Genomic DNA, 72,089 nt, shown 5'->3' on the forward strand with positions numbered 1-72,089 from the left:
GTATCTGATCTCTTTAAAGATCATTCCAATGTACTATAATTCTCAAAGTATAATCAAGTATAGTCTTGATTTAGTTTTAAGAAGTAGAGGTCTAAATTGCTCTCATTTAATTTAATCTGTAACTTTTCTTGTTCATGAGTTCAATGCTAGGGAAAAGTCAATATCAGGCCACCATACCTGATGTGAGTTTCACAGGAATCCTTTACAAAGTAATCGCTGATTTAATATTGATCACTTGAAGAATAGATCCTGTATGAACTGTACTCAGAATTTTTAAGAAAAAAAGCTAAGCATCTATCTTAGATTGTCTCATAAATTATTTTGTCTCCAATTTGTAGGAAATAAAATTTCTGTTTAAAAAATGAGATACTATTGAAGAGACTTGTATACTCATGTTCATAGCAACACTAGTGACAGCCAAAAAGTAGAAGCAAATCAAGTGTCAATCAACAGATGAATAGATAATAAATTGGGGTCTATACATACAATGGAATATTATTCAGCCTTAAAAAGGAAGAGGACCCTGACACGTGCTACAACCTGGATAAACTTTGGAGACTAAAGTGTAATGCTAAGTGCAATGAGTCAGACACAGAAAACGATACTCTATGCTCCCACGTACAGGAGGTAGGTACCTCCATCAGTCAAATCCATAGAGACAGAGAGCAGAATGGTGGTTGCCAGGGACTGGAGGGATGGAGATGGGCAGTTATTACGTAATGAACTTATAGGTTCTGATTGGAAGATGGAAAGTGTTCTTAAGATTGGTTGCACAACAGTGTGAATGTACTTTAATATTACTGAACTATATATATAAAAATGTTATGTGTATTTTACCACAATTAAAAAATACTTAAATGAGATGGGCTATACTTCTAATTGAACTAAATGAGTTTCTTCCTAAAGAAGAGATGATAAAACGGTAACAAATGGTTGAGATTCAAGGCTTGCTCTTTCAAGGGATCCTTGAACAATTCTCAAGATATGAAGCTTTCCAAGATTTTTTTTTACCTTGAATGACAATGAGGGATTGCTTACCGGGTTCCATTCAGAAAGTAATCTGAAATCTTCAAAATACAGAGGTTAATGCCAATTCTGGAAGCTTGGGGAAAAGCCTTTCAGGAGCACCTGTAATCTGAACTTAAATTCACTCACCAATTTTATATCTTGCATTTATATCAAAGACTATCCTAAACACATATTTTTGTGACAAAACTTAGATCTTCCAAATGAAATTATTACATTTGAGCTTTTCTTTTAATCAACAAGAATTTATTTCAAAAACTAAACTTTCAAAATATGCCAAGTGGCTTGTGTTTGGATACACATACCACCTCACTTATTTTGATTGGCATTTGCTAGTGCCTTTGACTTTGGCTTTTTGTGTCATGACAGTCTGTCAAACTAGGGAGTGGTAGGGCAAGTTAAGCATTTTTATATTTTACATTTAATCAATCAATTACACTGTGGATGGAGCCAGTTTGGAAGTATCAGCAATTTTGTGTTAGGAAGTAATAACACATAGATAGAAAAGAGAAATTTATATACCCAAGTGAAGTTATGACTCATTACTAACTCTCATTTACTTTTTTAAATGGCATTATTTACTATGTTTTCTTTCTCAAAGTACTTTTTAAAGGATTTTTAAATTCAAATCAAATGTGGGTTTGATGATTTGAGGTGTCAATGAAGCCTAGAATATTTTCCAATTATGGCTGGCCCATTTGGAAAATAAAAAAGTCCACGTCACAGGTCCATCTCGGGGCTGACACCCTATCAGCTTGTTCACTAGTTTGTCTGTGGAGTCACGGTGTTATCTGGATATATATTAACCCAAGGCTTTTCTTTAATATGAGAGCTATTTGTCCTTTCCATTTATAAAGATTTTTGCATTCCTTCTAGCAAAATACTGAGGTTATGCTAAAAATAATCCAGTTCACCAGTTTTAGATTAAGACCATCACAAGCAGCAATGTGGAGAATTACTGTAAATGTGTGTGTAATGATTGCTCCAAGTTGTACCAGTAAATTGCCATGGACATAATTTGAAGTATTATAGTTTAATGAAAAAATAAGTTGCTTTTGGATGCAAAAACAATAGTTTCTACTTCCAAAAAAAGGGATACACAGAGAATTAAGGAAATCATCTGGGTAGTTAACAACTAAATTTCCAAATAATCGAGACTTGGGCCATCGGATTGTTTCATCTCCCTTCCCCAGTTCCCAAAGCATGTATGGACCCAACCAGAATACATTTTCAAGTTTATGTATTTCCTGAGTCATGGCATTTCACAAGTGAAAATACACAATGAGAATGCTTCCTGTCTCATTGGCATAGGATGTTTAATGGAGTTTAATCACACCCATTAAAGTATTTCTTAAAACAAAACATATTGCTTTATGAATGACGTCTATTGCTATCTGATGTTTCTTACAGGTGGTGACTTCACAGATGAAAAATGATTAGTGCACGATACCCAAAATAAGTTATGTCTCCTCTATCCCCATTTCCTACAAATCCTTGTTTTAAGTGAATGGAAATAAAACCAAAACAATCTGGAGTGCCAACTTGCATTGTGCATATAGTAGTCATTCTCATCCTAGGATGACATTCCGACCTCCTTCCCCTCGTCCCTTGCTAATTCCCTTGTCCTTTTAATTACAGAAAATATTCTTCTTGGACTTCTGCCCCAAGGAACTCAGAATCACTTTTAAGTAGTCTTTTCATTACCAACATTTCCTGGCTAGAGATTATTGAAAGATAACACTGTACATAAGGATGTTTCCATGTACTTGAGTCCTCTCTGCCCATAAAGATTAAACAACTCTCATAATGTACAGCTGAGAAGGATGTAGGAGACTGAAGTTCACACTTCCTGTGTTGGAGACCAGGAAAGAGGTGGAGACAAGCCAGTAACTTCTCACATCATGTGCTAGCTCTCACTGACTCTTAACCTAATGTCATTTCCATTCTGCCAAATTATGAAGTTGTTAACATAGTACAGAATCAGGATCAGAGAAGGTGTCAAAGCCATATAATTCTTTAGACCTCAAAGTAAGTATTTTAAGCCAGAAGAACCAAAATTCTAAAATTGAGAGGGGTTTTTTTGGTCTTTTTCTGTTTGTTTTGTTTTTTTTTTTAAGGAATCAGGTAAGCACAAAGAGAAGAAAAGATTAAACTTGAATTTTATCTCCTCTCATGTTATTCTTATTTCCTTTCAAGAAGATACTAATAAAAAAAATGGAGGGTTAAAAGAGCTAGAAGGAATAAAGGGACAAGCAAAGATGTTAATGATTCAAAAAAAGAAAAAAAAAGGCAGAAAGAAAGAAAGAAAGAAAGAAAGAAAGAAAGAAAGAAAGAAAGAGAGAGAGAGAGAAAAGGATAATTCACAGACTGTATCAATTCCAGTGTTGCCTGTTAACATTGGGAAACATGAGGCTCTCAGCCCCTTCATAGCACCAATTTTTTTGGTAAGTTGAATTAAGTAAATATGAAAGACAAAATCAGACTAAGGTCTCTGGTGTATTTATTTCAAGACGACCCCTGTCGGGTGGAATACAATTGATTTCTGTGAATCAAATAGACTGTATGTTCCTCCTTTATCAGTTAGGAAGCCCAGAACCAAATTCTTCATGTTTCTGTAACAGCAATACAGTTCCTACTGCATGTATTTTTTAATACTAATCTTAACTTTATGTCTGACTTACTTCTCTCTTTTCACATCTCTTATTTGTAAGCTATTTCAAATCCTTTTTGGAATGAGCTATATTATAAATGAATCACATGACCCAAAAACCATACATTTCCTCCCATTTTTCTTGACTAAAGATAAAGTATTCATAGAAATAAGCTGGAAAGAAACATTCAGGGTAAAATATATTCTATGTAGTGGTGAGAATGCTGTTCACAAAGCTTCACCAAGAACACTTTTCCTGTATTCTCTCTATATAAATATGTCCATTAGGACTCGATAGAAGTTATATGAAAATATGTAGTAGCAAACAGGATCACCCTTAATGGAGCAGAACTTGGCAAATCAAACTATGCCTCCTCCTCCAAGCACAAAATTGATTTGAAAGCTCATTAAAATGTACACCAAGCACGGCCCTTTGGGCAAGGGAAATGTTTGGGAGATGGTCACAGAATTTTGGTCCGAAGGGGCTGAGGCAGGAAATGTGTGTGTGCCTGTATAGCTTTCTTCTCCTAAGTATAACCAAATCCTTCTAGTCCAGAAATTGGACTCCTAGACCCAAGGACAAAAACCAAGGGAATGCAGATGTCAAATATACTTGGTATTACTCTGGTCAACGGTATTCAGATTAAAGTCCCTTTGTTGGTTTGTTGTTTTTAAAATTGTTTTTATTTTAATACATACATACCTACATATATATGTATATATACATAATTTACCATCATAATCACTTTTAAGTGTAGTTTAGCGGCATTCAGTACATTCACATTGTTGTGCAACAATCAGTACAGTCCATCTCCAGAATTCTTTGGATCTTGCAAAATTGAAACTCTGCTCCCATTTAAACTACCAGGCCTCATTCTCCTCTCCTTGCAGACTCTGGTAACCACTATTCTACTCTCTGTCTTTAAGAATTTGACCACTCCAGATACCTCACGTAAGTGGAATCATACGGTCTTTGTCTGTGGCTGGCTTCTTTCACTTAGCATCTTGTCTTCAGGGTTCATCCCTGGTACAGCATGCTTCAGAATTCCCTTCCTTTTTAAGATTGCATAATATTCTGATGTAATGTATGTATTACAATATGTTTATTCATGAATCCATCAATTGGCACTTGAGCTGCTCCCACTTTCTTGGCTATTACGAATAATGTTGCTACAAACAAGGGTGAACAAATATATCTTCAAGTCCCTGCTTTCACTTCTTTTAGGAATACATCCAGAAGTGGAATTGTTGGATCATATGGTAATTCTATTTTAAAATGTCTGAGGAACTCTGATACTGTTTTCCACAGTGGCTGCACCGTTTTGCATTCCCACAAACAAAGCATAAGGGTTCCAATCTCTCTGCATCCTCACCAACCCTTGCTATTTTCTGTTTTTGTAAAGTCGCCATCTTAAGGCGTGTAGTTCCATTACTTTTTGAAACAGGATTTCTAGAAAAGTGCTCTGCACTTCAGCCAGCACATGTAAGAGGACAAAAGAGAATTTAATCAATGACGAGTGGATTTACAAATTGTTCATAAGAGACGACGATTCTCACCAGGTAGTCTGACTTGAACTCTGTTAATAACATGCAAATAAGACCTATTATTTCTTAAGCCTCAACTGACAAAGATGTAAAATTATCAGACCTGGCTGGTTGGGATTAGTTGCAACTGTTGAATTTCTTCTGGAACAACAATAGGTGGCAGTAAATAAGACTGTAAATGGGTCTATTTAAAGAAAAAGGAAAAGTTCCAATTTATCCTTTTTGCTCCTTTTCACCCTAAGCATTTTGCATTTGATAAAACCAAAACACATTTAGCCCTGAGCAGCAATTGCCCCCTCTTTAAACACATGTGTGTCTCAAGAGAATGAATCCATATGTTTCTGATTCATTTACAATTAATTCATCAAAATGTTGTTTTGATGTCCAAGAAGCTTTATGGAGGCTCTCTCATGAGTCTTTTTTCTTAGAAACAGGAAATTATGCCTTGCCAAGAGCCAAACTCAAAACACACCAAAGGGTTTTGAGCTGAGTTTGAAACACTGGGACTTCAACATCTAAGTGACTGCCAAACTCAGGCAAGAACATCTCTTCATCTCTACAGTCAAGCCAAACCAAGATTTAATATCAGATGAATCTCTGGCTCTTGAGATGCCCGGCATGACTTGAGCCTTTTTGTACAAGCACTGTAAGATTCCAGGTGAGCAGCAAAGCAGTAGGAAGATGAGACAGTAGATCAACAGATTTTTTTAGAAGTTTATACCAGCAAGACACAGTGAGTTTATTAAAATGTCTGTAGACAGCACATCCACTGATAAACCACTGAATAGTCTTTCATTCACTCTGCCTTCTTTCCTGTTTGTAAGCTATCTCAAACAGGATGGCCTAACACCAGGTGACATTAAACACAAGGCTGTTCTTCACCCACATATTCTCCCACATACCAAACGCAACTTTTACAGAGAGATCAGTATCATTCAGTCTTCAGTGATCCAAACATTCATTTTTCAACTATCTCTGAGATTCTGATCCTCTTCCACTTGAACTCTACATGTTTCTATCCTACGTCAATCCTCCTCAGATGCTCCAGTCTAGCCAAACAGGTCAGCTTTCTCCAAATTTCACTTAATGCTTTCAGATCTTTAAGTCAGCTCACGCAACCCAAATTTTCTGCTTCTCTAAATACTGCCATCCTTCCTGCTTGAATCTTACTTCCTCTCTGAGTCCATATATCAACCTCAGCCTAATATCATCTCACCTCTTTCTGAATGCTTATAGCACCCATCTTCAGTGTTCATGGTCATTACTATGTACTCCTCTGTAAAATCTCTTTTACTGTAATTAGATATGCATTAAAACATGCATTAACCTGATTCAATTATTTTTCAAATATCTTATTGTTTTCATAACTAGCTGCTACCATTTTGTGCACTAGGGAGAGCAAATAGTGGACGAGAATTTTTGAAATGTCATAAAACTGATTGTGCTTAGAGAATCCCACATGTGATAAAATGTATAGAAAAATGGTTTAGTTTATATATCACTAGTTTTGTAAATATAAAACCTATAGATGATGATGACATAGGAATTTCTAGAACAAGATTTATAAATGATGCAATTAATATGGAGGGGAGGGATCAGCTTGAGATCTAATTCTGCTAAAATGGGATATATCAGGTTTATTCCTGAGTTGCCTTAAAGTCAATTCTAATCCTCAGAAATAAAAGGAAACAAAAAAATAAAACATTTCTTTCACTTTAGTTCAGATCAATGAAGACTAGCTGGTCGATGATATGAGAGTGTTTTATCCAGGGTTCTCCAGAGAAACACAGAACCAATGGCATATATATGAGATTTATTATAAGATGTGACTCATGTGAGTATGGAGACTGAGCAGTCCCACAGTCTACTTCCCAAAAGAGAGGGCAAAGTTCTTGCATGGTACTTATTCCTCTCTGTATATCCTATAACTTAAATAGTAAGATGTAAAATGAACAATACTTAAATACCAATATATTCAATTCATCTTATATTACATGATAAGGAAAAAAAGAAAAAAGAAAACAAAGATATTTACACCCCATATGTATGTACACATACAAGCATATTCTTACCAAAATAAGGAGGAGATAATCATGGCAATTAACAGTCCTCATTTCTGTAACTAGTCACATGGCCATAACTAGTCTTTATAGTTATCTTTTTTTTAACTATCTATTCTATATTCCCTTTGCCTTCAGCAAACACTTCTGCTGTTGGTGATTCTTTACCTAGTGAGTGACCCAAACCTTCATTCCTGAAGGGCCTATGCCCTTATTAATTCTGCCTAGAATGGGTTATAGTTTTTCATTGACCTTAATCACAGGGTATGGTACTACTAAGAGATGCCTTAAGGGATCGCCTATATTCCAGACATAAGCTTCCTTACTTCCATTATAGAACAGTAATCAATTTTCCCTTTTTCCATAGGATTAATACCCCAGTGAGCACCATAACTCTTTGCTTTGCCCATTGATTCAGAGGCATGAAAAGCCCAAAGTGGCCTGATGACGATCTTAACTTAAAGTTCAATGGATTCATTGTTTCTCCTGGTCAAAACATGCCTCCCTCTGGAACGAAGACCTCTAGGCCAGCAGAGCATAAAGTCACACAAACAGGAAGCATAAGTTCTGCTGATTGGTCACTGGAGGTAATAGTGAAAGGTGCCAGTCCCATTTCCACTCTTTCATTTCTGGACCCATGAATCCCAGATATGGAAGAAATAACACCGTATATTCAATCCTGACTCAGAACGTACACAGTCTTCTGGAGAGCCTTTTCCCAGCCCTGCCAAGTATTGTCACCTAGCCAGCACTGTGACTGAGTCTTCAAAAGGTCATTCCATTGTTCTATCAAACCAGCTGCTTCAGGATAGCAGGGAACCTGGTAAGACTAGTGAATTCCATCAGCCACACTCACTGCCCTACTTTGGCTGTGAAGTTCCTTGATCAGAAACAATGCTGTGTGGAGTACTATGACAGTGGATAAGACATCCTGTAACTCCACAGGTGGCAATTTTGGCAGAAGCATTGTGTGCAGGGAAGGCAAATCTATATCCAGAGTGTCTGTTACATTAGGGACAAAACTATTCCCCTTCTTTGTTGGAAGTGATCCAATGAAATGAGCCTGCCACAAGTTACCTGGCTGTTCACCCCAGGAATGGAGGCTCAGTTTAGGTCTTGCTTCTTGCAAACTGGGTGCTCAGCCATGACCATAGCTAGATTAGCATGGATGAGTGGAAGTCAATGTTTCTGAGTCTGTGCATAATCTCTGTCCTTGTCACCATGACCAGTACGTTCAAGAGTCCATTAGAAGATGACTGGGGTGCTAGGAATACAGGATGACTGGAACCCACAGAGTAGGTATCTTCTTGATTCTTAAACCCCTCCCCTGCTGAGGTCACCCATCAATGGGACACAAATAGCTTCATGTATTCTGCCAATTCAGAGAGGCCTACTGACATATCTCCCCTAAATTACTTTGTCACCAATTTTCCAATCATATTCCTTCTAAGTCCCTGATCTTAAAGCCAAACCATTAGCTGCAGACCGTGAATCAATATATATTTTCACATCTGGTTATCTCTCCTTGTGAGTGAAGTGTACAACCAGCTGTTTTTCCTGAATTTCTGCCCAGTGGGAGGATTTCCATTCACTACTGTCCTTCAGGGATCTCCCAGGAAGCGTCTGTAATGTTACAGCTGTCCACTTTTGGATGGTACCTACATATCATGTAGAACCATCTGTAAATCTGGCCTGAGTCCTCTCTTCTTCTGCCAACTGACTATAGAGAATTCCTCATAAGACTATAAGTACAGGGTGGGAGAGAGAAGGCAGCATAGCAAGAGTGGGGACCATGAACATTGGGGCTGCTCCTTATAATTTATGCCTTCAAGGCCTGCTTGAGCCAAACCACATGTCACTTCCACTCGATCATAGTGTGCTACTCTGCATGCTCAACTTTATGGCTTGGTGGATCAGACAGTGCCCAGTTCATGAAAGGCAGCTCATGTCATATGGTAATTTGAAGGCTGGCCCATGGTCAAGCATTCATTCTCTTCTAAGGATAATAGCAGTCCAAAAGGTGTTTCTCAAAAGGACAGTAATTCTCTTTAGGTGATTGCAGGGATTTTCCACAAAATTCTGAAGGCCTGCTGCAGTTCACCTACAAGGGCCCACTAATAGTTCAAGATAGCATCCCCATCTGTCACTGCAAGTACCCATGGATCTTCTGGATCGCATGTCCCAAGTAGGCAAGTTGCTTGCCTGGACAACAGACTGAATATATTGCATAGCCTTCTCTTATTCTTCATCCCCCCGTAAAACCAGAACCTTTTCTAGTCATTAGATAAATAGTGTAGAGTAACACATCCCTATGAGGAATATGTTTCCTCTAAAATCCAAAGAGGGCCACTAACTGTACATTTTTCTTCATTGTAAGAGGAGTCAGATGCAATGACTTGACCTTCACCTTAGAAAGGAGATATCTTAACACATACCACTAAAAATTCCACTAAAGTAAACAAACAAACAAACCTGAATTTTAGTCCAATTCATTTCCCACTCTCTGATAAGCAAATGTCATATCAATAAGTCTTAAGTAGTTGTTACTTCTTGCTTCCGAGGTTCAAGCAACATAGTGCCATCAGTGTAGTGGACCAGTGTGACATCTTGTAGAAGAGAAATGTGGCCAAGATCCCTGTGAACTGAATTCTGAAGTAGGTCAGAGTTGATATATTCCTGAGGTATGACAGTGAAAATGCATTCCTTCACTTTCCAGGTCAAAGCAAACCATTTCTGTTGGGCCTTATGGGCAAATAAGAAGAAAAAGATATTTGCCAGATCAATAGCTACACACCAGGTACCAGAGGATGTGTTGATGCGTTAAGGAAATAAAAACACATCTGGTACAGCAGCTGCTGTTGGAGGCACCACCTGGTTAAACTTCCAATAATCCACTCTCCTTCTCTAATACCCATCTGTCTTCCTCACAGACCAGATAAGATGGTCTAATGGGGATGTGGCCAGAATCAGGACCCCTGCATTTTTCAAGTGTTTCATCGTGGCACTAATCTCTGCAATCCCTCCATGCAGGGTGGCTTTTGATTTATTATTTCCCTATGTAGGGGCAGTTCTAGTGGCTTCTACTTGGCTTTTCCCACCATGATATTCCTCACTTCACAAGCCAGGGATCCAATGTGAAGATTCTGCCACGAACTTAGTATGTCTATTCCAATCATGCATTCTAGAACTGAGAAAATAACCAGAGAATAATTTCAGGGATCCTACACATGAGTCCCTACTTCGACTAGGGGACCACAGTGACAATTTGGGTCTCCTGGAATCAATGTCAGTTCACAGCCAGTGTCCAGTAGGTCTGATTATTTCCTCTTCCCCAATGTACAGTGTACCTTAGTAAAACATCATAAGTCCTGTTAGGGGAAGCTGAGAAAATGAATAACAATATACATTTTGGGCAGCATACCAGGATTCTTCCTCAAGGAGTCCTGGCTGTCCTTCATTCATGGGGTTCTGGATCTGTAAACTGGTTCAAGTCTGGGAATTGACTGAAGAATTATGACTATGTTTTTATGATTCAAGTTAGACTTCTGTTCCCTTGACCTAGAACTTTTCTGCTTTTACAGATAAAGTAAGAACTTAGTAGGCTTCCCATCTATTTCATTTCTAGGAACACCATGACTAACTAGCCAAAGCTACTGGTTTGTGCATGTGTGACTATTCCAATTGTTTCTTTGATTCTTTTGTTCATTATTGTAAGTACACCCACCTTGCCTTGGTGGTTGGGTGCCCTAATTTTACCCCTGCCAACATAGACCACCTACTCCTATTGCATTTAGGTTTTCCATGTGAGTGACTCAGTGTAGGTCTGACCTACAGAAAAGAATGATCATGGAGCTCTTCAAGACACTGGGACTCCCCTCACAGATTTATTTCTCAAAGTGTTGGTGAAACATATGTCCTCGGGGCAATCTCAGGGTGGTTATGTCTTAAATGCACTCCAACATTCCTATCCCTTTTAAATTTCTGAATCTCTTCCTATGCATTAAACCAGGGGAGATTAGGCATTTCTAACTTTCTCAAAAGGCCATCTTTTGGTTCATGTTTCTGCCAATGAACCAAACAAAGTGTTAGAATCCTTTCTAACTCCCTGAGCTGCAAATTAAATGCAGAAGCTCTGCTTAGTGAGTCTATATCAGTAAATACTGCCTGATCCAACTTCGTATGTTCTCACCATTATCCCACACCTTAGTATCTATTCCCATAGATGTTACCTGGTTTTCTTGTTTATACACATTAGACAATTCAAATAATCATTTTGGAGTTTTGCACACTTCTTCATGGGTTAAATTTTGTGTGTCATCTTTAGGGCTTGCTGGGATTTGAGTCTAATTATAAGTCTAGAAGCAAAAGAGCTGATGGGGGAGGGTCTTGAGAAACATAGGCTTTTTTTTTTTTTTTTTTTTTGCATGGTAACTGTCTCAGGGGAGACCTCAAACAAAGCAGAATTAATCCCTTCAGACCAAAGTAGAAAGGCTAATATTACTGTGGGTGGGGAGTATAATTCCTCTGGGTATGGAGAGACTTCTCCAAAAGACTCACATAATTTAAAGACTCATCAGAATTTAAAGGTTCAATGTCACCAGCTTCATCAGGGTTTTCTTACATATCCCCATCCCAATTTACAGGTTCTATTCCTTCTCAATAAATACCTCCACTTTAACAGTAGACACTGTGAGAATGGAGTTTAAACTTGCTTTGTAGTTCAATCTATCACAGGATGAAGTTCTGCATTGATTTACAGAAATTTTAACCCTTCAGCTACATGATACAAATCTCCCCTTCAGGGAACACATAGAAATTCTTAGGCCATTTGTGGGGGACTTGAGCCAGATATTAGAATCTTGGAGCTTGTATTTTTCTTCCATCACTTTGTCCATCAATATTGGGAAAAACAAACCAATGTTATTGCATTCCTTAGTTTTTCAAAAATGTTTGCAAGTCTCATAAAAGGAGTCACTTAGCTCTTGCTTCTTATAAATGGCTGATTAGGAATACCCAATGCAGATGTTTTGTGTATTTCCACAAACAATTCACGCTATTGACTATCAGCTCACTCTTTACTACTCAAAATAGGGTGATCAGCATCTTTAAATCTAAGATCAGAAAGCCAACTCCATATACCCCAAAACCAATTTAGAAAGCTCATCCTTAAAATTTTGTTCCTCTAGCACCACTCTCAGTACCAAAATCTGTATTAAATTGGGCTCTCTAGAGAAACAGAGCCAATATAATATGAATATACACTCACACACACACACTCACACACACACATTTTATATATGTTTACATAAAACAGGAATTGGCTCTCATAATTATAAAGGACATGAAATCCCATTGATTAAAAAAAAAAAAAGAAATCCCATTGAGACAGGGAACCTAAAGGGACCCCATGAAAAACTGCTTTTTTTACTCCTTTTCCTGCTTTTATTTTTGCTAGGATCTATACTCACACCTTACACACACTTTATAAAATAGACAATATATGTCCTCCTTGTTAAAGGTCAAGGATTTAATGATTTCTTTGGAGACTTCTGGCACAATAGATAACATTTAATGAGTGACCAGGTGAGGTCACATGAACTTTTTCCAAGACCACTGACACATCAAGGCCTCTGGCTCCAGGGCATAAGTGACTTATGGAGGACACCTAAACACTGGTCTTTCTTTGTTCCTGGATTACTGAGAAGATATGTGCACCAGATCAATGACCTCAATAAAATTCTAGGCCCCAAGCAAAGATGAGACTCAACGCTCTTTTCTTTTCTGAGTCTCCTGGAAATTCTATCTGTATCTACACTCCATATCCTTAATAAAATTCTCTTTCACTTCCTCTCAGCTCGTGTTTGATTTCTACTTTGCAGGAAGCCAGAGACCCTCTTGGCTGGTCCTACTGGACCCTCTGTATCCTCATACCCAGCCTCCCTGCATAACCATGATCTGCCATCTGCAATTTGGAGAATCAGGCAAAGCAGTGGTGTAATTCAGTCAAAATCAAAGGCCTGCGAATCACAGGAGTCTATGGTGAAAATCCCAGTCCAAGTCTGCAGGCCTGAAAACCAGGCATGGTGATGTCTGACTGCAAGAGAGATGAGTGTTTAGGGCACAAACAAAGAGCAAATTCTCCCTTGCTTGGCCTTTTTGTATTATTCAGGTTCTCAAAGACTTGGATGGTGCTGACCTAAATCTTCTTTAGGTACCTTCTGATTTAAATGCTAATATATTCTCTCTTTCTTTAATATAATATATTGTCAAATTGACTAACATACAGTGTGTGAAGTGTGGTCTTGACTTTTGGGGTAGATTCCCATGGTTCATCACTTACATATAACACCCAGGAATACTACTTGGCAATGAGAATACTAATCTATTCTAAAATCATCTTCACAGACACACCGAGAAATAATGTTTTACCAGTTTTCTGGTCATCCCTTAGCCCAGCCAAACTGACGCATAAAATTACTCATCACAGAAGATAAACAGAATTTTGAGGAAAGGTGATCATTTCGACCAAGACTTTGTGATAATGGAAGGAAAACTTCTATAGAGAAGGAAAAAGGAAATATTAGAGAAAACAGTGATGCAGTATGGGAACATTAATATTAATCTGAGATTTTCAAAAAGACAAGGAGAAAGATTAAAAGTATGCTGTAGATATTTTTCTGCCTACATTAATCTGGAGAAGCAGTTGAGGTCCACCTACCCTTGGAAGGGAAGAGGGGGCATGAGACTACATTTTCAGAATCCTTTAGTGCTAGAAAGAACCAAGAGGATAATAAGCACTGACCTTGAAAATCTCAAAACCACCAAAGTCATCCCACTGAGAACAGATGAAAGAGATTGAGTTACAACTTTCTGTTGTTTGTAAACCACCTTGTCTATGGTATTTTTGTTAGGGAAGCTCAAATAGGCTGACATATTACAACTGACACCACAGAATAAAAATGATCATAAGAGATTATTATGAACAATTATATGCCAACAAATTAGATAATCTGGAGAAATGGGTGAATTTCTAAAACATACAACCAACCAAGACTGAATCATAAATAAATAGAAAATATGAACAGACCTATAATTAGTAAGGTATTGAATCAATATGCAAAATCTCCCCCCCAAAATGTCTAGGACCAGATGGCTTCCTTGGAGAATTCTTCTAAACACTTAATGAAGAATTAATACCAATTCTTCTCAAACTTACCCAAAAACTTGAAGAAGAGAGATCACTTCCTAACTTGTGCTATGAGGCCACCATTACCTTGATACTGTAGCCAGAAAAAGACACTACAAGAAAAGAAAATTACAGGTTAATATCCCTAATGAGTACAGATGCAAAAATTCTCAACAAAAGACTAACAAACAGAATTCAACAGCACATTAAAATGATCCCCATACCCTGTGACCAAAAGAGATATATCCTTAGGATGCAATAATGATTTAGCATATAAAAAAGATGAACAGAAAAAAAGGATTTAAATCACATGATTGTCTCAATAGATATAGAAAACCACTTGTCAAAATTCAATACACTTTCATGATAAAAATTTCAACAAACTATAAATAGAAGAAAATTACCTCAATATAATAAAACTATTATCTGAAATGCCCACATCTAACATTATACACAACAGAGAAAAACTGAAAGCTTTTCCTATAATATCAGGAACAAGGCAAGGATGCCCACTCTAACCCCTATTTAACACAGTACTAGAAGCTCTAGCCAGAGTAATGAAGCAAGAAACAGAAATAAAAAGCATCCAAATTAGAAAATAAAAAGTAAAATTATCTCTGCTCGCAGGTTACATGATAGAATCCAAAACTAACCATTAGAAATAATAAAGTAAGTAGAGATACAAGCTATGAAAGCAACATGCAAAAATTAGTTGGATTTCCATACACAAAAAATACACTATCTGAAAAGAAAATTAGTGGGAAAACTCATTTAAAAGAGCATAAAAATTAAATACTTAGGATAAAACTTAACCCAGGAAGTGAAAATTTCTATATTGAAAACTGCAAAACACTGATGATAGAAATTAAAGAAGTTACAAACTAATGGGAAGACATTCATGTTCATGGATTAGAAGACTTCATATTGTGAAAATTACATATTATCTAAAACAATATAAGGTTCAATACAATTTCTATCAGAATCTTAATGGCACTTCTGAAGTATAGAAAAAATAAGCCTAAAATTCATTTGGATCCACAAAGGATCCCAAATGGTAAAACAATCTTGAGAAAGAAAAACAAATCTTAAGACATTACACTTCCTGACTTCAAAACATATTATAAAGCTATAATGATCAAAATACTATGGTACGACATAAAGAGAGACATACAGACCAGTGGAACATACTAGAGAGCCCAGGAATGTCAAATATATATATGTATAGATGATAGATAGATGATAGATAGATAGATCAATCTATCTATCTATATATAAAGGGTATATCAAACATCTTCTACAAGGGTATAAACTGTGCACAAAGAGGAATGGATATTCTCTTCAACAAATGGTGTTGGGAAAACTATGTATTCACATGCAAAAAAAATAAAATTGGACTCTTGATTTATACCACACACAAAAATCAACTCAAAATTGTTTTAAAACTTAAGTACAAGAACTGAATTCATAAAACTCCTGTAGGAAGACATAGATAAAAGGTTTTATAACATTGGGCTTGGCAATGATTTCTTGAATATGACCCCCTGAAGCTTTCTGTGCAGCAAAGGACAGTCAACAGAGTGAAGAGACAGCCTACAGAGTGGATGGGAAATATTTTCAAACTCTATATTTGATAAGGGATTAATATCCAAAATATATAAGAAACTTGTAGCGGGGCGCCTGGGTGGCTTAGTCGGTTAAGCGTCCGACTTTCGCTTAGGTCATGATCTCGCGGTTCGTGGGTTCGAGCCCCGCATCGGGCTCTGTGCTGACTGCCAGCTCAGAGCCTGGAGCCTGTTTCAGTCTGTGACNGAAACTTGTAGCAAAACAGACCAAAGCAAATAACTTTATTTTAAAATGTGGAAATGTTTTGAATATGTACTTCTGCAAAAAAAGCATATAAATGACCAAGTGTAGGAAAGGGTGCTTAACATGCAAATCAAAGTCACAGTAATATCGCTTCACACTTGTTAAGGTGGCCATTATAAACAAATAAATAAAATAAAAAGGAAGAAGAGAAAAAGGAAGATCGGAAGGGAAAGAGAATGAGAGAAAATGGGATGGGGGAGAAAGGGAGAGATTAAGGGAAAGAGAAAGAAAGATCAGGAATTGTTGAGGATGTGGAATAAGCGGAACCCATGTGTGTTGGTGGTGGGGATATTAAATAGTGCAACACTGTGAATAATATGGAGGTTTCTAAAAAAATTAAAAGTAGAACCACCATATGACCCAGCAATCCCACTTATGAGATTCTGAATATGAGCTTTCAAGGAGATATTCATACCATCATGTTCTTTGCAGTCATTGCCAAAAGGTGGAAATAACCTTAATGTCCATCAATGGATGAACAGATAAAGAAAATGTGGTATACTCACACTTAGGATATTAACTAGCTTTTTAAAAGAAGAAAATATTGTCACATTCTAAAACATGCATGACACTTGTGAACATTATGTAAGTAAAATAAGCCAATCACAGAGGGACAAATATTCTGTGATCCCAACTTATACGAGGTACCTAAAGTAGCCAAACTCATGATGGAGACTGTAGAATGGGGGTTGCCAGGGCTGGGGGTGGGGAAAAATGAGGAGCTGCTGTTCAATGTATATAGAGTTTCAGTTACATGAGGTGAAAGATTTTTAGAGATATGTTGCATAACAAAGTCCATACAATCAGCAGTACTGTAATGTACACTTAAGAATATTTTAAGAGGGTAGATTTCATATTATGTGGTTTTTTAACCACAGTAAAAAAAGATAGTACTAAAAACTAAAACAAATAAATGGCAAAATAAGATTTATAAGCTAAATTTAAATGCTTAAATAAAGATTATTTGTGGAGATTTTCAGCATTAACAATTCAGGTTCTAGTTGGGGAAAAAAAGTGCACCAACTTAGCAATCATGCTCTTTGGTATTTATCCAAAAGGGTTGAAAACTTATGTTCACACAAAAACTTGCACATATATGTATCTAGCAGTTTTGTTCATAGTTGCCAAGTTTGCAAGAAACCAAGATGCCCTTCAGTAGGTGAATGGGTAAATAAACTTTGGTACATCCAGGCAAGGAAATATTATTCTGCACTAAAAGGGAAATGAGCTAATGAACCACAAAAAGACATAGAAAAGCCTTAAACACATATTACTAAGTGAAAGACGCCAATCTGAAAAGTCTATCTATAATATGTTTCCAACTATATGACATTCTGGAAAAGACAAAACTATGGAGACAGTAAAAGGACCAGTAGTTTTTACGAGGGGGATAAGGCAGTGAAAATACTGTTTATGATATTATAATGATAGATACATGCCATTATATGTTTGTCCAAACCCATAGAAAGTACATCGCTAAAAGTTAACCCTAATATAAACTATGAACTTTGAATGATGATGATACATTAGTGTAGGTCATCCTTGGTAACAAACGTACCATTCCAGCAAGTGATGTTGATAATGGAGGAGGCTATGCATATGTGGGGGCATAAAGTATATGGAAGATCTCTGTACCTTCTTTCAATTTGTTGTGAACCTAAAATTGATCTAAAATGATAAAGCTTCTATAAAAAAGTACACCTCTGAATGTTCTTCACAACAGCCACCTGAAAGGCATTAAAAAACTCACATTTAACATTCATATACCATTCAGTCTCCTGCCACCCAATTCAAACTGGTTCCTCCCCTATAACTGTGCCAAAACAGGCCTCAACAAGGTCAACAATGACGTCAGTATCACTGAATCTAAAGGACGTTGCTCACCTCGCATCTTCCTGGACACCTCAGCCATGGTTGACCACACCCTCCTTCTTGGAACACCCCAAGTTGTTTCCTTACTGGCTTCTTCCTTCCCTTGGACAATCATCTTCCTCTACAGGGCCAGTCAATATCATGGTCCCTGTTCCTCAATCCTAGACTTCCTTGTGTCTTACTCTCTCCTTAAGGATCCTACTAGAACCAATGGCTTCATTTACCCCTTCACCCATTTGTCTCACAAATTGTAGCTCCAATTAACTGTCTCTCCAGCAGTCCAGGCATATATAGTTAATGTCCACTTGATACTCTGCTAAGAGGGTTTCAAGGAAACTTCAGATTCAACAGAATAACTGTAGCTTATTGAAAACTTACTATGTGCCAATATAATGAGTTCCATGAAAGATGAAATGGAGGCTGCTCTAAAGAAGAGCCTCTAGAAAGAAGTTCTAGCTTTCTTAGTCCATAAGTCTGGAGGAGGCCTCTTTGGAAGAGTGACCTTTATCTGAGGCCTGGGATGAGCTGAGTTAACCAAGTAAAGCTGTGGGAGTGGGGAGAAGGTGTCATCAGCATGTGCAGAGTCACAGTTAAGAACTCATGGTCTTGAAAAACAACAAAAAGAAAGGATGCCTGGGTGGCTCAGTTGGTTGTGTGTCTAACACTTGTTTTCAGCTCAGATCGTGATCCCAGGGGTGTGGGATCGAGGCCTGAGTTGGGCTCCACTCTGATCATATGGAGCCTGCTTAAGATTCTCTCTCTCTCTCTCTCTCTTTCTTACTCTTTGGGGTGCCTGGGTGGCTCAGTCGGTTAAGCGTCCAGCTTCAGCTCAGGTCTTGAGTTCAAGCCCCATGCTGGGCTCTGTGCTGACAAATCAGAGCCTGGAGCCTGCTTCATATTCTGTGTCTCCCTCCTTCTCTCTGCCCCTTCTCCACTCAAGCTCTGTCTCTCTCTGTTTCTCAAAAATGAATAAATTTTTAAAAAATTTTTTTAAGATTCTCTCCCCTACTCTGCCCCACTCATGCTCTCCTTCTCTCTCTCTTTCAAAAAACAAAAACAAAAACAAAAACAAAAAATCTCATGGCCAGTTTGCTCAATTTTTTAATATAGACACTCAGACTTTCCTTGGTCTTCCTCTATTTCCATCTTTTTTAAATGTTTTCTGTCTCTACTTTTTCATTCTTCCATCATTACAAGTTTACTTCACAAGTTTTGAAAATGTTTGCACACATGACGATGCTGACCTTCATAGCTTAACAGGCTATCCCACCGACTTGTCGTTCCTGATATCATTTCTTAAGTTCTCTTCTTGCTTCTCTTCAGTGTCCCTCTCAGTCTTTCACACTGTCTCTTCCTTCCTGACCTAGGCCCGAGTATTGGTTTTCATGAGGTTATTTTCCAGAACGTCATTTCTCACTTTACATGTGCTATTAGGGAGTCCCCTACTAGTCACATGGTTTTGTCACATACATGCAAATGGCTTTCAAATGTATAACTTCAAATTCACTGTTTCACAGAATCACAGACCTGTTACTCCCACTGCTTTTCTTCTTTCTCACTCATGTTCTACAATAAAGCTAAAGGTCAGAATGTTCCAAACTCAACTCACTGTTATCCCCAGAAACCTACTCTTTGTAATATAATAATATTATCATCTCCACATATGCACAAAGGAGAATCTTGAGAAAAACCACAACCACTTCTTTTTCTCACCGACAAAACCTATTACCAAATTCTTGCTTATTTTCTAAATATCTCTTTAATTTCCTTATTTTCTCCTCCCTGACTTCTTTTTTTTCCCCCTAAATGTTTATTTTTGAGAGGAAGGAGGGGCAGGGAGACAGAGACAGAGTATCCAAAGCAGGCTCTGCACTGTCATCACAGAGCCCTATGTCAGGCTTGGACTCATGAATGGTGAGATCATGATCTGAGTTGAGCAAATCGAGAGTCAGATGCTTAACTGACTGAGCCACCCTGGTGCCTCTTCATCCCCCAACTTCTTTTACTACAAATCTAACATTCATTATTTTGGCTGCAGATGTTCTATAAACCTGAAATTTCATAAAGTCTTTTAAGTGTGTATGCTTTTTCTCTTCCTAATTTATTCTATTGTATTTCAATCACATAAAAATGCATAAGATGTACACTGTTTTGGCAAAGGATTTAGAAATATTATCAGATTCTAAAGTCAGATTCAATGATCTCAAATAAGGTAGGAACCACTTACCTAGAGCAATCCTATCTCCAAACTTTATTTTCACATAACTCTCAATAAAATGAATTTGAGAATACACACCAATATACATGTATTTATTCATAAAGTAGGCATATAATATATATCCTCTGTACATTCAATATTACAAAACTTTGATTTCTTAATTTAAAAATAAAAGAGCAATAAAAAGACCCATTCTAATATTTTCTTTTCTCACTCCAGTAGACCAGGCTTGAGCATACTAAAATGCAGACTGTGACCTAGATAAAACATTTCAATCCAATTATCCCACTTCTTTGAGTCCTCCTTTGCTCTACCTGCAAGTGCAGGAAGGGAGCTCTAGTCTTTCTTCCTCTTCTCATAAGGCCAGGAATCATATCATGAAGGTCGCACTCTCATGACCTCATCTAAACCTAATTACCTCTCCAAGACCCCGCCTCCAATATGGAGAAAGAGGAGGCTCCTGCACTGTTGCTGGGGATTCAAACTGGCATAGCCTCTCTAGAAAACAGTATGGAGGTTCCTCAAAAAGTTAAAAATAGAACCACCATGTGATCCAGCACTTTTACCATGGGGTATTTACCCAAAGGATACAAAAATAGAGATTCAAAGGGGTACATGCACCCCAATATTAATAGCAGCATTATCTACAATAGCAAAACTACGGAAGAGCCCAAATATCTGTCTTTCTATCTATCTATCTATCTATCTATCTATCTATCTATCTATCTATCTATCTTCTACATGTGTATATATATGTATATATATAATGGAATTATATATAATTATTATTATGTATAGTAATATTCCATTATATATATAATTCCATTATGTAATTGTGTATACATAATGTATATATAATGTATATAATGTATAATGTATATATAATGGAATATTACTCAGCCATCAAAAAGAATGAAAGCTTCCCATTTACAATGATATGGATGGAGCTAGAATGTATTATACCAAGTGAAATAAGTCAGTCATATGCAGAATTTAACAAACAAAACAGACAGACATATGGGAAACAGGGGGAAAGAGAGAGAGGAAAACAAACCATAAGAGACTCTGGGAGGTGATGAAGGGAGGTGGGTGGGGGATGGGCTGGATGGGTGATGGGAATTAAGGAGGCCACTTGTGATGAGCACTGCAAGTGATGAAATCACCAATATCTACTGAAACCAATATTGCACTGTATGTTAACTAACTATAATTTAAAATAAAATTTTAAAAAGACCCCACCTCCAAATGCCATCACATCCAGGAATAGGACTTTATGTATGAAAGGGGGGGTGGGCACAAACATTCATTCTATAACATCTGGCTTCTCTCTATCAACTTGTCAAACTTTGGCCAGCTATTCTAATCATCTCCAAGTTCCCAGAGTCTCCTCAAACCTAGGGAGCGGAAGTGGTGCAAGTCATCAGCCCACAAACATATTTCAGTGATCGTCCATCTTCTGCCCCTTTGCTTGCGCTTAGTGCACTAATGATGATCGTATACCTCTTTTAATGTGTATGTGGATATATATTTTATGATATACATATCCAGCAGATTCCATCTTGGCTGGAAGTACACTTTAAGAACAGGTAAATCAACACTTTAATTTTTACAGAGGAGGAGACTGAAGCTCTGGAAGATGAAAGAATGTACTTGACAGCCAGCTTGATTCATTCCACAACATGCCTTCCCAAATGAAATCATTTCATTTCTGGATGTTTTTATTACTTATTAAGCTCATAAAATAAGTGCAATGAAGACAAAACTGTTTCTCTCATCTTCTCTGACAAGAAGGTTAAGATCATGACAACACTTACTTTTGTCACTATTATACCTCGGAGTTTACATCAAATATTTGTTTTTTTAAATGTACCCTCAACTTAAATAACAAGGTTTTTGGAAAGAAGAGACACTATGTATTAAATATAGACATATATCTGAGACCAGCAATAACGCACAAATTCATATAAATAAATATAACTGTTTTCTTTCCATGTCCAATAGCTTGTGTTTAAACCTTCTTCACATTCAGAGACTGAAGTCTCTTGAAACATTTTGCCTTTCAGTGAGGATGTGGATCATCAGACCTATAATCATGACCTTGATCTCTTAATTTTTTTGAGCAACAATGTAATTCCATGATATACAAGGAATTCTGGAATTTTCCTCCCTTTATTTTCTCTTTCTGTTTTTCTTTTCTGGCTCCCAAAATTCATTCAGAAACATCTGGCAAAAAGATTGTTAATGTTCTGAATTTCATGTCATCTTCTCCTACTTTTGTTCGTTTGCATTTCTTGCATGTCCCACGGGTTTAATCTAACAGACTTGACAATTTCTACATGACGCGTCAGTATACATAACAACCTGCTCTAAGACACTGTCATGGCGGGCTATCTTTTCACTAAACATTTTTTGGCTGTATGAATAGAGGCAAGAAGAATGGAGCTGTGATTCCTATTTCAACCTGTCTCCAACAGATCATGTTGAAGTGCATCTGTGAGCGCAAGTTCATATAGCACTGATGGGACTCATTCAGTTGCCTTGTGCTTCCTGCTTTATATACCATAATTCCTTGGATAAGACTGTAATAAAGATTTGATTAATATTTATAAAGAAATCTAAGGGCTAAGTTTGCTACTAAAGCCCTAACCAATCCAGATGCCAATTAATGACATGATAGAAAAATCATATGCCCCCATACATCCTTATCTTTATCTTTTTACTCTGAATGTCCATACTAAAATAATGGCATATCTCAGATTCTTGTAAGCATCAGTACCCACCCCCCACATACACACACAAAATGCAGAACCAATAAATGTTTAAGGAAGGAGATAAGAGGTAAAGAAATACATTGGGAGTGAAATTCGTTCACTGAACTCCCATGTTTATTTTACTGAAATTTATTACTGCCCATAACTGGTTACTTTCAATGTGTCTGATGCTTGCTCCATTTCCAAATCGTAAGACTTACAGAAAGCCCACACATTTCAGGATAGTCTGAACAAAGAATCTAAGAACAGTGGGAGGCAGAGTGAGACACGTGAACAGGCAAAAGGCCAGGAAAATGTGACGGTGGATTCATGTGGCATCTCAGTACCCATGCCATCTCTCAGAAAGTTTGGCTTAAATCAAGTTGTTTTCGGAATGCATTCCTTGGAGATATTTGTCTTCAGTTATTAACGGCCCCACGTGGGCACAGTCAGGCCATCAGTGACTTCCAAAGCTTTAATTTCAGATGAGAAGGCAAAGGGGAAAGTATTTCAGTGTCACTCAATTTCGAAATGGAAGGTGGTTTCCCGGCTCTTGAATACATGCACAAGTGTGCCTTCTGTGAACTGGTATCAGACAAGGGACATTAAAAGATTCAACATGCTGCAAGTCGTGGACTGAATAAGCAGAGGATTTGATGGGTTTTAAGAGTATATATATCTATATATCCTCTTTTGAGAGGATTTAAAGTGCAGTGATATATTTCCTCTCCTTCCATCATTTTCGGGCAAAATCATCTCTGTCCAAGTAACCAACCAGTCTGCCAAGGGAGAAAAGTAAACAATACCTAATATCCCCAAATAAAAATATAGCAAATATTGTAAATTAAGTGGAAGGAAGCTATTAGAAAGGAACTCGGAAGGCTGTAACCAGGCTGTGGCAGTAAGAAGACAAATACAATAGCCTCTGTCATTTTGACATCAATTGACTAATTTGCTCCAGGTTTTCTTGAGGTTTCTTTTAGTGTATTTATAACCACGAAAGCATTTATTTTGGTCCCAAGATAAAAAGCTTTTTACGCAATGGTGCATATTTCTAAGGTAACAATGTTTCCATTGTCAAAACTGCCATCGAGGGGGGTAGGGAGGGAATACTACCTACCCCATGTATTTAGTTGGGCATCAGCTTTACCAAAGTACTGGCTTGGAACTTAACCTAATTTCTATTGCACAGTTGCTGGTTGAAAGAAGGAAAAATGTTTCTCAAATGATTTCATCTTTTCTGATATCATGAAAAAGGAAAATATCTTAGACACCAATGTCCTAGGACATTCTATTCTCTAACCTGGTACCCAGAACTCGTGCATGCTGGATTAGACACAAGGGAAGAGGCTGCTGTCCAAAAGATAAGTGAATCCAGATGTTTTTCCTGCTTTTTATTAATGCTGCACTCCAGCTGTTCCATCTTTATGCTGGTAAATTCCCAATCAGCACACAGGATGAAAAAGCAGAAGGTAGAGGTGTTCCGAAATACTAACGGGCTAAAATAATATTCTCCATGAAACTCAGGATAACACCCAAAAACAGGGGCTAGAAATTTCTAAGTATTGGCAGTTGTCAGAAGGAAGCAGTTGCTAAGCTTTATTCTCCTATTGGAAAACAAGACAACGGTCTCGTGACTCTACTGGTCAATGGGCAGATCTCCAATTGTCCTCAATTAAGCCTGTCCCCAATACCAAATGAGAGATAGAGTGCAAATATGTGGGGTTTCGTTTAAGCCTTCCTCACACACAAATGAAATAGACCACAAGAATGAACACAGTTTAACAATAGCAAACAAATTAAAAGTAGTACCAGCCTTCACTTGGCTGGAAGCTACATGCGGCTCAATGATGACAAGTAAGATGTTCATTCTGAGTCTAAAAAATGTTTCCCTGGGACAGCTGTAGGGCATGGCTCAGTGGTCTGAACATCTGGTCTGATGTACCTAGACTCCTTGGAGCCATGGGCTGGAATCCTGGTGTGATTCAGTTAACTCTTTATCTTTAGCAGAACTAAACAGAATTCTCAACTCTTTAGTGTGTGGTTCTTGGGAAGTTTTGGGAAAGATGTGCCCACCCTGGCTCTGCTTGGAGATAAAAGAATTCAAAGAATTAAACTTGACACTTTAGCCCCAAGTTACTTGCTTTCTATTGTTTACTGTCACTGGAATACCCTCTTTGTTGTTTATGTAAGGTCTTTCATTTAAGGATTTCAAAGTTCTCACGGACATGGTCTGATGACAGAAGTGAGCAATGCTCATGTTTTAAGGACAAGAAAAATGAGACACAAGAATCCCACAATATGTCAGAGAAAAGGCAATAATGCAATCTTTTCCTTGCATTTAAGTGCACAGTCATTTTATATAACAGAATTTTCCAGGGGGAGGGTGAAAGTCAGATCAATATGCATCTTGGACCGTAAAGAAAGAATGCAGTCCAGGTGATATCTCCTGTAAAGTTACTGATCAATCTGAAACAAAAGAAACTTACCAGCTTCTTTGAGCCTTAGTTGTTTAATCTTCAAACCAATGGAAACAATGCCTATCTATCTGGGTCCAAATTTAATAGTTTCTTTGATCCTTAGTTGCTTAGCCTTAATGTTGTTTAATCTTCAAACCAATGGAAATAATGCTCACCTATCTGGCTCCATAGAAGGATAAAATTAGATAACACCTGAGAATGGGCATAACACATAATGGGTGATGCAGAAATGTCATTCTTTCTTTCATTCTGACCCTCAAGGATGGCATTATAAAGTAGCCTTTAAGAACTTTCTATTCCTGGGGTACCTGGGTGGCCCGGTCAGTCAAGCATCTGACTCCTGATCTCAGCTCAGGTCATGAGCTCACGGTTCCTGAGATCTAACACCAAGTCAGGTTCCACACTTCACAGAGCCTGCATAGGATTCTCTCTCTTCCTCTCTCTCTGCCCCTCCCCGACTAGTGTGTGCATGCTCTCTCTCTCTCTCTCTCTCTCTCTAAACAACAACAACAACAAGAGGTATGAAAGAGAGTACTTTTTAAAAGTCTGACATCTGAACCATATAACCTGGAAATGCAAGGCAGCAGAACTTCCTTCACTTGTGTTGCTGTTGTCTTTAACACACACACCCTCCACCCACTTAGCCATTCCTTTACTCATTCAACACACACTGAAGTATTTGTTATGTGGTAAGTTACAGGGATACCAAAAGAAAGAAGTCAGACCTTCACAAGTGGTTTAAGAGTCTAGTAGAAAGAGACAGACATGTATACAAATAGTTACAATTCAGAAGGCTAAATGACACAACAAACCATTTCAACAACTATTTAAAGACAGACAGCGAGCAATATAATTCCTTTCATTTCTCAGAGTATTCTGCACACATCAACTGTTCAGGAAGATTTTTTTTCTACACTTCAGTATTAATAATGATGATTATTAGCATAGTCTTCTCTACCTGCTACACAGTTATCCTCATCCATTACAGAAGGTTGCTAAAAGGGTTAAGTAAGTTACTTAATATAAAGTGCTTAGCACAGCACCTGCACATATGAAGCACTCATTAATGTAGTTGTCATGATTGTAATTATCATGATATCAGAATCATACAATCATGTCATCATTAAGTATTGGTAAAGGTTATGTCCCAATAATCATAAAAATGGGGCCAGGACACTGGGGCTGAGGATGGGGTCACGGTTTAGTCCCATATATTCAATTAAAAAGAGCCCTTAGCCCATTCAAGCTTGGTTTGCCCAACTTCCACCCCAGGCTGAAGGGCACAAGAGTGCCCTGAACTAGAGCTGTTCTAAAAGGTAAATTCAACAGTCACCTTACAAGCATTTCAAAAGACCTCTTAACAAATGCCTTCCTACTATACCTATTGCAAGTTCTTGACATTCCTTTAGCAGGAAACACCTTGAATATCCTTGGAGAAACCATACATTTCTCTAAGGCAGTCATCTTCAGCTAGGAAGACATTTTTCTTCCTCTCCCTGGGAGATATTTATAATGTGTAGAGACATTTTTAATTCTCATGACAGAGTAAGAGGGCATGGTGAGCATAGATATATTGCTGGTATCTAGCAATAGGGCAAAGATGGTACTAAATATGTTACTATGTAGAGGATAGACCCCAAAACATCTTTATCTGGTCCAAAATGTCAATAGTACCAAAGTTGAGAAAATTTGCCCTAAAGAAACACATGTTTATTTAGATCAATTTAGGTAGACATTCCCATTCATTGTCCTTTTTACTTAATTTCAAATTATGATATAAATGATTAGGCTATATGAGAGCTAGAGAAAGAGTAATGAGAAACAGGGCATTTATACTGTAAAGAATAGCATTATTTCTGTAAGGAAGCAGAAGAGAGCAATCTAAGAGATGTGAACTTTTTTATTCCATATTTTTTACCCAACGACCATTCTTGCATAATTCTTTTTTGTTTTAACACTGTGGAATGCACACATATAAGGTGCTCCATAAATTCTCACTGTTTGATTAATTTCAGTTGTAAATCCAGACTGCATTTTGTCATGTCCTTGAGGAAACTCAAACTAGATTTGTGAAGATTTCAGAATTTAGGGAATGATTTAACAGAATTAATTGAACACCAGTCTGTCAGACAAGTTTCTAGATGTTTGAGATATATCAATGAACAAAACATCCTTGGGGGCTCATATTCAATGAAATTATGAGTAAAATTCAAGAAATTCTTTTTTAATGTTTTATTTATTTTTGAGAGAGAGATAGAGACAGCATGAGCAAGGGAGGGTCAGAGAGAAGGGAGACACAGAATCTGAAGACAGGCTCCAGGCTCTGAGCTAGTTGTCAGGACAGAGCCTGATGCGGGGCTCAAATCCATGAACTGTGAGATCATGACCTGAGCTGAAGTTGGATGCTTAGCCGACTGAGCCACCCAGGTGCCCCAAGTTCAAGAAATTCTTGACCTGGAATGCCTCTATATATGGCATTATAGTTTTCCAACCTATTTATCTGTGTTAATTCAAAAAGAGAAATTAGTTTTAAGAGAACTTTTACCTACATGCAAAATTAATCTATTTCCAAGGTAACAATGCAAAGTAGACTGTAGGAACAAGCCACTCTTTTGCAGATTATTACTTAAGAAGTTAAGGCTTGTAATTGTGTAAGAAGTCAATTGAGGAAGACATCCAAGTCTGAGCGCATTTCTCTGGTCCAGGTAAAACTGGAGACAGAATATTGAAAGATCTATTTATTCTATGAATTGCTGTGTTTTAGGCAGAAACTTCCCACAAAGACACTGATAGCTTTTGAAATAGCCTGCCTGATTGTGTTAATAATAAAAGTGTTTGGTTCTGCATTATACCTGAAAGGTCACATTATCTCTGGGAAGTTTGCTGGCTCCTCCTTTCCCTGTGTATTTTCTTATAGATTTTCACTTATTCAAATACTACTTTGAATAACAGAGCTATTTTCATGTCTCCTGGATTCTACATTACTTATAGGAAGAGACTGTGTTCAAAACATCTTTCCTAGGCAGCACCTTGCACGTCTAGTATCCAGAAGTACTAGGTAAATAAAAGTAATCAATGGACTTGTAAATACTGAGGATGGACTGAGGGGATGGAAGCTCAGGAAATCTTGAGAATCCAAGGAAAGTAGGAGGAAAGGTATTAGGCAGAAACATACAAAAAACAACTTTCACACCTCATCTTTTCCTATTAAAAATTAATTAGAATTAAGACCCTTTTCTTTCTTCAGCTCCTAAAAGCAAAATCCTTAACATATTTATAAATACATATTTATTTGTTGAACTTATAAGATGTATGGAATTCCATGAAAAGCAGCAAAAAAGATTCATACTGAAAGTTGATGATAAGACCTCACCTTGAGACACATGGGATCTCTGCTTCCTTTTGCTGATTTTCCAAAGAGATGCCACTCATGCGTAGATCCTGTGACCCCTGAAGCTACCACCACCAATAAACCTTTAAATTCCTTTTGGTTCTAGAACTTGATATGAGACATAAGTTGAGCAAAGAATATCACATATTTATGCTAGCTTATATGTACTAGTACATATACTAGATGATTTCTATCTTACAGTTCACCTCTATACTTATTCATTTTTTTAATGTTTATTATTTTTGATATATAGAAAGAAAGACAGAGCATGAGTGGAGGAGGAGCAAAGAGAGAGGGAGACACAGACTCTGAAGCCAGCTCCAGGCTCTGAGCTGTCAGCACAGAGCCCCATGTGGGGATCCAACTCATGAACCACGAGATCCTGACCTAAGCCAAAGTTGGATGCTTAACCAACTGAGCTACCTAGGTGGCCCTATATACTTATTATATTTACCTGCAAACTAAAGAAACAGAATAGTGAGGCCAGTGCCAAAGACGCTAAGAAAACAAGTTACCAGTTTCTGTTCCACTTTCAGCCCTGTCCACCAATGCAAAGCATTAATCAGATGTTGTCCAGTTTAAATTCCATGACACTCTCAAGCAAGAGACTTGAGTGTGCATTGTGGTTTAAGACTCTGAGATGAGAAATTCACAAAGTCAAAATAAATCAATTGCCTGTACTTTTTATTAAGATTGAATATATGGCTCTAAGAGGTCAAGTCTAAACCTTAACCTTTCTTTAGGGAAATCCAAGGCCTAACTTCTACCAAATATACTTATGATGGTCAAACGTCTTCAATGAGCAGAGTAGCCTGAAGGAAAAAGCAGATCAAGCAGTTAGATCTTGAAACGAGAAGTGTCAGTAGGTCAGAGAAAGTTGGAGAAATAATTTAAAATATTGGGTGAGATGGGATTGAACTTTTTTTTCACTTTTGTGGTTTAAGCAGTGATTTTTGGATTGCAAATCATCATATAAGTGATCATAAAGTGAAAGAGCCAGCATTTTCTAATGCAATAAACAACTTGGAAAAATAATATGCATGTGTGTAGTTATAGCTGCAATATAAAATGTGTTTCTATAAAATATCTGAAGCCCATTGACCTACAGGAATGTGTACTGTGTGCATTGTAAAGAGGGAGAGGCTTTTAAAACTTATCGTGACTCTTTTTTGGAACAAGTGAACATTATCATCACCTGGTTTGAATTAGTTCAGCACTTCCTCCTCCCAAGGGATCAACCAGTTAGATGACCAGGTTCACTATTCTGCAGGACTGAGTTGTTCCAGAATAGGCAAAGAGTGCTGCTATGTGGCCTTAGAAAGTACTGTGTCTTAAACTTCTTTAGCCTCAGTTTCTTCATCTATAAAATTGGGAATATGATTACCTATTTTAGAGAGTGTCAAAGTAATAACTAACAAAAAATAAAAGGTTTTAATCCTGATAGAGAGCATGAAATAAATAAATATTTCCTTTCCTTCCAGCTTCTCTTCAGGGAAAAAGACACCTTCTTCCATTCCCCGTTCTCCTATAAAGAGACAGGGTCACTTTTCACACACTGCCCAGAGTTGGGACGCTGTGACATTGTCAAGTGCTTTTCTGCTGTCAAGTTAATGAAGGATTACATCTGCCCCCTCTCCCTGGTCAGCACAGTCTGCTTACGGAAAAATAAAAAATATATATATCTAAGAGCACTAGCAGGAATCATCTCTATATAAAAGCAATTTTCTCCAGCTTTATGAGTGAGGGCAGCTGTAAATCACTCAACCCATTTGCATTTATACTGCTTTAAAAAGGGGGGTGGAGATGGGGAGATGGGAGGGGTATCTACCCACTGAGAAATCTTACCCTAGGACAGAAGAGGAAATGTTTCCAAGATCACCTCCCGGTTTGGCCAGGGACAGGCTATTTGTGCCAGCAGAGTATGAGAAAGGGGTAAGAAGAGGTTACATCAAACTCTATCTCATGGTGTAAAGCTCGAAATTGGAATACCTGTTCTTAGAATTCTCAGCTCTATTTGGTCTTCTTTGCAAATTGAGAAAAAGTTTACTTAAGATAGCTTAATCATTTCGTAATGCCTGACACAGAAAACCAAATCGGACACTCACAGTGTTACTGATGGACCTCTTGGCTGTTACCTTCTCAATGACATTTAGTCTATCCCTGAGCAATTTTAGATAAGCTAAGGCAGCTGGGGAGACCCCGGCTGTAACTAAGCCTGATGTCCTTGCTTCATCTAAGACAAAGCCCATGGGGCTGAATCCAAGCATCCAAATAGAGAGAAAATATTTTCCACTACCAAGGACAGATAATCTGAGCTATGTAAACCCAGTCTCTGTGAAATTCTTATTTGTAATTTCTCACTTGGTGGTAAACCGAGGTCGCTTGAAGAATGTCATAGGAAATTTATGGCGAAAAGTCTTCCATATTCCATAATGATTTTACTCTAGAAATAAATGCATGTGGCTGTAGAAAGAGCAAAGGCGGCCTCTCAGAGAAGGCTTGGCCAGTGTCAGTGGTCGGTCTTATGTTACGACCATAACAGGTGCTCTGGCTGGGAATATTTCTGGAATAGTAAACTTTACATCTGGAATATCATCAGATAAATAAAAAATAAAATTCTACTTTAAGTTCAAGTCAAGAGAAGGAACAATGGTTTGCAAAAGTAGATGGAATCCAGCATTAGACCTCTTCATATTTCCAGACTTATTTTTTGCATGTTGAGGGGAGATGGACAATCACAGCCATTTCATCATTTTTGTGTAAAGGTTAATATCCAACTGCTATTCTAGGCCTCTCTTCCCTTTAAACCAAGTTCCTCAAATAAACATTCTATACCTTTCATGTTCACTGTCTTCTTTGACCCACCAATTAATTCTTGCTAGCAAATTCAATTTTATATCTATCATCTATTGATCTGTCTATCCATTTATCATCTATGTATCTTTATAAGTCTAAATCTTTCTCATTCTTTTTGATCTCTTGAACTCATTTTTGTTCTTCTCTTTGTTCTTGGCTTCTCATTTATATAATATTGGTTTGCTATTATAAGATCTAACTGTTTCTACCAATGTCCTCAACTGTAAAATGATATCATAAAACATTACATTTATGGTTCTTTTTTTCCACTTCCCAAACTACTCTGTTTGTTTTCTTCTGTAGCTACATCCTTATTTTCAATATATCCCTTTTCTCCATGCTTCATCTGCAAAGACAAAACTCATGAAAATGAGTGTCCTAAAATTTCTCCAAATATCATTTCCACTGTCTGGAATGTCTCCTTTTCTCTCCATTGACTTGGAGACTGGAATTCAAACTTGTTCTTCAACACTCAGTGCAAGGATTGTGACATTTGAAAGCTATAAACAGGAAAATTTGATTCCTTTGCCATGTGAGGAAAAATAAGGATATTTTTAGATATATAAAAACTCAAAAGAACATTATCTAAATACATTTCTGGGAAAAATCCTTGAAGAAGTGTACCAAACAAGCAAAATTGAAGCTGAGCAATACTCCATGAAGGGAGAAAATATGCCAGAGTAGAAATAGTGATAAGCTACAAACAGGCAAAACTTAGAGCAAATATAAACATACTTTGATGCTATCTGCAAAGTTAACTGCTCCTATTAGAAAAAAATATATACAAATAGAAGCGGAGCATATAAAACACATAATGGGTATAATAACAATAATAATTAGTCAATAATAATAAATGGCAACCTGAAGCTAAATTTTCAGATTATTTCAATAAAACCCATATTTTTTTGAGAAAAGAGTGGATGATAAGCACAGAAAGGAAGTTAAAACAAGCTGAGATCCTATCTTGTTCAAAAGAGGGAGGCTATTAATATTGTAGTTCTTCATTTGGATAGCTAATTTGAATGGGTCTGTTAAAAATCACATATAATTAGGGGCACTTTGGTGGCTCAGTCGGTTAAGTGTCCAACTCTTGATTTCAACTCAGCTCATGATCTCATGGTTCATGTGTTTGAGCCCTGTAGGGAGACTGCTTGGGATTCTCTCTTCTTTTTTCTCTGCCCCTCCCCAGCAAGTGTGCTCTTTCTCTCTTTCTCTCTCTCTCAAAATAAATAAATAATTAACTAATTAAGTATAACTAGTACAGAATATATGTGAAATGTATAGTTCCTAAACCACTAAGGAACCAAGAAGAAATAGAAAACGTATTTACTTTACTAATAATAAAATGGGGAATGGGAGAGGACATTATATTTAAAAATTTCAAATACACATAAGTAAAATAACAATACGCCCTGACAAGGACCAAGCAGATAAGAAGTACAATAAATGTGACTAGTTTCAATTTATCTATTAAAAATAAAGAATATTGTATTAGGTTAAATAATTCATTATTTTCAAAGGAAATATGCAAAACAGAATGACTGAGAAAAGTTGAAAATAAAATGTGGAAAAAATACATCAATAAAATGAAATAAAAAGATATTTTAAAAGGTGATATTAATACTAGCTCAATATTTAGCCCAAAGGCTATTTCAGGCAACCCCACTACAAGGAAATACAAATGGCCAACAAATTTGAAAACATTCTTAGCCTCTCACATTTTAAGAAATTCAAAATAAGGTGATAAAGAGGTGACGCTTTCCATATATCAGATTGGCCAGATTGATGAAGATGTGATTGAAAATATTCAGTGTTTGACAACAGGGAACCAAGTCCACTCATACATTGTTCTGGTGACTTTATACAAACTGAAACAAAATTTTCAATTTGATAGTAGCTTCAATATATACATACATACACATATATATGTGTATGTATATACACACACACATATATATATACACACACATACATATATGTGTGTGTGTATATATATGTATATACATATATACATACTTTGATCTAGCAGTTTTAATTCTAGGAATTCATCTTGCAGATAAAATTATGCAATGATGCAAAGATACATTTGCAAGGATATTCTTTGCTGTTTTTATAAGACCAAAAATCTACAAAAAATTGATGTTAATCAATAAATGGAAAAAAGATACATTTTTGTATACCCCTATAAGACCTTAGAAAACACTTAAAAAAAAAGAGATCATGTCTGTGTGTACTTAAGTCTAACATATACGGAGAATGAAAACAATTAAATTTTATAACAATACATGTAAACTGTAATCCCATCTTCCAATTTTAAGGGAAAAATACAGATTTTGTTTATTGCACCACTGTAAATATCTTCATTAAACAGGGAAACATACATAGTCATATCTGATTTATTTCCATCAGCACACCTCAATGTCCTACCAGTAAAAAAAATCCCGTATCTTCCTGGAAAGGTTCTCACCTTCCTAACTTTAACCTGTAACAAAACCTGGGATGGCCTTCCTCAAGCCTACTTCCAAATACCAAGCAGAGTTAGAGCACTGCAAGGCCTAATCAATTCACCAGTACCTTCACTTCTGTCCCTGCCCCGAGACAATGGTCAGGACATCAACCCTTCCACAGTCTGGCGAACACGGTTCCATTGCTGTATTTGTGCCCTCACTGATTCTGAAGTCTCAAAGTCTGCAGTGTGGCTGCCTTATACCAAGTTTGCCAATCTGTTAGCTCCCACTCACATGCTTACCTTTCACCCCCAAATCACAGCATTTCGTCAGAGTGGNATTGGCGTGAGAAAGAGCTCCCCACCTATTTGCCAATCCAAGCTATTCTATGGAACTCTGGTAGCCAATCAAGAGCCCTCCTTCCCCCGACAATCCACCTCCTTACTGATGAGCACCCTCCAAGATTCTTGGTGATTTCAACAGATCTGAGTGGCACAATCTCAAGTCATCAAAGAGGTAATAACAACATTGGACAACAAAAAGGAAAGGGTCAGAGGTCTCTGACCTTTCTTCCTATATATTAAATTAACAATATTCTCACCAGCACCTCTGCCTACCCTTCCACCAGGGTAATGGGTCACTTACGTTTACGTAACTAATGTAACCCACCTAAATGATGTTTCCTTTGATAAATAAATTATCTCTGAAGTGTCATATTGTCCTTGATTCCATGCATAGAAGAGGTATCACACACACACACACACACACACACACACTTTTATTACAAACATGAGTCTATTTCCTAACTCTGTTCAATTAGTTGGTTGATTTGTTACTGTAACAATTCCACATTGCTTTCATTATTACAGTTTTAGAATATGCTGACATATGATAGTGTATTTTCATTCACATTTGGATGTTGCTTTAAAGTATACTTACCTTTTTTGTTCATTTTGTTTTTTTGTGGAGCTTAAACTTGATGTTCCATTGAATTTTCAAAACAATTTTGCAATAATTGATATCTTTACTGTATTGAGTCATTCTATCCAAGAACATGGGCGGTCTTTCTGTCTTCATTCTGTCCATCAGTACAGTTTTAGTGTTGCCTTCATATACATCTTGTATATTTCCTATTAATTATTTTAGGATTTTGTTACTATTGTGAATGAGATTGTTTATTCCACTATATTTTCCAATTGATCTTGAATATTGATTAGGAAAGCTACTGATCATTGCATGTTGATATTGTAATCACCCACTTTTTAGTCTCTTTTATTCTAATAGTTTTCAATTTGACTTTCTTGAATTTTCTAGGCAGACATATTACCTGTTAATGGTAGAAAATTGTCTTACTGCTACTGTTTATAATTTTTATTTAATTATTCTCATCTTACTACATTGGCTATAAGCTCCAATACACCATTAGATAATATTGGTTATAGTGGGTATTCTTGTCTTATTTTTGGCCACTTCACTGAGACATTTGTTCAGCTCTGAGTAGGTCAACTAACATATCTCTCTCCCTCAATAGTTAAGAGTTCACAGATTGCTGGTATGGTACAACAGCTCAAGAAAAGTGCCAACACTGAAATCAGGCTCTTCATGTTTTTCTCTGTATCTTCCTTAGCATGTTGGGGTTGGGAAATGGCTCCTTCCCGCAATCAAGGCAAAAACATAAGAGCCAACTGGGGACAGTTTGGTGTGAACCCCTCTCAAGAAAGCAAAAGAAGATTTCTAGAACAGACAGGAAATTCCAGGTACAATTGAATGCAAAAAACTCAATCCTTTGACAATCTCCAACAGCAAAAGCAGCTTAGAAAAGTGAATTTTTAACTGGGTATCTTGGTCTCCAGAAAGGATACTGATGCTTTGTTAATAAGGAAGAAAGGAGCAATGGATGATGAGTAGACAACCAACATTGTGGGCCACACTGACTTTCTAAGTGAAGCATCTAATATTTCAGAAATTATTAGGTTGTGTACTATACTTTTTTCATAGGAGTTTTCTCAGCATGAGGAAGCTGTTTTCTATTCTTAGCTTAATGAGGCCTTTTAAAATCAGGAAAGACTGTGACATCTATTGAGAAGATAATATAATGTGTTTGTTTTTCCAATTAATATGTTAATTTAGAGTAATAGATTCCAACTGTTGAATCATTCTTGCAATATTGGGATAAACAATGCTTGGAATGTGGTTATTCTGCTATTTCATTACTGTATTTAATTTGAAAATACCATACTCGTGTTTTTCTGCATTAATGCTCATAAATGAAATTGATCTGTACTTTTCTTTCTGCTGTCTTTGTCTGGTTACTTTCCTGAGGATTGATTCTGCAGCAACATAAAATGAACTTCTCATCTTTTTGTATTTGAACAAATAGAATTTGAACAAATAGAATTGCCTTTCACTTCAAAATTAGGTAAGATTCTTTTCAATAATGGAGGACTGTTACTTTATTAAGGACCATGTTTTCTGTTCTCCTTTGATTATAACAACTTCAGGTTTTTGTCCTTATTGAAACAGTGGTTATTTTTCTAGCTTATTGAGTGATATGCTTTGTCCTCAAATTTTTCCCAATAAATACTTTGTTAAAAAAGTGACCCTATTACTTTGGCAGTCTTGAAGTTCTGCTCACATGTTTATTCCTTCTCAAATAGATTTCATTTCAACATTGATTTCTCCTTTAACTTGAAATAGTTTAAAGAATTTTTTTATTTTTTCATTTTTTTCTTAGTTTATTGTCACATTGGTTTCCATATAACACCAAGTGCTCATCCCAACAAGTGCCCTCCTCCATACCCATCACCCCGCTTCCCCTCTCCACCACCCCCATCAGCCCTCACTTTGTTCTCAGGGCTGATGAGAACAAACTATTCTCCCCAACTATTTTCCCCCTTCTTCTCCCACATGGTCCTCCGTTAAGTTCCTCCTAGTCCTCCTATACGTGCAAACATATGATATCTGTCCTTCTCTGCCTGACTTATTTCACTCAGCATAACACCCTCAAGTTCCATACATGTTGCTACACATGGCCAGATTTCATTCTTTCAACAATAGCCAAAACATAGAAAGATTTTTAATTGAAGTATAGTTGACATGCAGTGTCATATTAGTTACAGGTTTACAACAAAGTGATTCCACAATTCTATATGTTATGCAATGCTCGCCATAAAAAGTATAGTTACCATCTGTCGCCATATAAAATTATTACAATGTTATTGACCCAAGTTTACAACAAAGTGATTTGACAATTCTATATGTTATGCAATGTTCGCCATAAAAAGTATAGTTACCATCTGTCACCATATAAAATTATTACAATGTTATTGACCACATTCTCTATGCTGTACTTTTCATCCTCTTAACTAATTTATTTTATTTTTTTTCCAATGTTCATAGCAGCACTCTCAACAATAACCAAAACGTGGAAAGAGCCTAAGTGTCCATTAATGGACAAATAGATCAAGAGGATGTGGTTTATCTATACAATGAAATACTGCATGGCAATGAGAAGGAATGAAATCTGGCCATGTGTAGCAACATGGATGGACCTTGAGGGTGTTATGCTGAGTGAAATAAGTCAGGCAGAGAAGGACAGATACCATATGTTTGCACGTATAGGAGGATGAGGAGGAACTTAACGGAGGACCGCGGGAGAGAAGAAGGGGAAAAATAGTGAGGGAGAGGGAGGGAGGCAAACCATGAGAGACTCCTGAATGCTGAGAACAAACTGAGGGCTGATGGGGGTGGGGAAGAGGGGAATGGAGGTGATGGGCATGGAGGAGGGCACTTGTTGGCATGAGCACTGGGTGTTATATGGAAACCAACTTGATAATAAACTATTTTAAAAAAATAAAGAATTTTTTAGAGAACATTCATGTGAATACTAGGAAGCATTTCTTTTTATTTCCTTGTGTTGTTGTTGTCATTGTTATCTTCAAAAGTGGATGTTTGTTGTTTTGTATCACCTGACATTCAGCAACCCCTCTACTTTAGAGGTAAGCCTCTGCTGGGTGAGTCTCAGTGGAGACTTCAAACACAAGTGTAGCAGCAAGATTCCAGTGGCAGCAAATAAATCAGTTGACAAGATGCCACCCAAACTAGACCTTCACCATGATTTCTGGGGCCTGTCCTGGCCTTCCTTACATCTTGCCTGGTTCGCCTGCCTGGACCCAATTCCCCAGAGGTTCCCTGCTATCCTTCCAATTGATTTTTTTGTTGCTTGCTTGCAACCAAGTACTTTTATTGGTGATTTATGATTTTCCAACTTTCGAGCTAGAAAATGTTGTCCATAAAATTTATGGAGTTTTTTTTTTCCTTTAGGGCCTAAAACAGAGTCACGTTTTATTAAAAGTCCGTTTTTGCTACTTTCCAGTTTATTAGGTACAACATTTCATGTATCAAAGTTGTTTCTTCCATAATTCAAATCCTTCTCCCCTCCCCCCACCCCCCCCAGTTTGGTTCATAAGCTTCTGAGATAAGTGGGTTTAAGTCTCACAATGTTGTTATAAATCTGGCCAGGTCATGGTCATTTCATTGGTGGACTCCCAAATGTTAGTTTCTGTAGGCGTTTCTCTTGGGCCAGTTTCTCCAGAGAAGAATCTTCCAATCCTTTGCCAAAAGGCTCACTGCCAGCAAGCTAGCTAAAGACTCTCAAAAGAGAGCCAAGAACATCTCCATCAGACATGTATTTTTTTCCTTGAAATACACTCTTCTCATCTGCTTTTTACATAATGCCTAACCTCTGGCCTTAGACATAGTGTTCCAACTCCTCCATGGAAATAAACTCCTGTCCTCTGAAGTGTTGGGGAAGGTGGGCAAGTACTTGTTTGGGGCAAAGGGGCTGTTACTAGGGTTTAGCCAATCTTTACACAGACCTCCAATTCCCTGATTTTAGTTATGTCTCTGGTTCCTTCCTGTCCAGGTAACTTTTTGTTTGTTTGTTTCTTTGTTTGTTTGTTTGTTTTTAATGTTTATTTATTTCTAGGAGACAGAGAGAGAGACAGCGTGAGCAGGGGAGGGTCAGAGAGAGAGGGAGTCACAGACTGAAACAGGCTCCAGGCTCTGAGCTGGCAGTCAGCACAGAGCCCGATGCGGGGCTCGAACCCACGAACCGTGAGATCATGACCTAAGCGAAAGTCGGACGCTTAACCAACTAAGCCACCCAGGCACCCCTGTTTGTTTGTTTTTTGTTTTTGTTTTTTGTAATCTTTATTACCTTCCTGGACAATACAATTCACACAAAATATATGTACTCAATACATAGATGAACAAATACAGTGAGGACCCTTAATATGTAGATATGTAATAAGAACAATCAATATTTTTGTTAAAAATTAGGTATGCTACACAGGAAATCTTAACTGTATATCCAAAGTAAGATGGCAATAATAGTAACTCCTTACCAGCTTTATTATTTTAATATTTTAGAAATGATTTTCATTTTTCATTATGTCTTTATCATGCTGACAGATTATTTCTACTATTAAGTAGATCAGATTATATGAAATCTAAACGCGTGGTCTAGACTTTAAAGTTTGTCTCATTGGGATTTACCATATGCCTTCTAGACCTTAGTTTCAAAGCTCAGTAAGTATCCACTGAACCAGGGTGTCTTGAAAACCTAACATACATTCTCTTTGNCTCAACTTGCAAATCAAATCCAGCAGCACATAAAAAGAATCATCCACCTGTCCAGGTAACTTATTGTCTTTCAGAGATTCGGTGATTAGGTGATTCAAATAACCTTGCTTCTCTTTTGCTTTTCTTCTCCAAGCTTCTAGAGATCATCGTTCTTCATGTGCTAAACAGGTCCTGCCCATCCAGCTGCTTTCCTTTGTTGCAAATCTGCTAACATCTCTGGCCCACAGTCTTTCCCTCAACTCTCTTTTTCTTTATGTGGATTATATATATATTCATAATTTATTCTTTTGTATATATGTATAATAAATTTATTATAGTAGATTTTTATTAGACAGTGGAGATGTTTCTTTTATTTCTTTCTTATCTTATTTTGCAGTGATAGAAGTAGAGTTATATTCTCATTCCATTTTTTTCATCTTTTCTAATTTGTTTGCTTTTTTCTTGAAGGTCAGGTAGGTCTGGGAGTGGGATGAGAGAGAGAGGTGCCTGGGGCAAAAAATGTAAGGAGTAACTCATTCCCAAATCCCAATCCTGCATTTGCATGACCCTGATAGTGAAAGCCTCCTCTAATATTATATCCTAGATGCTTTTCTTGCCTTACCCTAATCCTGACTGTGCTGAAGGCATTCCTCATCTGCCCTGCACGCAAAGATTAGAACTCAAATAGAAAGTCATATCTGACATTATTGGGCTTGTGAGTCAGCCGATAGAATTTGGAGCTGCCATAGTAGCTGGAAATTAATGGAGGAAACTCCAAAAAGAAAAGAATCACAGAAAGAGAGCTACAAAATCTGTATATACACTTCTCAAATTCTTTGTTGATTCTTGAACAATAGATGCATGAGACTCTAAGGAGCCTGGAACAATGTTAAACACACTCAGAATGATAATAGAATCTAAATTCTCTACAGTGTTTTACAGAATCTAGTATAATTTACAATCTTTAGGTAAAGTATTTTTAGATTTTCAAAGAAGCTTAAAAAATATGACCTATAATGAAGAGAAAAACTGGCTAATAGGAACAAAAACTACAAATATCCAAATACCTCAGACTGAACAAACGAGGACTTTAAAGTAACGATGAAAAATATGTAACAGAATTTGTATGGAAAGATGAGTTTCATTGCAAAAAGGTGGGGAAATTCAGGAGACACAAGAAGGAATTTTGTGTATTGACACTGTATTTCATATAGTGAAATTAGAAATAAGAACCAATGAAAATCCTAACACCAAAAAAATAGAATAAAATGAAATATTTGTTAGATGATAGTAACAGCAAATTGGATACAACAGAAGAAGATTAGTGACCTTGAAAACAAGTCAACAAAGAACACAAATTAAAGCATAGTCATTTTTTTCTAAGAACAAAGAATATAGTATGCCAATGACCAGTCAACAGAGTTAAGTTGTCTAACACAAATATAACTGTAATCTCAAGAGAAGGGAAAGGTAATGGGGAATAAAAAAGTACTTGAGGACGTATTGGCTGAAATTTTTCCCAAACAGATCAAAAACACCATCACACACATACAAAAAGTTCAAGCAGGATAAACGCACATACGCAAAAATATTCCTACATAAGTGCATCACAGTCAAACAACTAAAAAGCAAACATAAAGGGAAAATCTTAAAGATTTCTTCAGGGAGGGAGGCACATTACATATAGAGAAACAATAATTGCATTAAGCTGACTTCTCCTCAGAAGACCATAAAACAATAGAGTAATATTTTCTAAGTACTAGAACAAGAGAACTATCAACTTAGAATTCTATATCCAGGTAGCAAGTATCTCAAAAATGAAGGCAAAATAGTTATTTTCAGATAAACAAGAGCTTAGAGATTTTATCTTCTACAACTCTACACTGTAAAAATGCTAAAGGAAATTTTTTAGACAAAGGTGAAACAATATCAGAGGGAAATTTAAACTTGTAAGAAGGAACGAAAAGAAGTAAATTGGTAAATATGTGAAAACAAATAAAAGACTCGTTTTCTTTCTTTTCTTATAATTTTTAAAAAGACATTGACTTTTTAAGGCAATTAATATAATTAATTATAATATGCTGTAGGGTTTATAACAAATAGTAGTAAAATATTTGACAATAATAGCACAAAAGATGGGAGGGCTATAAATAAAAATAATATTGCTGTAAAACTCATACATTATAAGTGAAATAATGTTATATTAACTCAAGATATAAATTAGGATGTATATTTTAATCTCTAGTAGAAATACTAAAAAAAAAAAACAGCTGCAGAGGGTCTAGGGTTATCATAAAATCACCCTGGAACTCAAGGTATCAGCCAGCAGTATTTTAAATAGCAATGGTTTCCCCCCAAACTCTTCGCCTGGGATCCTCCTACCAAAGTGGCCCACACCTTTCTCCTAATGTTAAAGAGGCTACAGAAAAAGGTATCTATATGTAAAGAGGAAGAGACATACAAAGCATGTAAATAACTTTCTTGATCCAGTCATTCTGTGAATAATGGCCCTCTATGATCTACGTAATTGTAGTACACAGTGGTAAGCATGTAATTTCTGGAAGCAACTGGAAGAATCAAAGTCAAATGGTGCACACAGAGACCATTCAGGTCTACCCAGAATAAGTTTGCTTCGTGAGACCAGCATGCAACTCTTGGCTCTTAACCCACCATATACAACCACGTACATAGCACAGTATCTAACCACATTCTGCACATATGCTTTGTGCCCCAATACATAGAAGTAAGGAATTATGATAAACTTCTAATATGCTTCAACCAACTGGTTCACAAATAAAAAGGACCAGGGAAGCAATTAAATACAGTTTTTAGTTTAGGGATTATTATGTACACAATGAGAGTTCACAGTAGAAGGAAACAGTGGTTTAGGGGGGAAAATGTTCCTAGTTGGAGAATAGAGTGGTACTAAGAGAAATTACAGCTACCTCAGGTAAACCTTAGGAAGCATTACAGATGCATGACCTCTCAGAGATCCACAAATTGACGGATACTAGTCAGGAGACTTAACAATTGCAGGTTCTCTATAGGTCCATGATGATCTGTGTGAATTTTAATATGCATGGATTAAAACAAAAAGTATGGGTCAAAGGGGGACAAGAAATGAACATTTTTATCAATTTCAATTTGTTGCCCTGGTGACTAAAGCCAGAAAAGGAAAGTGAAATTCTCCTCTCCCCCTCCCACCTGGGGACAGAACACTTCTGCTTGCCAGATGATTAAAGTAGATCCTGGGTTGCTGGTCACTTGTAGCTGTGATTCATAGTTATCATCCCCAAGAAGCAAACCTGTTCCAATACTGTATCCCTTAACTGGAAGTTTTGATTTTGGCCTTATCAGGAATAGTACTAGTTTGCCTGTTAAAATGAACCCTACCTTGAATATATATGTCATCTTCCTTGAGAAAAATTTTAGAGCATTCCCTGTTATAAGTGACATTAGACTGAGCAATGCATCTCAGAAAGGGCATCAAAGTGAGAGACAACATCTGAAAATGTGGATTATAGCTGTGCTCCAATCCTCTGCCTCTACCTATATGAGGCAGGCAACCCCTTCTAATTTTCTGAACATCAGTTTTCTAATCAGTAAAATGACAAGTATCCACTTAAGAAGTGACTCTTAAATCCTTTTATGTCGTATATTCCTTTGATAATTGTATTAAAGTGATAGATAAGCCTCCTCAACAGAATAATGCACAGTGTTGAACAAATGTTTCTCTTCTCACGTTTTCTGTTTTCCATTTGGCACCTTCCCAGACCAAAATAACAATAAAGTATATATTTTTTATAATTGAATCCCTGACTGATAAGGAAACTTGGTGTCTGATTGTTTTTAGATATTTTACCTAGAGGCCAGGCCTCCTCACATCTTCCCTTTCACACTCCACTAGATATAAGACCAGAAGCTTCCCCTCCCCCCCAAGCAGGTGAAATGTTAAAACACACAAGGAGGAGAGAACTTTGCCAAAAGACCAGTGGTTTAAGACCGAACGACTGTGTGAAAGGGGAAATGAAACACAGGTAAGAGGATCACTGTTGGCAGAGATGTGTCCATGTGGAGTACCCCAAATCCAAATATCCAAAAAAGAAGCTTTTTCTTCCTGAGTAAGGAACAGACTGACTGATTTCTTCTCACGCTTTGGATTTTGTATGGATTGGACTATATCATTTGAACATGAATGAAAGACTATCTTTAAGGGTGTGTGTGTGTGTGAGAGAGAGAGAGAGAGAGAGAGAATGAGAGGGAGAGAGAGACCTAAATCCGCCCTCCTGCTCTCTGGGGATCCCTGGATTCCTGTGTGGAAGATGGAGATTCAAAGAGAGCTACCCATGAGAGAACTCAACCAACCAGTTGAGTTGCTTTTTATGGCTTTCTCACCTCCCGTCCCAACATGGCACAGAGTATAAAATTTTACTTTCAGTTTCAGAGATTTACAAACCCCTAATGTCCATCCATGGCTTCCAAGATGAGAAGCTTTAAATTAGATAATAATTTAGGAATTTAAGTTCCTTCCTTTTTAAATATCTGGAGTCTATACCTATCTTTGCATATACCTTTTCAAGGAAGAGGAGTTGTGTTTTACATTGGAAAAAAATAAATGCATGGACACAAAGTAACTGCTCAATCACACAGATGATCAGTGGAGAACATTCTTACCAGTATGTCTCCCTCAGATATATTAGAGAATTGCGTTTACCTTCACCACTTAAAACAATCCTGCCAGTTCTGGAAGAGAGTGAAGAAAATAAATGGAGATTCATACTGGACAGAATTTACCCAACCAGAGTTCAAACAAAGAGAGTGATGAATTAATTATTTAGTAAAAGTCCCAGATGACAGTCAAGTTTTTTTCCAAGTAGATCAACAACTCCAGTCACTGGAGCCCTTGCTAGAGTGCAGTGCCCAACCTTTCTCCCTACACGACCCTGCACATTTAATTAGTGCCCATGAGTTCCAAGGTCAATATTCTACTCATGAATTGACTAAGTTTCATTCTGAAGGATTTCAAATGCAACAAAAGTTGATCCACTGCAAAGATGAAAGGGCTGCTTAACAGCTGTGGTAAAGGAAATTAAAACAATTGGACACTCTTTCTTTTGGGAATTAAACTATTTTCACTAATACCCACACATACCAGTGCTCTGGAAGAGCTGGCAACAAACAAATTGAAATGAACGATGACAAAGCAAATTTACTCTTACATTTGGAACTGATGAAAAGCAAAACACTTTCCAAAAAGAGCTCATTTTTATCTTAAAATTCGTCTTCCTTAAAGGAAATCTCTCCTTTTAAAATTGCCTAGAAAACTCCTCAGTAGATTTTTTTTGGGCAGACACACAATAATGTTGTATTGTCAACAATATCAATTCATATAAGTTTACTGAAAAATGTTTCATAAATATAGTCAAAAGTCAAAATAACAGTTGTGAGATAAGTGGTTAATTATAACTCATTGGATTAGATATAAGTATCAGGCAGGCTCCTGGCTCACCAAAAATGGTAACTGAGGAGCATTTAATAAAGGGGTAATATACAACATGTATTATACATTAGTCAGGGTTCTCCAGAGAAACAGAACCAATGGGTTGTATATATACAGAGAGAGGGAAAAAATCAAATTCACTACAAAGAATTGCCTCATGCAGTTATGGAGGCTGAGAACTCACAATATCTCTAGTCAGCATGTTGGAGACCCAGGAGAACCAACGTATACTTCCAGTTTTTAATCCAACATCCTGAGAACCGGGAGGGCCAATGGTGTACATTCCTGTCTGAGCCAGAAGGAACCCAAGAGGAGCTGCTGCTTCAGTAGGAGACTGAAGGCCTCAAAGGACTAATGTCCCAGATCAAGTAGTCAGGCAGTAGAAATCCCATCTTGATCAGCCTTTTTGTTCTATGCAGGCCTTCAACTGATCAGAGGAGGTTCACCCCCCATTAGAGAGAACAATGTGCTTTACTCAGTCTACTAGTTCAAGTGTTAATAACATCCAGCAACATCCTCACAGACACACCCAGAATAATGTTTGACCAAAAGTCTGGGCACTCCATAGCCCACTCAAGTTGACACGAAAGATTAACCATCACACAGGAGATTGACTGAGTTTAAGAAACCAAGTGCCTGGGGCTAAAAACCATATCCCTCTGGGCTAGCAATAGCCAAAAGCCATTACAACCTCTAGGTCTGGAAGAGGAAGTCCTTAAGCACATCCTACAGAGTATAGAAGTTATTCAAGGACTCAAACCTTTGGCAGAGAGGGAGTAAGGGAAAGATGAACTTACCCTATCATAGATCAGTATAGAAAAGAGTGGATATCAAAAATGGATGAGCATAAGAAAAACATCCAATAAAGCATTACCTTTTAAAATCAAGGGAAATAGGGACACCACGATGGCTCAGTCAGCAGAGCATCTGACTTCAGTTAGGTCATGATCTCACAGTTCATGAGTTCAAGCCCCACTTCGGGCTCTGTGCTGTCAGCTCAGAGCTTAGAGCCTGCTTCAGATCCTGTGCCTCTCTTTCTCTCTCTAGCCCTTCCCTGCTCATTCTCTCTATCTCAAATAAACAATAAACATTAATTTTTTAAATAAATAAGTAAAATCAGGGGAAATAATAAAAATTATAAAATCATGAGCTAAAGCTCTAGCTATGCATACATGCTAGAATCCACTTGGTAGTTACTATGGTCTGTGAATTTTACCAATATAGTATCTATACAACAAAATACAGATACTGACACCCCACCCACACTTATCAAATAAGAACCTCTGAGGCCTGATGTGAGGCATGAAATATTTTTCGGTTACTACACCTGATTCTTTCCCCTTACCCCTGATATGGGGCACTACCCTGAAGGATGCTGGTTTTCATCTGTAATCTAGTTATTTTGGGATCGCATCTCTGTTTCAAAAATAAGCTATGATAATGAGTTTTTCAAAGATAAAGTGTTTATGTGATGCCAAAAACCCCTTTGTTGTCACTGAGGTGCTTCATTGATTAGTGGTGCGTTATCCCATATGTACATGCAGACCTCTTTACCTCAGCCTAAAACACACAACAGCACAACACATCTGTACCCTTTCTCTGTTGGAACAATGCTCCCAGACAAACGGGGAAGAACTTCCCTATGGGAAAAACAGGGTCACAGGTCAGTGGTCATATTCATGGAAATGTCTCAATCCCATCATTTATTTACCTTAGAGTCTTTTAAACTGGAATAACACATGTTAATTTGTTCCTCGATCCTTCTTTCTTTATTGAATCCATTTGAAGGCTGTAGCTTTATCTCAGACCTTCTGAGAAATGAGACATTTTGAGAACATGCTCCACACACAGCTGTGACAGTGAGTCAGAACAGATGGATACAGAGAAGAGGACATTTACTATATACATACAGATATGTGTGCTTTATACGTATTATCCCATTAAAATCCTGCAACTGTTCTATATCATTAGCACCCTTATGCTGGTGTTAAGATGATAAGTTTGTGTGTCAGAGAAATTAAATAATATGCTTAGGTCACATAGTTATTGGGTGGCCAGAATCATGGTTTTAATGCCTCCAAAGACTGCAGTCTTCTGTCTTCTGGATATCTTATACCTCTCCCCATCAAGTCCAAAGCCTGGAGAGAAGGTTAAATCAAGTGCTGAGACAGACGTTAAGATCTGGGAACCATTTTTCAAGATCTCTACAACAATTAGATTTATTTTACAATATCTGTAAGGGGTAACAGACAGAAAAGTTCTGTGTTTGGAGCACAAATGATTTCAAAATGCATTTCATTAAATCCTCACATTGGGGAACACAGGGTCATGGCACAGAAAACTCTATCAAAATTATGCCCCAGTGTATCCCCCCAGTTGAAAAGGATACTGTATTCCCAACTGCCAGAAGGAATGGCAGATCTCTGGTAGGGTCAACAGGTGACAGGCAGAACAGTGAGGAGGGAATTAGGAAAAGCACATCATTTCAGATGTACATATTTACATAATATCAGTAATACTTTTAAATGAACAGTCATTTGCCATTTTTATTAAGTAAGTGATCATATTGAAGAATGCATTGATCATCGCCTTTTTGAAATCCGGCAGCACGTGTAGTTACAATACAAATATAGGTTTGTAGTATTTATCTTGAGAAATCACAATTGGCCCAAGAAAGATAAAGAATCTAAAGACAGATAAATTTTGTCTGAGTCTTGGTGCTCCCATTGATTTGTTGTGTCCTTCAAAAGATTTCTTGATCTCTCTGAGCTTGAGGGTTTTTTTTCACTTGAAAGATGGTTGTAGTTACAAAAATAGAAAAACAGTACTTATATACTATGTGTTTTATGCCAAGAGCTCTTTTAGGAGCTTTGCATGGATTAATTTGTGTAATTCCATAATAACCTTATAAGGTAGATCTCATTATTACTCTTGTTTTTAAGTTTATTTATTTTAAGAAGGGGGAGGGGCAGAGAGAGAGAGAGAGAGAGAGAGAGAATCCCAAGCAGGCTTCACACAGTCAGCACAGAGCCCAACATGGGGCTCGATCCCATGAACCTTGAGATCAGGACCTGAGCCAAAATCAAGAGTCAGACACTTACCTGACTGAGCCACCCAGGTGCCCCTCATTATTATTCTTTTAAGTAACAGATCCAGAATTAAAATATAAGCAGTGTTCTCCAAAGCCCATCTCCTAAATACTCTGCTTCACTGACTTTCTAAATGCCTATACTATTTACTTTGTATAATTAGTATTAATATAATATGTTTTAAATGCCTAACAATGATCAATAAAGATGAGTTCTTTTGGTAAAATAATCTCCCAGTTGTCTTTCTTGCCCTACCTCCGCCTTGCCCGACATTCAAAGAGGAGTAGTGTTGCTATGGATTGATTCATTTCAAGGATAATCATTGGCTTTCATTTTCTAAAAGTCAAACCATAGTGAGGATGCATAAGCAAGTCAATTTTTCAGATAAAATCACATTTTTTTTGCGGGCTGGTATATTCCGTGTAGCCTCTTTCCTATCATTAAACAAGTTGAATGAAGAAAACATCTTTGTGTCTACATATCACGATGGTATGCTATGCATCGTGACACATCAAACAACTAAAAACCAAACCAAAATAATCTGCAGATTTCAAGTTCAAAATGGCATCTCCTTAGTAAGATCTGGTAAGACTTCTGATTCTTCACACTAACGGCCAGAAAGATACAAGCAGGTGAAAAATCACAGCCACAACACCAGAAGCTAATAATCTTCATAGGAAGCATTAAAAAGCAGATTTAATGCTGTAGAGAAATTGAACCTATGGTGTGGAGCAAAATTTCAAAACTGTCAAAAAAAACCGACTGATCAAAAGGTAAAAAAAAAAAAATGAAAGAAAATGGTAAAAAGAAAGGACATATTTCATGGTTCAAAGATCAATGCCTCTGAAAGATGTGCAGTCAATTCTTATTATTTGTAGTTTCTATAAAAAGTTACAAAGTTTCTATTTTCTATAAAATCGTCTAACATTGAACTAGTGAATTCTGAGCCACTACTCCTAGTGGAACTATAGGGTCACATTCCTGCAAGCCTCTGGTCATATTTCATCAACTAATCAATATACAACTTTTAAAATGTGTATCTCTGTTTAAATATACTTTATCTCATATATATATAATAGTTATATGTATAAATATATAACTATTTTAATATTTAATTGGCACTGAACTCAAAGCCAACAGCACTATAATTCACATGTGAAGGAAGCTTATCTAACACAGGTTTTCTCTATAAGGCATATCATAGCCTTCCTGCACTTAGGAAAACTAGACAGCCCTGTTTGGAAGCCACTTTAAGCAGAGAAACCACCAACAGATGTGAAAAAACAAAAATGTGAAAAAACAAAGCATTATATACAGCGTGTGTGTGTGTGTGTGTGTGTGTGTGTGTGTGTGTGTATACAGTACAAATTTATATATATATGTATATTATATATCAGTATAGTCAAATACACATATGCATATAAACATTGTTTTATACAGTGGATATATACCACAAATACATATATCAAAATAACAGTGGTTGTTTCTAAAATTTGGGTGACAAATTATTTTTATTTTCTTCTTATGCTTTACTATAGTTTCCAAGTGTTCTAAAGTAAATGTGTTTTACTTTTTAAATCAAAATTAGATATATTTTAAACAGGGGTCAGCCATAAATAAAAATAGTTCAGGTTTTAAAGAAAAGGCTGAACTGAGAAGACACTGCTCAAACTTCAGCCTTCTGTGTGAAATTGTCAGTTTTGTGTTTATTTCTTCCCTCAACCTGGCTGTGTGCTCTTAAGAATAGCATGAAGCCCCACTCTCCCAAGGCAAAGGTCAAAAGTCAAGTACTGAACCATATTCAACTTGTTAAGGTTTGCCTAGGTTCCATAGAAAACAGTCCTACTAGAGTTCCTCATGGGTTCAAACATGGGTTTTTTTTCTGAATTACTGGTTTATTTTTAAAATTTATATATATATAATTCAGGAGCAGCCAGACGGAAGGAATGTATAGGGCAAGTTACGTGGAAAGTGTGCAGAGCTCCTGTGCCCTGTGTGGCTGTGCCACTCTCCCCACACTTCCACACGCTTACCAACGCAGAGGCTCCTCGCCTATCATTCTTAACTGATTTTAAGACTCCAAAATAAGTTGTTCATTGTGATATTGTAATTGATGTGGAATAAAGCCCAGCCTACAGCATTTACAAACTTGTCAAATACAAATGAAGTAGCTTATGCTCAAATCTGGGTGGAGCCAAAGACCAGAAGGTGTATCCTCGGGGGGTAAGCAGGGAGTAGTTTCGTTAAGGAAAAGAGGAGGGTGTGTAAAGACATTCTTGGTAGGAAGACTAGATTTACACTCATGAAATTTAAGCACACACACACGCATAGACACACACACAGGCACATTGTCATTTGTAGCTTATCAAGAAAATGGATGCTTTCAGAAATGGGTCATTAACACTTGTAAGAGAGTTGCTTAGAATTTGAACTTGATTCCTGATCTGCAACCATAAGCAACAAAGACTTAGATGTGCACGTGTGTGTGTGCATGTGTGCATTAAATCTTAATTTTCCTATAGTGGGGCAATATAGACTATGAAAATGTGGCTGGGCACTTGTTCCCAGGAAGTCACAAAGAGGTGAAAAGCAGCTCTGTTTCTGCTGGAAGAGCAAAGAAGGAAGGGGCTAATAGCCAGGGAAATAGGCCAGATTGTGGGTATTAAACCCAAAAAAAGCACAAACACATGTTGCCCTGAAAATAGTACTGGCTGGACAAATGGAGGATTGGAAGAGCCTGTTGAGAAAGAAAGTGCTGAGAGCATTTTAGTTCTCCTCAACCATTTGATTTTTGCCATGCTTGTAAAAGCCACAACAAAGGAAGAAAGGCTTACTCACTGCGGAGGGAGCCTGTGCAAAGGTCACCCCGCTGAAAGCCATGCTACTGAACAGACAGTGGCCTTAATCTGTTATTCTTCTATAGGCCTGATGAGGAATCCCTGCCACCTAAGTCTATAGTTCAAGGTTTCCTAAAGACCCCTTGGGTTGTTCAGTTGGGAACAGACACAGATTCCCTGTCTACTGTCCTGTGGTCAATACCACTATCTCTCCCTAATCCAGTCACATAAAATCAGAACCATCTCTTGGTTCTGGCTCAGGAGGTCACAGGGTATGGTCCAAAGAACTTGTGATTGATTCCTTTCTTAACAGTTCTCTGTGCCCATTTTATTCAGCGTGGTGCTCTCATTCTTCCCTCTACCGATGCGACTGCAGGCAAATGGCTTGTGACACAAAAACCTTGAAAAGGCATAGGCACAGCTGGGAAAGGGGATGGACAAGTCCCATAGAGGAATGCTCTTGATCTGATGGTTCCTGACAAGTGTTTATTAATAATCTCTAATGTAGGAAGAAAGACGTGCACATTTTATATCACCTTTATATCAAAATGTGAAGTGCTTATCAAAAAACATAAAGGTTTTAATTCAAAGTCGATGAAAATTTATCTCTAAGGCAACAAGGAGAGATTAATAAAATGCAAAACTCCTTGATCACTCTTAGCTTTTAGCGTATTTCTTTCATTCAGACATTTTTTTAATAGTTTATTGTCAAATTAGTTTCCACATAACACTCAGTGCTCATCCCCACAAGTGTCCTCCTCCATGCCCATCCCCCCCTCCCCCCACATCCATCAGTCCTCAGTTTTTGTCAGCATTCAAGAGTCTCTCATGGTTTGCTTCTCTCCCTTTCCCCCACCATTTCTGCCCTTCTTTTCCCCCTTGTTCCTCCGTCAAGTTCCTCCTAATCCTCCTATACGTGCAAACATATGATATTTGTCCTTCTCTGCCTCATTCAGACATTTTTAAAGCAACTTTGCCAACACATCAAATTTTCACATGGGAAGAAAATGGAGTGCATAGGGAAGCACTCTTATTTGAGGGAAAAATTCATTTTAAGTAATCACACAACATTATAAAGATAAATGATGTCTTTATCAGATAAGTATATCACAGGAACAAAGTAGAAGTAGCTATTACCTGGGATTGAGAGCATCAGTTATGCCTAAGTGACCCAGAGTGTGGGCTGCCATTTGAATGCATGTTATATCCATTTTGGAATCAGGTACGGTGGTTTCATTTCTTCTTCTATTCACTCTGCTATTAGCCACGCTAGTAAGTGGCAATTTAGCCTCCAAGACTCTTTCTTCTTCTTCTTCTTCTTCTTTTTTTTTTTTTACATTTACAGGCATTATGTTCTCACAAAAGATTTTGGATTAGACAGTTTATGCTTAAATCCAAAAAAAAATCATCTTTGCATTTTTCATAGACACAATATGCACACAGAAGGGGGCTCGTGTTCTCAACTCTACTTCCCACTGTTAAGTTAATTGTTTTCCAATGGCATACCTGCTATACTGCCCCAGGTTTTCAGAAATCATCCTATATTAAGCAGTTTTCAGAATATTGATTTTTCCAACCAACTTTGGAGAAAATATGTGTCTTCAAACTCTTGCCTTACCCATACCATATGGGTATTCTGATAGTTTTCACTGTCATGATTAATTCATGACAGATTGCTCTCTGGTTACAGTCTTGCTTTTTCCCAACCAGCATTATCATGACTGTGCTCCAGAAGGGCACTATGACAAAAGCATGGGCACATGGCTGTGTATGTTGGAGAGGACAGTGATGGATCTTTCCATGAGTTTACATGGCCCATTCATGGATAATCATGATTTACTGGCTAACATACTCCTCCTAAATTACAATTTTTAAATATGGAGGGAATTAAGAATTGGAAAGGGAGTACTGGAAAAAGAAGACTATCTCCTTCCTCTTTCTTATACTATAATTATGTCTACTTCTAATGTCTTTAAAAAACAATTTTAGTCATATGAATTTTTAAACAACAGCCTATAGTATTTCTAATGTTAAATCCAAACTCATAGAAGTTAGTCTCAAGTCCTACTAAGTCCCAGCACTTCTTTTTAATGTTTATTTATTTATTTATTTTGAGAGAGAGAGAAAAAGAAAGAGAGCACGTGCAAGCAGAGGAGGGACAGAAGAGAGGGAGAGAGAGAGAGAGAGAGAGAGAGGGAGAATCCCAAGCAGGCTCTCCCTGTTGGGAAAGATGCTGATGTGGGGCTTGATCCCATGAACCATGAGAAAATGACCTGAGCTGAAACGAAGAGTTGGACCCTTAACTGACTGAGCCACCCAGACACCCCTAAGTCCCACCACTTTTTAATTTGGTTTGAAAATAAAACTATAATTACAGGAGAAAATCAGTTTTTAGACACCATTCACAGTCTAATCTCAATAAAATTACTTTTTCATATTATCTTCTAGTTTTGCACCAATTTATGCCATATATATGTATATGTATGTATATATACACACATATGCCAACACACACACACATACACACAGGGTAAACAGTAGATGAAATTATATACCTATATAATTTATATGAAAATATTATGTGTATATTATATACTTGTATATTGTATACAAATATATGTGTAGTACATGTGGAATTTGTATTTCCTGATTACTGGAAACATAAACATTACCCATGCATTTATCTACCAATTATTTATCTCATTACTGTGACCTCAATAGACACTTATTTTGGCTTCAAATTGCCCAGTATGGAATCCCATAATTCCATGGCTTTCAAGACTATCTCTACTCTAATGAATCTAAAGACTATTTTTAAGGTTATTTATCTACTTTGAGAGAGAGAGTGAGAGAGCATTGGTGGGACAGAGACAGAGAATCCCAAGCAGGCTCTGCACTGTCAGAGCAGAGCCCAATCTAAACCTCAATTTCTTCTCTGAGGAAATAAATAAATAAATAAATAAATAAATAAATAAATAAAATCTGAATAATATCTGCCCTACTGCTTCATTGCTTCACTGGAATATTTGGCACCCTTTAGAGACTCAATGTGGAAATGTACTGTGAAGAGATAAACCCCTTGAAATGTGAGGTGTGGTCATCGCCATTCTGTCTCTTTCGCCACATTTCTCTCTTTAAGTGAGATGTTGCCTCTCTGCGTGAGATGTTTCTGCCGTATCCTTACTTTCCATCAAGCCATGTCTCTTCCTTAAAGACTTAGGTAACAACTCAAATTCTACCAAAGAGGCTTTTAAAATGCATTCTACTCTATATTGGATATAATGTCTGAGTGTATGTTTTGGAAAAGGGGCTTAATGAAAAAGGCTAAATCCTCATCTCAAAGTGAAAATCCAAGATATAATGCCTAATACACAAAAAAATAGTAAAATTTAGAAATTAACATTATAAACACATTATTCGACACATATATGTTAATATCAAGTGAAAAAAACTAAAATAACTTAAAGCAGTTGCCTCTGAGGAATGGGAGATGGAAAGAGACAGGGCAAAGGGAACTGTTTTTTTTTTTTTTAATTTTTTTTAATGTTTTATTTATTTCTNGACCTAAGCGAAAGTAGGACGCTTAACCGACTAAGCCATCCAGGCGCCCCGGAACTGTTGTTTTATAATAATCTTGGTTGAACCAACTCTGTAGGGCATATGTCTATCTAATGTTTAAGAAAATACCAACTTTTTAAAAAAGTTGAAATAGGAAAACCTTTTATAAAATGTCTTGCATAGTGATTGTTACACAGTTCATGACTAATCAGAGTTTTATCATCCCTTTTATATGGAAACTGCTTTAAAAACTAACAAACAAAACAAACAAACAAAGAAACAAAAACAACCCAGGATACTGTGTCTGATTTCTAATTGCTCTCATTGCTTGGTGATTAATCTGACCTTGATCATGACCTGTGTTCCCAATAGTCTGACCTCATTTACTAATCTTAACATACTGGCTCAGAAGGAAGCACCTGTCCACACAGGTGCTCTGTAATCCCATAATTCCATGGCTTTCAAGACTATCTATACTCTGATGAATCTAAAGACTATGTATTTTTTAAGGTTATTTATTTTGAGAAAAAGAGAGCAAGAAAGCATGAAGGGGAAGAGAGAGAGAATTCCAAGCAGGCTCCATACTGTCAGAGCAGAGCCCAATGTGGGGCTTGAACGCACAAACTGTGAGATCATGACCTGAGCCAAAACCAAGAGTCGGATGCTTAACCGACTAAGCCACCCAGATGCACCAAGACTATATTTTGAAGAATATCTATATTATAATTTATAACTTCAACCTTGAATTCTGCTTAAAGCTCCACATGTATATAACATGCACCCCACTTGGAAGACTTGGAAATTCAATCTCAATGTGGCCAAAGCCAAGCTGCAGCTCTTTGCTCAAACCTGCCCACTTCGATGTAACTGAGTTTTGAAAATGGCTTCATAAACTCAGCTAGTGTTCAAGCTGGAAACCTGAGATTCAGTCTTGGCTACTCCCCCTCCCTCATTTGTCACATTTCATTCAGAGCCAAGTCATGCACTCCTAACTTTTAAAATACATCTGAATACGTAGCTCTCTATCACCTTTGTTACCAAATCATTCCACCTCAACTACAAGAGCTTTCTAAGTAGTCCCCTTGTGTGTATGGTTTTCTCTTCTTCAGTGGATTTCACACAGCAGGCAAAGTGACTTTCCTAAACAGAGTCTGATTGGGTTATATCCTTGATTAAACCCTTCTGTGGATTCCTACTGTACTTTGGTCCACAAGGGCTGTAATATCTGAACTGACTATTGCTCTCCATTTTGTATCTTCTCCCTCATATTCACTAGAATATGAGGAGTCCTACCAGATTGGCCTCCTTTCAGCTTCTTAGATGGACCAAGCTCTTTCCCTACTTCAAGGATTTTGCAAATGAGACTACCATTGTCTGGTACCATCTATGCACTTGACAGCTAGCCAATGTTTACTTACACTTTAGGTTCTAGTTCAAATGTCCTTCCTAAAAGAGTTTTTCCCTGATGTATTAATATAAACTAACATTTACCACAGTTTTTTTTAATGCTTGTTTATTCTTGAGAGAGAGAGAGAGAGAGAGAGATACAGAGAATGAGAGGGGGGTGTTAGAAAGAGAGAGGGAGACACAGAATCTGAAGCAGGCTCCAAGCTCTGAGCTTTCAGCACAGGGCTCAAACTCACCAACCATGAGATTATGACCTGAGCCAAAGTCAGATGTTTAATCAACGGAGCCACCCAGGCGCCCCATCAGTTTTTTACCTTCACACTAATTTATGTGAACACTTAATGATTGACTCTCTTCTATGTTCTGGCAAGTCAGGAATCATATCTATTTTGTTACTCACTTTACCCCAGGGCTGGCACATCATAGGTGCACAAGCACTATTTTGAAGTATCCTCTATCAATGGTTAATCCATTCAACAATGATAAATAGAGGGCAAGAAACTAACCAGTGAACAATCTGTAGGGTTCTTGAAGGAAAAGCCTTTACCGAAACTTCCAAACTCCACAGGTCAAAGGCACAGGAGGCTTCTTGATGATTTCTACAAACTCAGCTCAGGAGCACCAGACCCTCTTCTTCCCTTGGCTCCATTCTCAAATAATATGAGCATTTTCTTATTAAAAAGGAAAAGAGCATCTAAGGTATTTTATTATGAGTATTTGTTCAGTGAAAAGAAGTTTACACAGCTTGTGGGGAATTATTCAGCAGGAAATTAAACCTCCGTAATTCTGAATTTTCACTTTGCTTTCAATTGGCAAGGCTTCCTGGCAAACGATTCTCCCCTCTAGAACATTCGTAATACCACATCCGCCACCAAAATGTGCTTTCTGAGCCAAATCAGAAAACAGGTTAGACAGGACGATTTTCTGGAGATCTGAGATACTAGGTGTAGATAAGCTGTGAGCATCCATGAGAACATTCGAATATGGCAAGCAAATAATACCCAAGTTCTGCATAGTAAGTTGAAGTCTACCACATACTCACATAAGATAACAGATCAACTAAGAAAGCTCCCTTGTGTCATCTTTGAGAATATGTTTTCTGATCTGACTTCCTCAATAATGTTATGAGACTGATCTTGTGACTCTATTTCACTGGTGAGGCTAATCCACTTGAGAAGTTTAATTTTTTTTTAATGTTTTATTTCTAGGAGAGAGAGAGAGACAGCATGAGCAGGGGAGGGTCAGAGAGAGAGGGAGTCACAGATTGAAACAGGCTCCAGGCTCTGAGCCGGCAGTCAGCGCAGAGCCCGACGCGGGGCTTGAACCCACGAACCGCGAGATCATGACCTAAGTGAAAGTCGGACGCTTAACCGACTAAGCCACCCAGGCGCCCCAAACCACTTGAGAAGTTTAAATGACTTGCCTAAGGTCACACAACTAGTGCCCCAAATGCAGGACTCAAAATTAGAGCTTTTGACATTTTTTCCCCGTAGATCTTCTCAATAGGAATTTGATCATTTGGCTGCTTCATTCAATGAAGAGAATAGACTTCACCTAAAAAGAAATAGTGGCAATAGACAGTGGGTTCATGTACCTAACAAACAAAAAACTGATCATGTATTAAAGAAAGCCAAATTGATTTTTTTGCTTGCTCCACTTAACAAAGAAAAGGAAATGCTTTTTCTGTTGTTGTTTGCTTTGGTTTGTGTTTTTAAGCTCAACTGGACTAGAGACTGTAGAGAGTGTATCTGGAATAATTGGAACACTATTTATTTCATCATATGTAAAACACCATAGATTGTTTCAGTTAACATTATTTTCATATATTCAGAAATATAGGAAATACTGTGCCAATTAAATCAGGATAAACCAAGAGTAAGATGAATCCCAATTTTAAAAATGTTTTTAAATGTTCTAAATATGCAATTCGAATCTAGGAAGTATCTGAGATAGTTTAGATCAGTATGACAGGGAAAATATTGTCCTTTGGATATTGCTTTAGAAATTCATTTCTCCTTTCTGTTCCTTCTGATGAAATGTTAATTTAAGCCCTCATCGTCTTTTGCCTGGGTTATTACTGTGCTAAATCTATTGTTTTCTCCATCTCGCTTCTCCTCCTTCCAGTCCATCTTCAGTACTGCTATCAGAGTGCTTTCCCCAAAAACAGTTCTGGTGATGGCTTCCACAAATTAAAATGCTTCTGGATCTCCTACATGCAGGATTGAATTCAAACTCCTTAAATTGGTATCCAAAGCACTTTAAAGCCAGCCCCCAAACTACTTCTGGAGCTTCATCTTTCTCCACAGCTCAGTGTGCACTTGGCACACATACTTAGTGTCTCACCATTCTCCATGCACATATCTATCACAGAGTGCACATGGAGGCAAATAATTCTGTTTCCTTTCATGGTAAATGACCATTCTCCTTCTTTGTTGGTAAAGTCTTATATTTACATAAAGACTCAGACCAAGTGAAATATCCATAAAATAGGGGCGGCTGGGTGGCTTAGTCGGTTAAGCGTCCGACTTTCGCTTAGGTCATGATCACCCGGTTCGTGGGTTCGAGCCCCGCGTCGGGCTCTGTGCTGACTGCCAGCTCAGAGCCTGGAGCCTGTTTCGGAGTCTGTGACTCCTTCTCTCTCTGACCCTCTCCTGCTCTCTCTCTCTCTCTCTCTCTCTCTCTCCTAGAAATAAATAAAACATTAAAAAAAATTTTTTAAAAATCCATAAAATATTCTCCATCCACTTCCAGGCACCCTAGGAGAGCTATATGGAAGAGCTGGTAAATATTTAGCCCAAATCCCTCCTTTACAGATGAGTAAAGAGACCCAAACAGGGAAGTATTTTGTAATGCAAGGTAATGACCATGTTAGGACAAAAATTCATGGTTTTTCGCTCCCAGTTCACTTTCTCTTGCACTCACATGGGCATAAATAGAAGAATAGAGTGAAGGTAAAATCTAGGACCATCCTTGGTCAGCAGACCTTCATGGTTCTCTTCCAGCTGGACTTTCATCTGGAACCACCTAGGCCCCCAGGAGGCAAAACGATGTTCTGAGAAATCAATCACAAGTGGATTCAAATCTCTGTGCCCTCCTTTGGGTTGCCCCACTCCTCAGAACAATTATCTCACAAAACATTGTGAGGATTAAGTGAAATTGTGTCTATTTCAAATGTCTATTACAATTTCTAGCATAATTGTTTCAATAAATGTGAACATTTTTTACTCATTTCTTGCTAGAAGAGGTCTCAGTATGGCTGTTTTTAGGTTAAATCCTTGTTAAACTACCAATGTAGTTAAGGAACATTTCATTTAATACATCTGAATAAATATATAGCTTTGGCAAAAACTCCCCAGTGGCGGTAATGCTGCTCTGTTTATTTAATACACACATGTGTTCACTTACAGAATGGGGTGGGTGGCACTGCCACCACATATGGTAGCTTTGGGTTATTGATCCCTCTGCTGAAAAATGGATCAACTTGGCAAACAGAAGGAAGCAAACAATCTACAACTATAAATGTCAACACACACACACATACAAAGAGAGAAAGAGAGAGAGAAATAGGGAGAGAGATCAAAGGCAGATTATAGCTACCCAGGAGAGACACCAAGAAGATTCGCATTGGGGCAGCAAGATCAAGGCACCCAGAAGACCTTTTCAGGACTTCCAGCCATATCTGGAGAGAAATCAAAGGCTGAATCCTTGGCTATTGCATTTCAAAATAAATAGAGACTCTTCTACTTCCTTCACAAAAGATCAGCCAAGCTAAATTTATGCTCTAGAATATTACTCTGGGAGCTGTCCCTGGAAGAAATCATTTTAACCCTAATAGTGCTCTTTGTTTTGAATCCAAGTTTTCTGCCTTTGCCCACACAGCCATTAGCAGATGAATTAGAAAAGCATCCAATCAAAAAATATTTATTGGGCAAAATGATGCAAAGTGCTATATTAGGGGAAGTGCCAGTCCCCAGAAATTACTGAAATATCTCAAAGTGGTTTAAACTTCCTTTATTAATAGTTCCTTCTTTAGGGTTAAGCATTGCTTTCTTTCTTCTGAAGGTCCTCCTTTACGTGTCAAAATCATTAGATTGACAACATCTTCCCAATGGAAAAGAGCTTTCAACATCTGAGAGCATAAAATTGGGAAGAAATCATAAAATATATTAAAAGAGAAGAAGAAAGAAAGGTAGAACAAGAACCAAGAAACAAAACGTCCTACTTCTGTATAGTTATATTTTGTGTGATAAAGAGTCAAATTTGGGGCGCCTGGGTGGCTTAGTCAGTTAAGCGTCCGACTTTCGCTTAGGTCATGATCTCGCGGTTCGTGGGTTCGAGCCCCGCGTCGGGCTCTGTGCTGACTGCCAGCTCAGAGCCTGGAGCCTGTTTCGGTCTGTGACTCCCTCTCTCTCTGACCCTCCCCTGCTCACGCTGTCTCTCTCTCCTAGAAATAAATAAAACATTAAAAAAAAAAGAGTCAAATTAAAAATGAATTTTATCTATATGCTAACTGCTACCAATTTACTGTGGCCTTCTGGGAGTTTCTGCTAAGGATTGTGAGTTCATTCTGGACATGGGAGGAGATTGAGTGGTGTTACACATAGTGTGTATTTCTAACTTTGCTGTAGGTGAAGAGCACAGTGTTGGAGCCAGGGTATCTAAATCTGAATCCAGTCTCTGCCACTTATAAGCTGTGTGATCCTATGCACACCACCTCACCTCTATGACACTCAGTTTTCTTATCTTCAAACAAAAGACAAGATTATTATAATTGGTTGAGGTATAGTTGCAAAATATTTAGCCTCTCGCTAAATTAAGAAGGAATAATTTATTATCAGGAATTAAACGGCTTACAAAACCATAGGAAATCTGGAAGAGTCAGCTCTAGGCTGACTTCCTGGCACAACTCCCAGTCCCCAGCACCGTGTTGTCTGTGCCATGACGGCAGGACAGCTGTCACTACCAGAGCAAGAAGGTGCCACATTCGGAAGCCACCGACTGAAAAAGCACCGTGTCTGTGCCACATCCCTACTCAACAAAATGAATGTATACTGTCTGCTTTTTCCCCTGCTTAACTCTGTTCTGAATCAAAATCCTCCCAGGGATATCTCTCTTGCTAGAACCAATGTCACATGCAGCTCTCTAGCGGCAAGGAAAGTAAGATCCTGAGGTTTGGACTTCTGGCATGTCCAGCTTAGAGGGGCACTGTTGACAATGCTGTCTAGGTGGGTCGACCAGATGCCCCTTCAGGACTGGCACCATGTTATTCCAGCTGCTGAGTTGTGCTGAGCTGAGATTATTGATGGCTGACATCTCTCAGCTAAGTCTTTCTCTAGGAATTAGCATCCGTTGAAGAGTGCTACATCACGTAAGACCAAGCCCACTGCCAGAGGCATACTACATGTAATTACTTATCCACATGAGTGGGTGAAGAACCAGAAGTTTTGCCTCAAGACAGGATATCTCTGAAAGTGATTTCAGTGCCAGAGATCCTCATGGAATTGACTTGAGTCCTTCATTGCGACTGCAATACATACAGTTCAACTGTTTCCTCAGCCCAATCCTATGCCCTCATTCCCCACACTATCCATTTAATGGTCTGTATCCAATATAAACTCCTCACAGCCAAGTATTCACCTCAGAATCTGACTTCCCTAAGGAAACGGACTTAAACAGACATGTTAGCAGTAGTATGTAGAAGAGAGGTTGAGCAAGCTCAACCTGGATATTTACCACAACTTCTATGAGTATGAAATACTCATATAAAAATATGAAAAAAAAAATCCCTAGGATCTCACAGTGCTTGACCCAAGGTGGGTCAATAGGTATCTACTTAATAATAGCAAGATATATCTAATATTTATTGAGTACTTGCTGTGTTTCTAGATACTATTTTAAGTTATTTGTATAAACTCACTTAATCCTCAAAATAAGCCTATAAAGTAGGTACAATCGTTATCCATTTTACAAATGAGATAAGTAAAATGCAAAGTTTCATTCCAATGTGAAATAAACTGTTAAATGTTTAGGATTTTAAAACACATGGTCTAATTCCAGAGTCTCTTAACCACTTATTTGCCTCAATATTAAGTTTGTAGCCAATAAAATCACACACACACACACACACACACATACACACACGAGCGTGCACACACACAACGTAGAGAGAGATACTACTACAGAAAAGGAGAAGGCAGTGTAGTGAAGGAAGCAGAGATTGAAATGTTCCAGTCTTAAGGCAAGGAATGATGGCAGCCACCAAAACCTAGAAGAAACAAAGAAAGGATTGTCTCCTCGAGCCTCCATTAGGAAATAGTCTTGCTAAAACCTAGATTTTAGCCTCAAAAGATTTATTTCAGATTCCAGAGAATGAATATATTTGTTTTAAGCCAGTAAACCTGTGCTAATTTGTTTCAGTAAGAAGAACAAATAAAGTGCCATAGAAAAGGGAAGTATTTGCAGTGTTATGTGGAAGCATCTCTTGGAGACTTGGGAGTCAGATCTGCCCAGCCACTGCAGGTTAATGAGAAACATTGAATGAATGCTGAAAATACTGTTCTTGACCTTGGACTTCCTACCACCACCCACTTCAACTACATGGGACAGCTGCTAGGTGAGGAACAACATTCAGACATCATGAATGTGTGCTTTCTTATCAGTATTAATAGGTAAAGTTTTTCTTCCCAAAATTTAATATCTTGGAGTTATAAATGCAAATAGTCTAGGTCAAGTAGTAAATAATACATAATGAGATTCACACTTAAATCTTACAGTAGTTTTTCTGTGTTCCACATGACAAGTGGCCTTACATATAATCAAAACAAGAACCCACAAGAGTTGAAACTCACGTAGACTCAAACATAAAACAAACAAGACCAGCTCCCACCTGCTAATCAACTGTCAGAGCGTGAGGGGAAAAAGAATGCCCCCTATGCAAACATTATTAGAACTTTCCTTTGAAAACAGAAAATGTCTTCCCAGTTTAGAGAGCCTCACTCCATATCAACAATCTTAATCCCTGAGCCAGTTTCCTTAAATCCTTTTTGGAACAAAGTGGATATACAGAAATAAATACAATCAGTAGCCCCCCTTCTTTTTCCTGTCTAGTTATAAACAAGCTTGTCAACAGCTATGGTGTGAGCTATGGAATGAGAGAAGTTGTCAATTTCTGAGTAATCTTAAGTCACCATTCCAGGAAAACTGTAAACAAAGAGGAACTACAAACGAGGTGATCTTGACAACTGTTCCTCAAACTACCTGTGGCTAAAGAACTTTTTTATTGAGGTAAATTGGTATATGACATTCTAATAGTTTCATGCATACAACATAATAATTCTTTTTTTTATTTCCTTTTTTTTAATAGTTTATTGTCAAATTAGTTTCCACATAACACTCAGTGCTCATCCCCACAAGTGTCCTCCTCCATGCCCATCCCCCCCTCCCCCCACATCCATCAGTCCTCAGTTTTTGTCAGCATTCAAGAGTCTCTCATGGTTTGCTTCTCTCCCTTTCCCCCACCATTTCTGCCCTTCTTCTCCCCCTTGTTCCTCCGTCAAGTTCCTCCTAATCCTCCTATACGTGCAAACATATGATATTTGTCCTTCTCTGCCTGACTTATTTCGCTCAGCATAACACCCTCAAGGTCCATCCATGTTGCTACACATGGCCAGATTTCATTGTTTCTCATTGCCATGGAGTATTCCATGGTATAGATAAACCACATCTTCTTGATCCATTCATCTGTTGATGGACACTTAGGCTCTTTCCATTACAACATAATAATTCTATATTTGTAAACACAATAAAGTGATTGCCACAAGTCTAGCTACCACCCATCACCGTACAATTCACCCATTCCTCCCATCTGCCAACCCCTCCTCTCTGATAATGACAAATCTGTTCTCTGTATCCATGAGTTTTGGTTTTTTGTGTTTGTTGATTTGCTATGCTTTTTAGACTCCATATATAGATGAAATCATACAGTATGTCTTTCTCTGTCTGACTTATTTTACTTAGCATAATACCCTCAGGGTCTATCCATGTTGTTGCAAATCACAAGATTTCCTTCCTTTCTATGGCTAAGTAGTATATATATATATATATATATCACATTTTCTTTATTCACTCATCTCTTGATGGACACTTGTTGTTTCCATATTTTGGCTATTGTAATAATGCTGCAATAAAAATAGGGATGCATAAATCTTTTCAAATTAGGATTTTTGTTTTCTCTGGATAAATACTCAGAAGTGGAATAGCTGGATGATATGGTAGTTCTATTTTGGATTTTCTGAGGAACTTCCATAATGTTTTCCATAGCCAGCTGCACCAAATTACATTCTCACCAACAGTGTACAACGGTTTACTTTTCTCCACATCCTCTCCAAAACTTGTTATTTCTTGTCTTTTTTGATAATAACCATTCTAACCCGGTGTGAGGTGATAGCTCATTTTGGTTTTAATTTCCATTTCCCTGATAATTAGTGATGCTAAACATCTTTTCATGTGCCTTTTGGCCATCTGTATGTTTTCTTTGGAAAAATGTCTATTCAGATCTTCTGCCCATTTTTAACTGGATTGTTTGGTTTTTGCTATTAGTTGTTTGAGTTCTTTGGATATTAATCCTTTATCAGATATATCATTTGCAAATATTTTCTCTCATGCAGTAGGATGTCTTTTCATTTTATGGATAGTTCCCTTTGTTGTGCCTGTTTTTTAATTTAATGTAGTCCCACTTTTTTTTTTTTTTTACTTTTGTTGCCTTTGCTTTTGGAGTTAGATTCAAAAATTCAACATGAAGACTGATGCCAAGGAGCTTACTAATTATGTTTTCTTCTAGGAGTTTTATGATTTCAGGTCTTACATTCAAGGCTTTAATTCATTTGAGTTGATTTTTGTGTATGGTTTAAGACAGTGGTCTAATTTCATTTTTTTGCATGTGACTGTCTAATTTACCCAATGTCATTCATTGAAGAGACAGTCCTTTGCCCATTGTATATTCTTATTTCTCTTGTCATAAATTAATTGATTATATATGTATGGGTTTATTTCTGGGCTCTCTATACTGTTCTATTGATCTATGTGTCTGTTTTTATGCCGATAGTATACTGTTTTGATTACAATAATTTTGTAGAACAGGTTGAAATCAGGGAGCATGATACTTCTAGCTTTGTTCTTTCTCAGTATTTCTCCAAGTATTCAGGGTCTTTTGTGGTTCCATGTAAATTTTAGAATTATTTTTTCTACTTCTATGAAAAATGCCATTGGAATTTTGATGAAGACTGTATAAAATCCGTAGGTTGCTTTGGATAATATAGACATTTCAACAATATTTAATTCTTCCGAATTATGAACACAGACTATCTTTCCACTTATTTGTGTCTTCAATTTCTTTCATGAATGTCTTGTAGTTTTCAATGCCCAAGTCTTGGTTATTTACTTCCACACATTTCTGATGTGAGTCAAGTGGTCTTTTCTTAATCTCTCTAATAGTTCTTTTTTCCGCTGGTATAGAATCACAACATTTTTTTTCTGTAAATTGATTTTATATCCTGCAATTTTACTGAATTCAGTTATTCTAACAGTTTTTTTGTGGAATCTTCAGGATACTTTCATATATAGTATCATTTCATCTACAAGTGGTGACAATTTTATTTCTTTTCTAATTTAGATGCTTTTTCCCCCCTGCCTAGTTGTTATGGCTAACACTTCCAATACTGTGTAGAATAAAAGTGGCAAGTGTGGATATACTTGTCTCATTCCTTATCTTAGAGGAAAATCTGTCAGCTTTTTGCCATTGAGTTTGATGTCAGCAGTGGGTTTGTCATATAAGGTCTGCATTTTATTTAAGCTTATTTATTATTTTGAAAAAGGGAGCACAAGTTGGGGAGGGGCGGAGAGATGGAAAGAGAAAGAATCCCAAGCAGTCTCTGCAGTTCAGAGCCTTCTGTGGGGCTCAGATTCATGAACCATGAGATCATGGCCTGAGCCAAAGTCAGCCACTTAACTGACTGAGCCACCCAGGCACCTAGACATAAGGCCTTTAATATGCTGGGTATGTTTCCTCTGTACCTAGTTTGTTGAGAATTTTTATCATAAAAGGATATTGAATTTTGTCTAATACGTTTTCTGCATCTATTGAGATGATCATATAATTTTTATGCTTTGTTAAGATGGGATATCACACTGATTTTGCAGATATTGAACATCCCTGAAATAAATCCCACGTAGTGGTGGATGAACCTTTTAATGTTGTTGGGTTTGATTTTGCTAATATTTTGTGGAGAATGTCTGTGTCTATGTTTATCAGAGATACTCACCTGTAATTGTGTGTGTGCACATGTGTGTGTGTGTGTGTGTGTGTATGCGTGTGTGTGATGTCTTTGACTCGTTTTAGTATCAGGGTCATGTCTCGTAAAATGGGTTTAGATATATTCCCTCCTCTTCACTCTGTGAAGTGAGTCTCTTGTAGGCAACATATGGATGTTTGTTTGTTGTTGTTTTTTTTTATCCATTCAGCCACTCTGTCTTTTCATTGGAGAGTTTAGTCCATTTACATTTAAAGTAATTATTGATAAGTATATACTTATTGTCATTTTGTTCATTGTTTTCTGGCTGTTTTGTAGTTCTACTCTGTTCCTTTATTCTTGTGTATCTCTTTTCTGTTGTGGCTTGACATCTTTCTTTAGAGTTATATTTAGATGCCTTTCTAATTATCTTTTGTGGATCTACTATAGATTTTGCTTTGTGGTTACCATGAAGTTTACATATAATATCATATATTTTTTAAGTTGATAGCAACTAAATTTGAATATCATTATGAAAACTCTACATTTTGCTACTTCTCACTATATGTTTTTAATGTCATATTTTACATCTTTTTATTTGTGTATCCCTTTATTTTGGTTATAGTTAATTTTACTAGTTTGTCCTTTAATCTTCATACTAGTTTTTCTACCTTTACTATATATTCACCTGTGAAAGTACCACTTTATTTAAAATTTTTAATTCATCTAGGCCCAATACCTTTGTAAAATACAGTCAAAATGAACCATTAGAAAAGTGAAGTTTGAGGAAGAGACATACAAAATGGAAGCCAAATTTATTTTACCTATTAGATATAATGAACATAAATGTACTCTTTCAGAATGCTATTAAAGTTTCTGAAAGCTTACTCTTAACATCTAGGCATCAGTCCACAGAACACTTTGAGAAACACTCATCTAATACCACCAGTCTCTAGGTTGAAAATTGAAGTAAAGTAAACATTAGATTCAATATGTAAGATTCCATTCTCTAGTATCAGTTATTTTTAGTATCTCTAGTACCAGGTAATTTTTAGTCAAATTTTTGTCTCATGTACTCATTCTGCTAGCTCTGAGGAGTCTCTATAGTCTTGTACATAGTAATTTTTAAACAATCAAAATATTCCCATATTCCCTAAATAAGGACGTTTACTATTTTTAGAGTGTTGAACTTACCTTGGCTTCATTTTAACGTTCAGAGCATCTTGAATTCCTTGGAATATGGGAATTATGGAAGGCTAAAATAATGATGACTAAAACAGTTCAGAATTATAGGCAAGTGGAATTCAATTTCTCAAATGCCTCCACACCAATAGGATTCCATTCTTCAATTGTTTCACAAAATATTGCATAAAGAAAATTTGCCCAGGATTCACCTGCATGCTTGCTTAAAGGCATATTGCAAGGGATCCACCCCAGCACCACTGATTCAAAGCTTTGTTAGTGAAACCTAAGAATTTACATTTTAAATTAAACAGCTCATTTAATGGTTAGATACAGGGGTGATTAAGAACTAATGCATTCATTTTTTTAAAAAGTGAGCTTGAAGCACAAAGGTATTCTCTTACCTCTGATAAAATGCAATTAAACAAATTCTTTATTCCTACATCATTTTAGAACTTTTAACTACATCATGTTCATGTTAGTGTATATTTAGATCAAATGTTTTTACATCTCATCTTCTGTCAATTAAAATAACGTGAAGTTTTTTGAAAATAAACCTTTTCTCATTTTTTGGTAATCTTTATTACAGAAATTGTTTGGCAGGAATGCAAAATACACATCAGGGGAAGAGATGTAATTACTGGCTTTAAGGAAAATGACAGTTGTCCTAGAATAGCTGAAAGTCATTTGGGATTCATTTAGTTCTGGCTTATTGGGAAAAGTGATCAAATGAATCTAGAGAGTCATCAACACTAAGCATCTACAGAGTGACTGGTTCTGGAAATTTAATTTGATGGGAACACAAGTCACAGCATAATTTTACCCTATCTTTCTGAAATCCTGTGAGTCAAAAGGGCATGTCTTTCTATGGAAAGGTTTTTGATTTTGTTTTTTTTTTATTTTTTATTTATTTATTTATTTTTTTGCTTAACCTTTTCTTAACTTCAAAACAAAATGATTGCATAAGACTTGTATCTTTGGGATCACGGCCAGATGATTTTCAGGAATGAGCATGACCAGTAAGAGAATAAAGCATCTATTCTGAATGAGTGTTATGTATCAAATATTTTTACACATTATTCCATTCCATCATTACAACTGTGCAGGAGGATATTAGGATCCCCATTTTATAAACAAGGCAATGGCAGATGAGTGAAGATGAAAGCCTTCCCACAGCAAGTGACAGAGCCAGATTGAATCCAGTTTACCTTATTCCCAAGCCAGTGCTGGGTTCATCACACAGTGAGTCCTTCTTACCGAGATGAGTTTTACAAGTTTGCTTTGCCTCAGCAGCTCTTCCTCATAGGTTCCAGAGTCTACTGTTTACTATCTATGCTCTATACAGAATTACACCACCCAGACACACACACACACAGCTTAGATAAAATCACAAGGGATGAGGCACCACGAAATCAGCACAGTGATTTGTACAAGGACCAGTCATTTTTTGCAGAGAGCTTAATAAATACATCTGATGTTCAACCACTTAGCCTGATTCTACAAAGACAATTTCTTATGGTCCTCATTAATTGCAAAAACCCTGGTGTAAATAATGTCTAAGTCAATAAGGTTGACTAGATTTTCCTAGCTGAATCTTCTCTCCATTTCATGAAGCCAGATAAATCCTGAGATAGAGGAGGTTAATGGCACTATCCTAAAGACTTTAGCTAGCAACAAGGGATAACATAATACATCTTATTTTGTTATTGAATAAATTCAGTGAAAGGGTACAGGAGTGAGTTTCTTGGGTACTGAATGCATTAATAACATGGTGGTTAGAGATGTAAAACCTGAACTTCCCTTAAAACTTTACTCTCAAGAGTCTTGCACTGGCTACCTTACAAAGATATACCACTTGTCTTGGGCAGTCAGCAAGATAAATGGAATGGACCAGCACGATTCAAATGTCTTTAGATAAGACTTGATCAAAATACTTCTTTAGGCCACAGGTAGTCCTAAACATTTGACTACCCAATGTCTCTTTTCTTGTTTTCCCCCACAGAACACAAAAATCTACCAAGCTGCACTTAATAAGCCAATTTTAATCACTTATGAATAAGATATGACAGCCAATCAGAATTTTTGAGCAAAATTAAAGTATACATGGTTGGTATAGTTTAAACCCGAGTCTTTACTCTTTCTGTTGCTATGGATACCCTTCACATAGGGAAATAACATTTTTTTGTTGGAATCCTTGGAAAAGTGGTGTGGATATCTTTCCTCAACTCCTCTACCACCATCTGTTACCTGCCTCAAAGAGGCAGGGGGAACACAGTACCAGATGGTGAATCATTATGTTCCCTATCAGCTTTCCCTCTTTTTCTTGGCCAATAGAAAGCCTAGAAAAAGCCCATTTTATGCTCAAATGCCATAGTTTTCCTCAATTATGCTGTTGTTCCTCAATTTGTGTTGTTATTATTATTTTTCAATGAGTTTTGGAAGATTTTTCATTTTAGAAAAGTAATACACTAAGTGCAATGTGGTATCCTGGCTTAAATCCTGGAATAGAATAAGAACATTAGTTGATAAACTGATGAAATTCAAAAAAATGTCTTTAGTTAAGTTAATAGTAATGCACTAATGTTAACATTTTGTTTTTAACAAATGTACCATAGTTACATAGTATGTTAACATCAAGAGGAACTATGTAAACGGTATATGGGATATTCTACTGTCTTTGCAACTTTCTGTAAATCTAAAATTATTCCAAACTAAAAGGTTTTCTCAAAAAGTTACATATTTATTATAGAAATTACAGATAAGCATAAATATGAAGAAGGTATAACTGAAAGATGACTTGCCAAAATGTTGGCACTTCTAGATCTTTTTCTGTAAATAGATATCTTTAATTCATGCTGCATACATTATCTTCACATGTTTTTTACTTAATGTGTGTAGTAAGTACAGTTGCATGTCAAATACTAATGTAGAACATTTATCCTTTTGACATTCAACCATATTTCCTACAAAATGTTGATATGGTGTTGCATTGCTCAGACTTATCTTAAGTTATTGGAATATTAAACAATTGTAGAATTTTAATGTTCATTTTTTATTATCTAAAAAATATGCTTGAAGATATGTCAGGGGCCAAATTTTTGTTTAGAGTCATGATTATTGTCTTAATAAAAGTTCCTATAAAACTATCATTTGAATTAATGGGATGCCCATTTTGAAAAGAATGAGAATGCCCATTTTGCTATATCCTTTCCCAGATCAAGTATCATTATTTTAATATGAGATAATTTTATAATATTTTTAATTCAACAGGCAAAAATGATAAATCATGCTTTTAACAAATTTCTTGAAAATATAATAATGTTTGACATATGTCAGAATATTTACTGTCCATTTGTAGTTTTTTAAAATGTTCTCAGTTAACATTTTCACACTGTATTACTGGAGTGTTTATCATTTTGATTATTAATTTGTGCCATATATGTATATATATCTATATATGTGTATATATATATATATAATCATGTTAGTCTTTTGTCTAACACATATGTAAAATATTTCCCATAGAATCTTATTTTCATTTTCATTTATGTATGGCTAGTTTTGTCTAAGCAAACTCATTTTCTCTTTTATGTTTTCTGTCTATATCATGTTCGAAAAATATTAACCCACATCAAAACTACATTTACACATACCTATACATATGCACAACTTTTGCAGGGCGGGGTGGGGGATTTTTTTACATATATATCTTCAATTCTTCCATCTGGAACTTATCCCAATGCATAAGGGATAGCCTTCCCAAAGGATAATTCCAAAGGGACCATCAAAGCATTCATTTAAAATACCACGTGGAGTGGCTGGGTGGCTCAGTCTGTTGAGTGTCCAACTCTCAATTTAGGCTCAGGTCATCAGCCCCATGTCAGGCTCCATGCTGACAGTGCAGAGCCTGCTTGGGATTCTCTGTCTCCATCTCTCTCTGCTCCTCCCCTGCTCATGTGCTCTGTCTATCTCTCTTTCAAAATAAATAAACTTTAATAAAATAAAATAGCATATAACTTTTATAAAATATAAACTTTCATATAGATTTATATCTGTTCTTCAACCTTCTACTCCACTGATATATTCGTTGAAATAACTACTATAAGATGACAGAAGGCTTTAATACCTTCTAGAACTACTTTCTCTATACCATTTTTTATCAAAATGTAAGCTCCTAATTTGATATTTATTAAGCTTCTAGATGAGTATCAGAAGCACTTTATCAAGTTTCAACAAAATCTTATGGAAGCTTGATGAAAAT

This window comes from Crocuta crocuta, unplaced genomic scaffold, assembly GCF_008692635.1.
Source record: "Crocuta crocuta isolate KB4526 unplaced genomic scaffold, BGI_CrCroc_1.0 scaffold395, whole genome shotgun sequence".
Lineage (NCBI taxonomy): Eukaryota > Metazoa > Chordata > Mammalia > Carnivora > Hyaenidae > Crocuta > Crocuta crocuta.